At 50.4% G+C, this 71763-nt stretch overlaps 1 long non-coding RNA gene and 1 other non-coding gene across 2 annotated transcripts; both read right to left on the bottom strand.

Moving 5' to 3' along the window:
• Positions 1 to 47576: 47576 nt before the first annotated feature.
• Positions 47577 to 69810, bottom strand: LOC137213030 (uncharacterized). Its single transcript, XR_010937748.1, has 4 exons — positions 69792 to 69810; positions 69528 to 69646; positions 48268 to 53140; positions 47577 to 48067 (listed from the first exon to the last, which is right to left on the bottom strand). It is a non-coding gene; the product is annotated as an uncharacterized lncRNA (long non-coding RNA).
• On the bottom strand, positions 69305 to 69491 carry LOC137213737 (small Cajal body-specific RNA 16). The gene has a single exon (XR_010938358.1). It is a non-coding gene; the product is annotated as a small Cajal body-specific RNA 16 (non-coding RNA).
• Positions 69811 to 71763: the final 1953 nt, after the last annotated feature.

The raw sequence follows: 71763 nt of genomic DNA, 5'->3' as shown, positions 1-71763 counted from the left end.
CTGGGTTGGGTGCCGTTGGCCAGCTGGACTAAGGGGAGATGGAACCATCCAGAAGCCAGGTAGCTGATGTTTATAGCAAGGGGTCCATGTCACCAGATTCACCAGGCCTGGTCTATTCTAGCAACTGGGTTATCGGGTTGCTCAGAAAACCCCCAAAGACCTTTTCTGACCTTCATATTGTTCCTCCTGGCCCCAGGCTCCCTCCCTGGGACCATACTTACCTACCCCACCAACAGTGGCATTTAGGTACTTTATCGGGGTCTGTCCTGTCCTAGCTAGTGGTCTTTATTCCTCGATGGGGGGAGGGGGACCCTCAGGTGTTCTGATGGCAGAGGCCCCAGCCAGCTGCTTAGTCCCCATTAATTATTTCCTGCCCATCACTGACCGCTTGTCATCAAGCGCCCGTATGCAAGGTGATGGGCTGGAGTAGGCTACGTCCAAAGAAGCTGAGGTGACGTACTGGGCAGAAGTAACTGTGAAAACGTACGCTGATTAAATCAGAGTGCTTTGTATTATGAAGCTATTGTATGCCAACGTTTGTCCGGAAATCTGGTTTGCCATTTCTCATCGGAACTGTTTTCTGGGCACTAACTGGTTAACACAGACCCAGGCCAGTCTTTGCCTGGGGCGTTGCATGTCCTACTGTCATTGGGTGTATTCTTCCAGAATCAATGTTCTGAGCAGTGGCCTCAGAAAGGCCCCTGAATAAAAGCATTCACCCAAACTTGGGCTACAGCTAAACGAATTCTGGAATTTTAGCATCTTGGAAGGAGGTACAGAGATCAAAAATCAAAATATGCAGACCGAGTCCACAAACAGAAATTTAGATAAAATAATGTATATTCTGCTTTTATTTACACGCCAGGAATGTGCAACGACTGATCTCGCTAATTTTTAACATATACAAATGCACATCAATCAAAATTGCAAGAATCTGGAGCGCTTTAAACCATGTTGAAATCAGTGCTGATTAAGTTCCTACATTTCTTAATGAAAATGTACGGAAACATGTACCCAGGGCTAGGAGCGTCACAGGCCAAAAAAGATCTGAGACGGCTCTCATTTTTACTGGATCTCAAAAAAGAAATCCTTTCCCCAGGAATTGAGGCCCTGTAGGGGGACAGAATCCTACATTCTGCCTGTATGTGGGTGGCTCCCAGATCTACAGCTCCCGCTGACCCCTCTTCCAGAATCAACAGTCTCATCTCCAATGGCTCTCAAGACTGGTACCTGAGCTTAGGAGAGCCATGTTCAGAGGGCAGAGACTCTGCATGGCCAGGGGAACAAGCCATCCCTGCCAGCACCCAGGGGAGGCCTCCTGTCCCCACCCCAGTGCACCCCACTCCACCCCACAGATGCCCTGTACTCTGAGCTGCGAGTCCAGTTTGCCCTGGATGGGCTCATTCTTCAGAGCAGAGTGTCCATGGGACAAACAGACCCCTCTTTTAGCCAACACTGCTGGCAAAAGCTTCATGCTGTGACATACAATACGGATAAGGAGGCTGTATTCATTTCCTGGGGCTGCCGTTACAGAGCGCCATGAACTGGGGGACTTAACACAGTAGAAATCTACACTCTCACAGTTCTGGAGGCCAGAGGTCTGACTTCAAGGCGTCATCAGAGTTGGTTCCTTTCGGGGCTGGTGGAGAATCTGCCCCATTCCTCTCCTAGCTTCTGGTGGCGGCCAGCACTTCGTGGCATCCTTAGCTTGTGGCAGCATCACTCCAATCTCTGCCTCTGTTGTCACGTGACCTTCTACCTCTGTCCGTCTGTCTGTGCCCTCTCCTCTTGTTATAAAGACATCAGTCATATTGGATTAGGGCCCACTTCAATCCAGGTGAGCCTCATCTGAAACTTAATTACATCTGCAAAGACTCTGTTTCCAAATAAGATCACTGTACTAGTCAGCTCGGGGTGCCATAACAGAATACCAGAATACCTTAATTACCTGCCTAAATGCCCCGTCTCCAAAACAGTCACATTGGGGGTTATGGCCCCAACATAGGAATTTCGAGGGGATGCAATTCATTTCATACCAGTCACTTTCTGAGGTTCCGAGTGAACACAAATTTTAGAGGGACACTCACTATTCAACCCTCTACAGGGGTGGAGGGGACCGAGGACCCTGTCTTCCACCCCCTCCCCGTTCCCGAGTCCAGCCTCTGCCTGAGGCCCCCAGCTCTGCCTGACCAGGGCCCAGGCTTGAAATCTGGATATAATTGTCCCAGCGAGTCCCCAGGGCACCCCTCTGACTTTATGTCCCTTTGTCCCCCTCAGCTCCCAGATCTGAACCCTTTATTCTTCAAACGGCCCCTCAACACTCCACGTCCTTCTAGTTCTGTCTTCCTGACTTCTGCCCAGCTGTCAAGGCCAACTCAAGTTCCCCCTTCCTGGGAGCTGCCCTCCTCTGAGCTGCTACAGGAAACGTAATGCTTGTCCCAAGCTGAACACATGAGCGGAAGCTTCTGGGGGGCGAAGAACACTCCCTGTTTCTTCTGAGCCCCTGTGGGCCCAGCACAGCCCATTGACAGGGCGTTGGGGGTGAGGGAGCAGAGCACGGGTCCGGCCCTGCCCCTGCTGCATTCCAGCTGTGTCACTTTGGGATGACTGCTTCCTTTCTAAGCCTCATTTTCCCCACCTGTAAAATGGGATCATTAGATTGTCTGCCTCCCCAGGTCAGTACGAAGAGAAGTAAGATAGTGCTCAAACCCTTGACATTCCAGGTGATGGGTGTTCCTCAGGCCCCCAAAATGCAGCCAAGACTCAGAGGCTCCCACACTAAGGACAGGCCAGGGCCAGCAGGCCTGACCACCAGACCCACAGTCTGCGACCTTGACATTTTCACCCTTCTACTTCGGAGCCCCAGGGCCTGCAGGCTCTCCCCTCCTTGCCCTCAAACTGGACTCCCAGGAAGGGCCTGAACACGCTCCCCACCCACACGCCTCAGAACCTGAGCAGTTTCGCCTGCCCAGAGCATTCCCATCCACTCAGGACGAGGGTCTGCAGGAAACCTGGGGCTTCAGCGAGCTTGGTGGGGGAGGGATTTGGGAGCAAGGGACCCCCATGAGGACTGCCGCTTGTTGGGGATTTGGGGGATTCTGATGGATGTTGGCTCCCCTGCTCTCCATGGAGGGAAGATTCTGCAAGGCAGTTACAGTGCTGAATACCAAAGGGAGGGTGGCTAATCTTCCCAACACCGTCAAGTGTTTCTGTCATCAACGCCAGCCCAGCGGGGCTGCTCCAGAAGTGTGCCTGTGGGTAACTTTCCCAGCGCATCTCTGGAACCAGGAGCCGAGGACAGACTCCAGGAGCCGGGCCGGGCCAGCCTCCCTGTGACCGTGTTCCTTCCCAGGGTTCCATGCCCCATAAGCAGCCCAGATGGGGCCTAGGACATCTCGGAGTCCCACAGGTGGGCTGGGAGGCGCCCAGGCGCTGGGCTGCGTGCCACCTGTCAGAGGGCAGCTCCCTCCTGCTGCCACTTGCCAGGAATGTGTCAGATGCACTCAGAGGCCTCCTGCCAAAACCCAGGAGGTGCTGGGTGTGCGGCTGCAGGGGTCTGGGGGCCTAACAGGGTGGGCACGCCAAGGATCAGATCCTCCCCTGCCATCTGCCGGCTGTGAAACCTGGGCTGTCACTTAACCTCAGCCAGGCCTGGCATTCCCCAGGGTTCAGGAAGGGGCAGATGGAAAGGGTCTGGAGTGGCCTCTGTCATGCTCCCAGACAGGAGCCACATCCACCCTGTTCATCCTCGTGTCCCCAGTATTGAAGTCAGGGCCTTGGCTTTGGCAAGCGCTCAGGGCCTGTGGGCTGAATGAAGAAGAATAACTGAATGAATAACAGAAAAAGTAATAATGAAAGAATGGGGTCGACAAAGGATTAATTTCCAAAATTTACAAGCAGCTCATGCAGCTCAATAACAAAAAAACAAACAACCCAATCCAAAAATGGGCAGAAGGCCTAAATAGACATTTCTCCAAAGAAGATATACAGACTGCCAACAAACACATGAAAGAATGCTCAACATCATTAATCATTAGAGAAATGCAAATCAAAACTACAATGAGGTATCATCTCACACCGGTCAGAATGGCCATCATCAAAAAATCTACAAACAATAAATGCTGGAGAGGGTGTGGAGAAAAGGGAACCCTCTTGCACTGCTGGTGGGAATGGGAATTGGTACAGCCACTATGGAGAACAGTATGGAGGTTCCTTAAAAAGCTAAAAATAGGATTACCTTATGACCCAGCAATCCCACTACTGGGCATATACCCAGAGAAAACCTTAATTCAAAAAGACACATGCACCCCAATGTTCATTGCAGCTCTATTTACAATAGCCCGGAGATGGAAACAACCTAAGTGCTCATCATTGGATGAATGGATAAAGAAGATGTGGCACATATATACAATGGAATATTACTCAGCCATAAAAAGAAACGAAATTGAGCTATTTGTAATGAGGTGGATGGACCTAGAGTCTGTCATACAGAGTGAAGCAAGTCAGAAAGAGAAAGACAAATACCGTATGCTAACACATATATATGGAATTTAAGGGAAAAAAATGTCATGAAGAACCTAGGGGTAAGACAGGAATAAAGACACAGACCTACTAGAGAATGGACTTGAGGATATGGGGAGGGGGAAGTGTGAGCTGTGACAAAGCGAGAGAGAGGCATGGACATATACACACTACCAAACGTAAGGTAGATAGCTAGTGGGAAGCAGCCGCATGGCACAGGGAGATCAGCTCCGTGCTTTGTGACCGCCTGGAGGGGTGGGATAGGGAGGGTGGGAGGGAGGGAGACGCAAGAGGGAAGAGATATGGGAATATATGTATATGTATAACTGATTCACTTTGTTATAAAGCAGAAACTAACACACCATTGTAAAGCAATTATACCCCAATAAAGATGATTAAAAAAAAAAGAAAAAAAAAAAGAATGGGGTCATAATAGATAAATGATGACTGAATGAATATAATTTTGAAAACATTTAGGGAGAGCTTCCTCTGGGCAGGACACAGCTCTTAGAACTTTATAATTTTTAATTCATGAAATGCTCACAACTACCTTGTCTCCATTTTACAGATGGGGAAACTGAGGCACGGGGCAGAGGCCAGGACTAGAAGCAGGCTGCTGATTGGTGCTCTCAAGCACCACTTTCCTCTGCCCAATGAGCCCCAGGATTGCTGCAGCTTCCCACCCCTTGGAGCGGGGGTAGGAAATGCAGGGGTAGGCAGTAGGCAGGAGGGGTGGAGGGGGAAGGATGCTCAGACTGGGGACTGATCCAGTCACAGACCACCAACCCAGGAAGCAAGGTCCAAACCGCCAACACCTTTACATCCCTGTACCTGGTAATCGTGGCTGGCAGAAATTTGTAAAAGGAATGAAAACAATTCATTAAGCCTTAGGAACAGCCATTAATCTGGAGAAACCGGTGCTTTGCACGGAGTCGTAGCATCCACACTTGGAGGGAGGTTGACATCACCCCATGTGTTCCCCAGATAATCTCCGAGGACAGAACAGGGACAGCAGGTGGTCCCTATAGGTGGCTGCTGGCTTCTGTCCTCCAAAACCAGCTCTAATTTAGACTAACTGGGGTCAAGCTCTGTCTTATCATGGGAAAAGACTGAATTATAGATTTTTGGATGATTTTTCAGAAACTTCTAAAATACACACAGCAACGTAACTCACAAAATAGAATTTGCCTAGTCAAATTTCTTGCTGGAGTGAACGGGAAGAGACAATTTGCAATCAGCATTTCCATCATGTATGAGAGAAGGATGGAAAGTTAATTCTGCTTCCACTCGGTGGTACCCTATGCACCAGCCCAGACCCTGCAGAGCGCTTTCACAGGAAACAGCCTTGCGGTTTCCACCAGGCACCTTCCAAACCCAAACCTCTGTTCCCATATCTTCCTATCCCTCTGTTGGAGGCTATTTCTCCCTCCTGTGAACTCCCTCATAACTCATTTATTTCACTTTTTTGCCAATGACTTCTTGCTGTCTTGTAGGATTAATAACAACTCCTGTTTACTGAGCACTTACTAGGTACCAGGCACTCTGAACACTTTATCCCTTTTAATCCTCACACCACCTCTGTGCAGAGGGTTATGACCCTGATTTTACACATGGAGATTAGAAAGGTTAAGTCATTTATTATGGACAGTGCTAAAGGAGCCTGTCTAGCCTTCTCCTATTTCCTCCAAATTCCAAATGAGTTGAATGAATCAAAGAGGGCACATTTATTTGGGAAAGGGGAAGAGCAGATTATTTGCCTACTGCACGCTGTATTATGTTAATTTTCTATACAACCAACTCTATACGTTTATAACATTTATTCTGTAGGTGTTGGACGGTGTGCCCACAGAGGAGTCATGGGAGTAACCAACACTATTTGGGGGGGATCATCAGTCATATGTGAGCTGGGTTTTGAAGGATGAGTAGGAGTTTTCTGGTAGGCAAGGGGAAAAGGTAAGGGGAAAATGGAGTGGGTGAGTCAAGGGGTGAGGGTGGTGGAAGGTGAGTTGAGTTTCTTGGGCATCATGCCCACAGAGGGAGAGGGTGTGCTGGTAGGTAGATGGGCACCTGGACCCACAATGAGGGATAGTAGAAATGAACTATTGACTACCAATGCCCCATGAAGCAGGCAACTTCCAACTGTATTGAAATCTACTCATCAAAATATTAAAAAAACAGTAGAAAGCTATGTACTTTTTTTTACTAGCACATTGAAGCATGAGCCAGTGAAAGTCCTAATAACCACTGTAATTTTTAATAGTGATAAGTGTAAGTGATATTTCAAGATCTCTGCAATAGCCGTGATGGGATAGGAAAATATTGGTAAACATTTGTCCAAACACATAGAATATACAATACCAAAAGTGAACCGTAATGTGAACGATGGACTCTGGGTGATTATGGTGTGTCAGTGGAAGTTCATTCATTGTCATAAATGTGCCACTCTGATGGGGGAGGTTGATAATGGGGGAGGCTGTGTGTGAGTCAAGGCAGAGCGTTTATGGGAAATATCTGGACCTTCTGCTCTATTTTGCTGTGAACCTAAAACTACTCTAAAAAATAAAGTATTTATTTTTAACGGTTAATTTCTTTTTGGTCGTGCCGTGTGGCTTGCGGGATCCTAGTTCCCCGACCAGGGATCGAACCTGTGCCCCCTACAGTGGAAGCGTGGAGTCCTGACCACTGGACAACCAGGGAGTCCCTTTAATGGTTAATTTTATGTTATGTGAATTTTACCTCAATTGTGTAAAAAAAAAGCTACACCAGGATACTATTTTGTACCCATCAGACTGGCAAGAGGAACAGGGTTGATGGCAGCCGTGTCAGTCAGCCAGGCTTTGGGGAATCAGGCCCCCTGTACATTGTTCACAGGAGTATAAATGGGAACAGCTCCAAGAAAGCGACTCGGTGACCAGACAACATCTATCCCAGGCTCGTGGCCTTTGACCCAGTGATTCCACAACAGGCATTTATCCTGTAAACACGCTGGCGCACACCAGGAGCGACACAAGTCCGTGAATATTTGTTGCAGCATCATGTGCTGTGGCAAAATATTGGAAACAACATAAGCATCCAGGGGACTGGTTTAATAAGTGGCAGCAGTTCACACAGTGAATATAGCGAGGCATCAGGCAGCTCCCCGCGGACTGGCGAAGTGAAGAAAGCGGGCAGCAGGGCAACAGGTTCATGCGCTTCGTTTGTTTATATACATATATGTGTGTCCATATGTATACATATATATTTATATATATAAACACTTGTGTGTTTATATGTATATGTACATATATATACACACACACAGCTATACATATGTAGGGTATCCCTAGAGACACATACAAGAACAAATAAGGGGACTTCCCTGGTGGTCCAGTAGGTAAGACTCTGCTCCCAATGCAGGGCCCCGGCTTCGATCCCTGGTCGGGGAACTAGATCCCACACGTGTGCCGTAACTGGGGGTTTGCATGCCACAACTGAGAAGCCCGCGTGCAGCAACTAAACATGACTCAGCAAAGATCCTGCATACCTCAACTAAGACCCAGTGCAGCCTAAATAAATAAATAAATAAGAATTCCCCTTGGAGTGAAGGGAGAGGCCTCCAAGACAGCCCCCAATGAGCCCCACCTCCTAGTGTTTCCCACCTCCCTCACTGTAGCAGGATTGTCTGTGTGACCAAGAGGATACAGCAGAAGTATATCACTTCTGAGGCTGTGCTGTGGGCTGAATTGTGTCCCCTCTCAAATGCATATGTTGAAGTCCAAACTGTCTCAGAATGTGACTGTATTTGGAGTGAGAGCCTTTAAAGTGGCAATTAAGGTCCTATGAGGCCACATGGGTGGGCCCTGATCCAATAGGACTGGCATCCTTATAAGAAGAGGAAATCTGGACACAGACACGCACAGAAGATGGCTGTTGGCCACCCAAGGAGAGAACCCTCATGAGGAACTAACCCTGCTGATACGCTCCCCTCAGATATCTAGCCTCCAGAGTTGTGAAAAAAATATTTCTGTGGTTCACGGCACCCAATCTGTGGTGCTTTGTCATGGCAACCCTGGCAAACTGATACAGGCTAGGTCATGAAGGCACCTTGGTGTCCAGCCCATTTTCTCACTCAGAACACTCAGTCTGGGGGAGCCAGCCAGCCGCCATGTTGTGAGGACACTCAAGCAGCCTTATGCCGAGGCCAGCATGGTGAGGACCTGAGGTCTCCTGCAAAAGCCACATGAGTGAGCCACCCTGGAGTGGATTCTCCAGCCCGGTGAAGCCTTCAGATGACTGCAGCCCTGGCTGAAAGCTTGACCACAACTTCACGAGAGACCCTGAGCCAGAGGCACCCAGCTAAGCTACTCCAAAATATCGGACCCACAGAAATCGTGTGAGAGGATAAATGTTCATCGTTTTGAGCTGCTGAATTTGGACATAATTTGTTACACAGAAACAGATAAGTATTGTGGAGGCTGTACAATTTTGTATCTGTGAAAGGCTGAATAATGGCCCCCAAAGATGTCCTGCTCCTCTTTCCTGGATCCTACGGATGTGACCTTATATAGCAAAGGCGATTTGGCTGCTGTGATTAAGTTAAGGGTCTTACGAAGGGAAGATTATCCTGGATTCTCTCGTTGGGATTTAAATGTAATCATAAGCATCCTTGTAAGAGGCAGGTAGAGGGAGATTTGACCATAAGGAAAAGAGAAGGTGATGTGAGAACCTCAGCGAGAAAAATTTGAAGATGCTACTCTGCTGACTTTAAAGATGGAGAAGATGCAAGCCAAGGGATGCAGCTCTAGAAGCCAGCAAAGCCAAGGAAACAGTCTCCTCTAGAGGCTCCGGAGGGAGTGCAGCCCTGCCAGCTCCCTGATTCCAGCTCAGTGAAACCGATCTTGGATTTCTGATCTCCGGAACTCTGTGTTGAGTTAAGCCACCAGGTTTGTGTAATTCGTTACAACAGCCAAAGGAAACTATCCTTGTACTGATACCTTTTGAGTTTTGTCCTGAGTATGTATGTATGACCTGGTCAGTCTTGGACCTGTGTGCACTCAGATCCATTCCTCGCCTTCTGTGGCTGAGGTCCGGGGGTCTGAGCCCTGCAGGCTGTTTCCTGGGCTTCCATGTCCGTGGGCTTCTGACTGGTTTCAGGCCATGGGGGACACTGGAGGGAAACAGGAGGATGGGAATACCTGAGGGTTCCTCCCTCTTCCTCTGCCCTGGGTGGCACCTCCACAGGGGCTGTGTCTTCTCCCAGTGGCCCCACCAGTGATCCCAGTCCTGACGTCCCGTAGCTCCACGTCTGCCCTTCGTCCCTGCAGCCCTAAGGGTGGTAGCAGCTTCCTATCAATGCCAACTTCTAGGTTGCCTCACTGCCCCGGTTAGATCCTCAGATCTTCTGACATCTGTGCAAATATTGACTCCGGAGCACGTGGCGCCTGTTGCACTTGCAGGGGAGGGAGCTCACTGCTGGGGGATCTGCCGCCAAGGGCAGCAGCCCCAGGGTTGGCAACTGTCAGGGTCGCCAAGAAAGGCGCGACTTACGCGGGCACCAGGTGCACGGAGATGAGAAGGCAAGATCAGCTTCAAGTGTGTCGGTCCCCCATGGCCAGTGGGTCTCGCCCCACAGCCGGCGCAGGGCGATGGTCTGCAAGCACCCCTCTCATGCTGCAGGTGAGGGACCAAACCCCTCCCCGCCAGGAGCAGATCTAACAGTGGGGTTGGCCACGTGCCATATGGCAGACCCGCTTAAGCAGAACAAAGAAGTACAACCAGAGCAGAGAAAGATATTCCCAAAGGGAGCTGCCCTCACAGGCTCTTCATCTCTCTGTGAGGACACGTTCCAGGCTCAAGTCCTGTTCGTATGCGACGGTGCAGGGGGAAAGACGGCAAACTGTGACTGCCTTTCCCAACCTTCCCTACGTTAAATGCACTCCAGTTTTAATACCTGGAGTGTTATCTATTTCCTGTTTGGGCCCTCATTGATATTCAGATAATATAATAAGAAAAAGGAAAAGGTCATGGAAGTGAAAAAATTATCAAAGAGTATTTGGTCCAATCCAAGCTCCATCCTTGAATCTCCTCTCCTGTGTTCTCAACTGAGGGGCCGTCTTTGTATGTTTTCATACCTCCATACCCACCCCATCTCTCTCACATCCCTCAATATCTTTCAGTCCTGAGCTGCCTCAGCTTCCCTAAAGGATGCCTAGCTGCTGCATCTGATTTCACGAGGGATAGGCAGGTGGGGAGGTGGGGTGCCCCAAAGGTCAGCCCGGTTTGGGCACAGTGAAAGCCACAGAGATGTAGAAAATAAAACAGGAGAACACTGATAAAGCTGTGTGTGCCCCTCTCAGTGTGGTCGGACTGAGGCCCCAGAGGCAGATGTGGGGCTGCTCACCTCCCCTCCTCCAAAAGAGCCCCAGTCCCTCCCGCAGCGGGCCCCTCCTCTGCACAGCCCCAGACCCAGTCAGCTGTGGCTGGAAGGAAGTCTTCAGTGATTCATGGAGCCGAGGCCGACAGTCCACTTTGACAGCATGAGTGATGTTCGCCTGCCTGCCCAGTTTTCGTTTTTAGAGTCTGACATGGGAACATTGCTAGGTGACCATATTTTTCAAAGCTCAAATTGAGACAGATGGTCTGCCCAAAGATGTTTTCCTGATTTAGCCATTTACTTATATAAAAAGCCTCACCAAAAGCGTGCACGCCAATTCGCATATGATTGTCCATTTAATGAATCGCCTTTAAAGCGCAGGGTGAAGCCTCGACCACTGGGGGACATTATCTGGCCTGCACGGGGGAGAGGGCGGGGAGGAGAGGGTGGGGGGCTTCCAAGCCTGGAGGGAGTATGCCCACCAGTCCTGAGGTCAGGAAGTTCAGGACTGCGATTTGCACACCGGAGTGCAGAGCCGGCTGTGCAGAATGAATCACTCTGGGCTGTGAAGGCGATAAATAATTCCAAAGACTCGGGGGAAATCGCTGCAGCCCAGCAGCTGCTCTTTCACTCCGCGCCCTCACCCAGGACGCGGACCTGAGAGAATACTGATGGGGAGCCCACCGCAGAGCTCGAAGGGGCGACCCCTGCACGAGGCCCTGTCTGGAAACCGGGTCTGGGCCTCCTTTTCCCTGTGCCGGGGCAGAGGGGGAGGCAGCAGAGGCCGGGAGGGGGTCAGTGGGCACCCCACCGGGGGCCTCAGCCCCACGCGTCACAGCGTTATCATCTTTGTCCCGAATCCCACCAGATGGTGCTTCAGACTTCAGCTGCTTTTGTACGCATGGCACCCCCTGAGGAAGATGTCGTTATTTATTTAAAAAAAAAAAAAATCATTTATTTATTTATTTATTTTTGGCCACATTGGGTCTTCATTGTTGGGTCTTCGTGGCTGCGCGTGGGCTTTCTCTAGTTGCGGCGAGCAGGGTCTACTTTCCGTTGCAGTGAGGGCTTCTCATTGCGGTGGCTTCTCTTGTTGCAGAGCACGGGCTCTAGGCACACGGGCTTCAGTAGTTGTGGCACACAGGCTCAGTAGTTGTGGCGCACAGGCTTAGTTGCTCCATGGCATGTGGGATCTTCCCGGACCAGGGCTTGAACCCATGTCCCCTGCATTGGCAGGCAAATTCTTAACCACGGTGTCACCAGGGAAGTCCCGAAGATGGCATTATTAACCCCTCATTTTATAAAGAGGCACAGAGAAGGCAGCAACTTGACTAAGGCCACACAGCTTGTAAACAGCAGAGGTGGGACTCGAACCTGGGCCCGTAGGACTCGGGAGCCTGTGCTCGCAGTCACCTCCCGCTCCTGTCCTGAGGCCTTTCACATACGTCTTCTATTTCCTCTCCCCTTGCACGACCCTGTTCCAGGGACCTCCTGTACGTGGCGTGGAGTCTCTCTTGGCTCCTTTCCCCTCCTGCACCTCATCAGAAATCCATAGGAAATCCCATGGCTCCACCTTCAGAGCAGACCCAGAGTGGGACCACCACTCCCCCCATCTCTCCCTGCTGCTCCCACCCAGCTCCCACCACATGGATCATGATGTTCCCCCGAACAGGTCTTGCTTCCTTGGTTCTTAGCAGCACCGCCCCCATAGAGCATTCTCCATGGGGAAGCACGGGAAGCTTCTCACACATGGCAATTAGATGCTTGGGGTTCTCCACGGGTTCCTGTTTCACCAAGTAAATGTCCTTGCAGGGGCTTCCAAGTGCAACCCGATCTGGCCCCATTGCCTCCGTGGCTCCGGCCACGCTGGCCTCCTTATTCTTCTTCAAAACCACCAGCCAGGGCTTCCCTGGTGGTGCAGTGGTTGAGAATCCTCCTGCCAATGCAGGGGAACATGGGTTCGAGCCCTGGTCCGGGAAGATCCCACATACCGTGTAGCAACTAAGCCCGTGTGCCACAACTACTGAGCCTGCGTGCCACAACTGCTGAAGCCCACACGCCTGGAGCCCGTGTTCCACAACAGAAGACACCGCAATGAGAAGCCTGCGCACCACAAGGAAGAGTAACCCCTGCGTGCAGCAACAAAGACCCAATGCAGCCAAAATAAATAAATAAATAAATAAATTTAAATAAAAAAAAAACACCAGCCACACCCCTGCCTCAGGGCCTTTGCACTGCTCCCTCTGCCTGGAATGCTCCTTCCCCAGATACCTGTGTAGCTAACTTCCTCATCACCTTGATGCCTGGGATCAAATGTCACCTCCTCAGCGAAGCCTGCTCTGATTGCATCCTTACTCCCACACCCCAGACTCCCCCCATCTCCTCTCTGCCTTACTTTGCCACCGCACTTAGAACCTCCTAAATTCTCTTTCATTTACTGACCATGCCTCTTGTTCATGGTCTGTCTCCTGCTGCTGGAATATAAACAACACTAGAACAGGCTCTAATTCGCTGGTTATCTCAGTTCCTAGAGAACGCTTAGCACATAGTATACACTCAGTAAACAGGTTAGATGAATTGCCTCTAATCCACACAAGAAGCCTCCTGGTGGGTTTAATCTCCTTTTGCAGATGATACAACTGAGACTAGGAGCTCAGCACCAGCCCAAGTTCACACAGCATGGAGGAGCAGAGCAGGGCTTGGACCTGGTTCTTTCCCCACAACAGGCCGCCTCTGAACTGATTGCAAAAATGGCCCCAATCCTTTGCCCTCCCCTCTACCCACACTCTTTCAGATGATGCAGAGTCTACTCCCCACCCCTTGAATCTGAACTGGCCATGTGACTTTCTTCGGCCACCAGGTTGGGACAGAAGTGTGGGTCCACCAGCTCCAAGCCGCAGCCTCCCCTTTCTCCTGAGACGCCCTCACCAGGGTGAGCACCAGCCCAGGCTGGCCTGGGGAGGATGGCAGTGATGTGGACCCCAGCCAACCCGCTGACTGACAGCAGATGCCTGCGAGGGCCTGAGGTTGGCCGAGCCCAGCCCAGAGCTGCAGAATGGCCCCGCCAGCCGTAGATGCCTTGGGAGCCAAAGCAATTGTTCCGTGTGGGATGCCAGAGAGGGCTGAGTTGTCAGGCACCATTTCTGTGGCACTTGACAACTGACACACTTGAATTTGAACCAGAATCCGCATCGGGCAAGTCAGCCAGTCTAGCTGCACGTGGGCGGCTCTGGCACCTGGGGCACCTTCTGGTGGGTTTGGAGCTGAGGAAGGGCCCTGGACACCAAGGGCCAGTGGCCCCTCCACTCCCTGCTGAGGACTGTAGTGAGACAGAGGGTGGGCCGCAGCTGGGGGGAGACCCCAGTTATCCCTCCAGGCAGCACGCAGCCCCCAGCCAGGCTTCTCTTTGGGGTGGCCTTTCCCCACCCTTATGTCCCAATGACCTGCCCGCTGCGGGTATATCACTGGCCAGGATGGATGTGGGGTGGGTGTGTCCACGTTTCCTCTTCTCAAGATTCGTCCAGGGAAGCGTGGACTCGGTGGGAGTGTGATGGTGAGGGGTGTGCTCGTCCCCCTCGGCTGGGCTCCCCGAAAGCAGAACCTGAGGCAAGGATGTGGATGTGGATGGTTTGTTAGGGGGTGACCCCAGGAAGCAGGAGGGAAGGACAAGCTGGTGAAGGATGTGTTGGGAGCCCAGCCTCTGGGGGCCCCTAGGAGCCATGAGGACTGTGCCCCAGACTTACCCACCACAGGGCAGGAGGCCAAGACTCCAGGACAGTGGCGGAGGGTTGTCTCCGGGGCCATCGGCGCCCCTGTATTTCGGGGCTGCTCCAAGCAGGGGTTGATGCAGGAGACGAGTCAGGGCCGCCCCCCAGCCATGGCCGAGATCGGAGGGACGGGCCTCGCCCTGCCCTCTCCGGCCACGCCACGCCTTTGCACAAGCACTCCTTCTGCCTCTGTTCGCCTACAAACTGGACTCCCAGTCACCTCCTCTGTGAAACTGTCCTGACCTTCCCGGTAGCCGGTCACTCCTTCCTCTGTACCCTGTGGCCCTTTGCACAGGCCTCGGTTATGACCACAAGGCCCGTTTGGCAGGAGCTCACGTTATACCAAGCACAGTGCTAAACAGTCTACTTCCGTGGCCCGTTTAATGCCACGACACTCTGAAGTGGGCACCTCATAGACAAGGGGCTGAGGCTCAATTTCCGTGGCTAGAAAGTGGGGAAGGCAGGATTCGAACCCCCTCCCAGACGGACTGCAGAGCCCCACACATAGCCCTTAACAGGCAGCACAGAAACAACGGGTGGGGTGTCTGTCTCCTTCCCTGGACAGCACGCGTCTGGAGGGCATGGCACCCAGGGTCCAGCGCCCATGATATACGCCCCAATAGGAAGGTGTGCACACAGGCTGGCAGATGGAGTTCGTAGCTTTCATGCATATTCCAAACTCACACTCCCACAGGCAGCCGCCAGCAAAAATAGCCCTCTCATTTGAATGGAGTTACAGGAGGAAGAGACAGGGACCCAACTTCAGACAAACGGACATTTTCAGAACAGCACGGTAGCAGCCAGGCCTCCAGCCGAACAGAGGTCCAGTCTAGCCATTTCGAACGATTAACTGAAACCGAAGCCCCGGTCAGTATAATCGCGGGCGCAGGATCAGTTTTGCCACAAACCATTATTCATTATCGCTGGGTTTCACTGGCTCACCCGAGGCCGGCTGGAGCGACACTGCTTCTCCTGCAGTCAGCTGTATTTTAATCAGCTACATTATGGGAAAATGTCCCCGGAGAAAATCATGGCATCACCCGGCATGTCAGCTGCTCACATATCGAAATAGGAATGTTCCAAGGTGTGGTGATGTGGTGTGACGCTGTGCAAGTTAATTCAGAGAAAAATTAAACATCATTCAGAGCTGAGCAGGGGGGAAGAGCAGGGGGACTGGCCTGGTATCAGACAGTATTTAAATGGTTTTGGGTATCGATTCTGGAAGAAATCTTTGCAAGGACTCAGGGTGGTCTATAAATGCTTGTCCGGAATTCCCTAACTCAGCTTAGGTGTGGACAAAGAAGACTTAGAAAGCAAGATATGCCCCCGAGTTAAAAGCATTTATTGGGTACCATGTGTCTTGGGGGGATGGAGGACTTGAGGAGGGCATTGGGAGAGCTGGGGATGAGGGAGGGGGTGGGGCAGCGAAGGTGAAGGAAACTTCTAGTTCATACACATTTCCTGGGCCAAGCAAGATGCTGGGGCTACCAAGATGTGGCCACATTGTCCCTGACCTTGAGGGGAAGAGAGGAAAGGGCACAGAAATGCCTAACAACCCAAGGCAGGAGGGGAGGGGTTCTGCCCTTGTCCTATTCACTCCTCTGGTGATGGAGGGAAGCCCACACTAAATAGTACGAGATGGTGGAACACACACCAGACACTGGACAGATGAGATTGTCAGCAGCTTACTAATACAGATACTCACAGACAGATACTCACAGCTGGGGGAGGAAGACATCATAGGTCATGCAGGGCCACATGGGGGCTGTGCTCGGAGCAGAGTGAAAAACCAGGGACTGTGGCAAGCAGGCTTTGTAGTACCAAGAGGGTGAGGTGACCCTTGGTTCCCATGGAGGATGCAGTTGGCTTGTCTGAATAATTTTGCAGGCTGGCAGGGAGGTGAGACCCATGAGGTTGGGGACCAAGTCAGGTGTGGCTGGTCTGGCTGGTGGGGGAACTAGCCAGGCGGGGAGCCTTCCCACTGTGGGTGGATACCTGGTGAGATTAGCAGAACTCAGTTACGCCTTTGGGATCTCGTGAGGCTCCAAGTTCAAGGCAGCATTTAGTATCACATGTTAATTTCAGGCCTACACCACAGCAGGGGCCCGTGAGGTGGCAGCACTTCCTTTGGAGCGGTGAGGTGCTGGGGCTTCATGGAGCAGGTGATATTTAAGGTTCGCCTTGAAGGATGAGTAGCATTTCAGGACATGAAAAAGAGAGAGAGGGTGGCTCTCTTGAGAGAGAGAGAGAGAGGTCCATGCAAAGCTGGAAGAACTATAGGAGTAAAGGCGTGGAAGAGGCAAGGCAATACAAGGCTTGAAAGAGGGATGGGGCATACACAGTAAGGAAAGGCTGTAAAGTGCAGTGAGGGGGTGGGAGTGAGGGGGTTGGGGGGGTGGGGACAGACTGGGGAGGGCCACGCTGGAGGAGTGGGAATTCTTCAGCATGGAGGGGGAAAGACTCAGGGGGAAAACAATAACCAGCTATAATGGCCATATGATCCACCAGACTGCTCAGGACAATTACAGAGAAGTTGGTCCCCAGATGTTGCAGTGACCGCCTGGATCTGGACGGCCCCCCAGATCGTGATCCCAGGCCAGAGTTCTCTCTGAATTCCAGACTCAAATGCCCAGGCAGATATTAACCAGCTATTCATTTCCTGAGGTACCAGGCACAGTTTGAGACACCGAGGGTCCAGCAGTGAATAAAGCAGAGAAGGTCCTGTCCCCATGGTTCCTCTCTTCCAATGGCTCCCCAGGAGGATGTTTGTGATGACTGAGCAGGTTCACACTAGAATGCACATTCCTGTTACTCCTCTGCAGGCCAGCATCTCATGCTGAAGTCTCAGGAGGGGTTTAGTGCCCACAGTCCCCAAGCAGGAAGCCCAGGTGTTCTGCCCTGGTTGCTCACATCACCTGATCTACCTCGCCCTGCCAGGTGCCATTCTTGCCAACACATTTCTCAAAACTGTGTCCTCTGCCTTTTGATCCTTTCTTATGACCACAGGCTATTTCAAACCTGTTCCAATAGAGGGAGAGATGCACACACACACACACACACACACACAAATATATATATATATATATATATATATATATATATATATATATATATATATATATATATATCATAACCAGTCTTAACACTTCAAATTTCTCCTGCACAGTCATTAGGGCAACGTTTCAAAACACAAACCTGGTCACATCACACTGCAGCTCAAAATCCACCACAGGCTCTTCTAGGACTGAATTGCACCCCATTCCCCCCAGTTCATATGTTGAAACCCTAACCCCCAATGTGATGGTATTTGGAGATGAAGCTCTGGGGAGGTGACTGGGTTTAGATGAGGTCATAAGGGTGGGGCTCTCATGATGGGATTAGGGCCCTTTAAAGAAGTGACACCAGAGAGCTTGCTCTCTCTCTCTCTCTACCTCGTGAGGACGCAGTGAGAAGGTAGCCATCTGCAAGACTGGAGGAGGGCTCTTACCAGAAAATAATCAGCCAGCAACTTTATCTTAGATCCAAGCTTCCAGAACTGTGAGAAATAAATATCTGTTTTTTTAAAAAAATTATTTATTTATTTTGGCTGCACTGGGTCCCAGTTGCAGCAGGTGGGATCTTCAGTTGTGGCACATGAACTCTTAGTTGCGGCATGCATGCAAGATCTAGTTCCCTGACCAGGGATTGAACCCGGGCCCCCTGCATTGGGAGCGTGGAATCTTACCCACTGGACCACCAGGGAAGTCCCAAATGTCTGTTGTTGAAACACCCCAGTCTATGCTATTTTGTTATAGCAGTGAGAGCTAAGACAGGTCCCCCTGTTGCCCATTGGAAAAGCCCAAGCTCCTTGCACAGCACCCAAAGGCTCTAGTTGTTCCTCTTCACCTGTCTCTTAAATGCCTTCTCCTCCCCACTCTATCTTGCATGCAATACTCCAACAAATTGTTTGACTGTTTGTGGATGCCCCTCAGATACTGTGGGAGATGTTAGTATTGGTCCCAATTCATCATCCCTCCCTGTATCCTGACCTTTTATGATGTGCATTCACAGTTCTTCCCACCAAAGGCAAGTCTTGGCCATGTGACTTGCTTTGATCAATGGGATGGAGCAGGCAGGATGTAAGTGGAGGTGCATTGGAGCTTGCCTCTTGCACTTCTTCCATTGCTGGGAGAAGGGCTTCCTGTGGTAGCTGCTGTGTCTGGGTCCCCAGATGAATATACATGGAATACAGTCACTCCAGCCCACCCTCAGCCACTCTTTAGGATGTTTGTTATGCAGCATTATTGCAGCAATAGTTGACCGATACAGACTCGATACTGTTGTTTTTGGGTTTTGACTTCTTGCCTCCTCTTGCTTTTTCCTTAGTCTAGAATGCCCTTATACACTCCTCTTGGCCTAAATGTATTTCAAGACTTAATTCTGCAGGGAGCCTCCCCTACCATTTCCAGAAATGGTGCTATTTTCTCTCTGATCCTGCATTTGAAGGGAAAAAACAAACAAACAAACATGGTGGCAGGTAGGAGGCAGAGAAAGGGTTCTCCTGTGTGCCAGGGCTGAGGTAATTTATAGTCACTTTCTTCCAGGAAGGAGAAAGGGGAGCATCTCCTGCTGAGGTTCTGCCATGGGAACCAGCTAGGGGCTCTCTGGGTCTATCTGCTATTTGTACCAATCTAGGAATCTGTGGGATTGCTGATGCATTTGCATTTCCAGTTACTCTGTGTCAGTTTCCAGCCAGAGTACTGTGTAGTTGCTACTAAGTAAGACAGAGTTACATGTTATTCCATGCTCTGGAATTTAAACAGCTGCTAACACCTCCCAGAAAACATTGTATTTAGTAACTAGCCAGGCTGTGTTTTAATTTCAGTCTCTTTGCTCTTCCCAGCCTTTATTGTGCACCAGGGATTTCTGTGCAAACAAGACTGCATCTTCGAAGCATCTTTGGCAGACTTGACAGTCGCTTTGCCTTCTCTGCCTGGTGGTGATGGAGGCCTTACTTATCCCTGCCCCCCTCAGGAGTCTATAAATAGGGGGAGAGATGCACGCGCGCGCACACACACACACACACACACACACAGAGGAGAACTTCTCATGCTGCAAAACTGCTCAGCTCAAAAAAGCTGCAGACTTTTCCCAGCCTCCAGGGGTTCTCTTAGCCCCGTGATGGCAGCTGGCAGCTTCCAGGTTCCTGCATCATTTCCCTACTTCTTATCACATTCAGGGACCCATGGAGGGCAGGTGGGCGAGAGCCAGACCCTGCACATGCAATTGCTAACTGCAGTGTGCACTGTTAATATTTCCCCTCCCACCAATGTCTCTCTCAGGACTAGTCAAGCTAGAATACAGACCACCTTTCAGGTGTGGGATGTGATAAATTAAATGACTGTTCAGCAAATACTCACTGTGTACACTACAGGCAGAGCATACTTCCCTGCCCCACTGACACTGAGCCTGACCTTGGGACTTGCTTTGACCCACGAAGTGTTAGCAGACATAATATAAGCAGTGGGTTGACGTATATATATGTGAATAGGCTCGTCCTCTTGCCCACCTGCCTTCACCTATGACTAGAATGTGCCCCGAATAACTCCAAGTCCAATGAGTTTTATGAGAGCACATGCAGTGGGTCTGGACCCCACTCATCCTGAGGAGCCGATTCCAGCTGAGCCCAAACACTGACCTACAGACACATGAATGGGAAGTAATTGCTTATTGTTGTGTGCCATTGAGTTTTGCAATTGGTTGGTAAGCAAGAATAGTTGATCAATTCAAGGGTGCAGGCTTCCTTTCCTTCCACATTCCCACCAGCTATTCTTTTTTTTTTTTTTTACTAGCTATTCTTTTGAATATGAAATTGGCATTGCTGGTCATCCGCAAAGAAGAGCATGAACTTAGAGTAGCTTTTCCAGGAGTGAGGGTCTCCTTACGTGGAGTCAGACCCATTATCTACCCAGGCTGCCCAACAAAAACCCCACCCCCTAATACTTATCAATATGCTTATAAGTAGAGCAAAGCTAGGTCAGCTCGTCAAGCCAGTTGGTCAGTATCAGGCTCCTGGCTGGGGCCTTGGCCTCCTTAACAACGTGTGCTGAGCCGCTGAACTAGCCAGCTGTAATAGGGACCACCCCAGCACATGAGGGAATGTGCTTGGTAGAAGCCCACCCTCAGAAAACCTGGTCTCCCAAGGCGCTGTCCAGCTGCAGAGGTGCTGAATTGAGAGCAGGGTCGGGGGCTGGGGGTGCGGGGCCTCTGGAAGGTCTTGGAGAGCAGACTCAAGGGCTGAGTATTCAGACATCACTGCCATCAGTCGGCTGCTCTCCACCCCGTCCCTGACCACTCTCTTTTTCCTTGCCAGTCTCTTTACCTGATCCCAGCCCCTCTCTTGAATATCTCTTGCTCACCCCTGCCACAGCCCTGATCAATTACCCAGGAAAAAAATTTGTTCATCCAGAAAGTCAAATCTCCAAATCACCCAGGTAATCAATATTCAACTACTGCGCTACAGAGCGGAGGATCGATTTGCTGCCAACCATTGCTAGGCAACTGGAAGCTTTCACACCATCCTCATGAAACAAAGGGAACTGTGAACTGTGGAACAGCACCGTGAGGCTGGTTCTCAAGGATCAGTGGCATGTGAAGCCAGGAAACCAAATCACAGGGAGCAGAGGGACTTGCTGCTTTTGAGACGTTAGTAAATGCTTTCCTCTGACAGCATGGCTTGGAGCAAACCCCCGTTTAAAAATCTTTTTCAGGACTTCCCTGGTGATGCAGTGGTTAAGAATCCGCCTTCCAATGCAGGGGACGTGGGTTTGATCCCTGGTCAGGGAACTAGATCCCACATGCATGCCACAACTAAGGAGCCAGCAAGCCGCAACTAAAGAGCCTGTGAGCTGCAAATAAGGAGCCCACCTGCCACAACTAAGACCCGGTGCAACCAAAATAAATAAATAAAATAAATAAAAATAAATTTCCTTTTCATTGTAGAAATTTTCAAATATTTACACAGAGAGATACTATAATGAATATCCACGGACCCATCACCCAGCTTCAATAATTATCAACCCTTGGTGAATTCAGTTTCAGCCTACCCTCCCCCACTCCCCTCCCCCATCATATTATATGTAAGCAAAGTCTTAACATTATCCATAGGTATTTCTGTAGGCATCTCTGAAAGGGAAGTACTCTTTTTTTTTTTTTTTTGAGGTACGCGGGCCCCTCACTGTTGTGGCCTCTCCCATTGCAGAGCACGGGCTCCAGACGCGCAGGCACAGCGGCCATGGCTCACGGGCCCAGCCACTCCGCGGCGTGTGGGATCTTCCCGGACCGGGGCACGAACCCGTGTCCCCTGCATTGGCAGGCGGACTCTCAACCACTGCGCCACCAGGGAAGCCCGGGAAGTACTCTTAAAAGCACAATACCATTATCACACTTTAAAGAAATAAGCTTAATTCATTCACTACATCAAATATCCAGTCAGTGTTCAAATGTCTCTAAGTGTCTTAATTATTGTACAATTTTATAAGAATCAGGATGCATATGTTTCAAACATTGTAATTGGCTGGCATGGTTCTTCAGTGTCTTCTAATCTACCGATTTTCCTTGCATCTTATGTGTTGAAAAGGAGGCTCACTTGTCCTGTGGAGACTCCTATGAGCTGAGTCTTACACCCTGTGGTCTGGTTTACCGTATTCCTCCATCCCCCATATTTCTTGTGAGCTGGTAGTTAGACCAAGCAGCTTGGTCACATCCAGGTTTGACGTGTTGGCTAGACTACTTGGTAAGTAGTGTTTATCAGCAGTCCATAACGCCGGGTTCTCTCTTGGCAGGTGTTGATCGCTATTAGGGACTCACAACCCACAGAGTGGAAGGAGATATAGGCAATACATATACTTGACAAAGGAGTCATGTCTGGAATATATCAAGAGCCCTTACGAATCATTAAGCACAAAGTAGACACTGCACCATAGGTGACAAACCACTCTTTTTGAATAAAAGTTTTCTAATTCTTTTCTCCTAGAACCAAATGTAAACATGAAAATCAATTAAAAGGAGGCTTAGACTGCGTCTGGGGAGAGGGGAAATGTGGGGGGCCGGGGGTTGACATCATCAACCTCCCTTTAACCATGGAAATGATCTCTTCACATGTTTTTTTTTTTTTTTTTTTTTTTTGCGGTACGTGGGCCCCTCACTGTTGTGGCCTCTCCCGTTGCAGAGCAACAGGCTCCGGACGCGCAGGCTCAGCGGCCATGGCTCACGGGCCCAGCTGCTCTGCGGCATGTGGGATCTTCCCGGACCGGGGCACGAACCCGTGTCCCCTGCATCGGCAGGCGGACTCTCAACCACTGCACCACCAGGGAAGCCCCTCTTCACATGTTTACTGCAGGAGAAGAAGGCCACTTCGAAGAAACCAGTCAATCAGTTTTCCAAGCCCAGCTGACCAAGATTCTTCAGAGTTACTGAGGGATTCATTCATCGGATGACCAAGAAAATCAATGTCAATAATTAATCTCACAGATTCTCCTTGTTGCCGTCAGTGACAGGGAAAGCCACACAGTCCCAGAATTTAGTATATCTGCGGAGACCACTCTGGGACTGAATGCATAAACACTAGTAAATTACTTCAGAGCTTTTCTCTTTTTTAATTAACTGAAGAGTAATTTTGTAATAATCCCCAAAGCTTGTGTCTTAAGATGGAAATCAGCGAAGGATCGAATCCATCTTCTGATAGTGTTTGCTTAGTTCTGGAGCTGAAAACACAGGAGCTCACCCCAAGGGGTGGTGGGGACTGGAAGGCTTCAATAAAACCCACAGAACTTTCAGGCTCCAACCTCAGCAGATGGTAACAAGTGTCAGAAGCATTTAATTAGCCCCTGCATTAGCTCATGATTTAATGAGCCCGTCCAGCCGCATACCTGTGATGTGTGGATCTGCTGAGACATACGCTTCTGAAGGAGACATAAAACTTCTGAAGGACTATAAAAGGCATTTTGAGAATGATGGGTTTGTTTCAAGTTCCCAGACTGACATAAAAGGCAAAGGCCAGGCTCCCCCGTTCCCCTTCACTGTGCACACACAGCAAATTGAGACTCCAAAGGCAATGAATTCTGCAGTCCCCAGTTCCCCGGGGGATCATGGGCTGTGCACACAGCTTCATAGCACCGCCGAGCCAGAGGGACCTCGCCCTATAATCCCTTGTGTTTATATGCCTTGGAAATGCTTTTCAAAGCCAATTCACTAGCATTATCATGTTGGAGCCTCAGAAAATCCTGTAAAGTAAAGCAATTATCCTGACAGGTGAGAAAACCTCCATCCAAAGTCCAGGTCAAGGATGGGTGGGTGAAAATGCCGACCTAGAATCCACCTGCCTCCATGCTGAGCCTGATTCCGGCTCCCGCCGGCGTGGCACCAGGGGGAGATTCCTAAAGGCAAGGACTGCAGTCTTCATCCAGGAATTCTGGCAGCCCAACAGTGCCTGGCAATTATGCTGTTCATTCATCAGGGTGAATCCACAGTTCACGAAGAGGACTAGTGCAGGGTATTGTTGTCTTGATGGTCAGGAAGTGAAACCCAAATCCTGCTGCTTTTTGGCAAGCCTCTCTCCTCTGTGGGCCAGGAAGTGACTGGGTTTACACCCCCTTCACGAGGGTGCTCCGTATACCCAGAGGCAGTAAGCAAGCCATGTCTCAGACAGAGAGCAAGTTCTCTACAGAAGGACAAACCCAGATTCTTTCATCTCTCTCCAGGGGAAAAGGTATATACCACTCCCAATAGTTATCCACCCCACCCCCCCACCCATCATGGTATATTCCTAAGGGTGAGACATTCTGTGTGCAGTCTGAGTGTCCCCAGATTCCAGGCAGACCTCTCGACTGTGGTGGGCAAAGGAACTACCCCAAGCTTCTTCTGCAGCCGCGCGTTCAGGAAGTGCACCCTCCAGCCCTGGCCCCGCCCACTTCACCAATGGAGTTTTCCAGCTGAGTAGAAAGGCTGCCTTCCATCACCCCCAGTTTTTTAGAGTCTCTGCTGCACTGGCGGAGAAAAGGATGGGGGCAATGGTTTGGAAAGAAATGCCGGCACCGACTGCGAAGGCAGGACAAGCAGCTGAGAGGCAATACCAGCTCCCTTTGGCTCCTCCAGGCAAAGCCAATTTTACATCCTGAAGCTCCATGGATCACAAGATACCCACTCCCAGCCCCTGCCTTCTAATTCCTGGGGGCCCAGAGAAGGATGATGATGGCTTTAGAGCAAAATCTCTCGACCTGCCTGCACATTTGAATCACTTGGGCTGCTTTTGTCCCAAAACTAGTCAATCCAGTCCTCTTTGGTGAGGTCTGGCATCAGGGTTTTAACACACCCCCAAGTGAGGGATCTGAATGCCAAGCCGGAGTTGAAAATCACCCCCTCATGGGAATCTTGGAGGCAAGAGTTTCTCAACTCTGGCTACAACTGGAATTCTCTGGGAGCTTTAAACAATACCGATGGCAGGACCTCGCTTCAGAGATCCTGATTTAATGGGCCTGGGGTACAGCCTGGGCAGCAAGATTTTTTTTAAAGCTCCCCAGGTAAGTCTAATGCTCAGCAAAGGATGAACCGCTGCTCTAAACACTTTTATTCCTTCTGCTTTAAAATGAGCCCCTGGAAACTCTGCATCCCTCTGGCTTTAAGATAGTCACTCAATTCTGCATAGCATCTGCACACGGGTAAAACGGACCCTGAACATCTCAGCAACCTGGCAACTCAACCAATAGACTGGATCCCCAGGAATGACTTTATTTCCTTCAAGAGTAATAACAATCCCAAACTCTGAGTGTGGTGTGTAAACACCGTATAAACCCTTCCATATACGCTCTCATTTGAACATGACCCTGGGAAAGTAGTTCTGGCTCTTTGAGCTTCCGTTTCCTCAACTGTAAAACAGAGCTGAGTGACTCGCTCATGGTGGCTGGGTTTGAGGTTCAAATCCAGGCTTCTGACTCTGAGCTCAGGGCCTTCCCACCTGAACTGCCTTATGACACACACTAGAGACAGGTCTGGAGAAGGAAGTAGGCTACCTGGGGGCTGGGGGTAGTGTTCTTTTCTGGAAAAAAAAAAAAGAAAAGAATATCGGGGTTTGGGGAAAACGTGTGGCCACTGAGTGTGTGAAGCTTACCCAAGGCTGGGCCCCCAGGCTGGTACCCAAGGCAGGAGCCCCTTCGGGTGGTCCTGCAGAGGTTACATACCGTGAGGCCAGGCTTTAGCAGGCTTGGGCAAGATGGTTGGGAAAGGCCAGACCAGCTGGGGTGAGCCCTGGGCAGATGCAGGAGGCAGGATCCTCAAGAGGCTGATGACCCACAGCGTGTCCTCCTCTTATGACACCTGGAACTCACCTGGCTCTGGCCTGGGATTTGGTTCTGGTTGATTTTGTCTCTTTGGATCATGGACGGGGCCAGTATGAGCACTGAGCAGAGTAGAACCCTCTAGACAGAAGGATTTCAGAGTCACCTCCCACTTACCCCTCTGTGGAAGTTATTGGAGGATGTGCTCCAGCAAAACAAGGACATAAATCAAATTAGACAAAAACACAGGATCCAAGGAACAGGAGAGCCAACCACAGGAAAATAGTGAGAGGAAGTCCCAGAATGATGGAGAAGGGAAGGATGATGGAAAGAATGGCTCCAGATCGGAGTGAAAAGAGAGGTCACCAAGAAAACAATGAAACAGGTATATTACTTAATGCCTAATGAACATTTAGAAATATAATTGATGGGCATCTGAAACATTTTCAAAGCATTTGGGAAGACATTATCAAAAGCTAACCTGAGAACTCTACAAAGAAAACATTGAGGCAATGATTAACACCAGGAAAAGCAAAGAGCTACAGAAGAAAGGAATGGGCAGTATTTACACAGGTATAATAATCTAAACACTGACTGTGTAATTAACCAGAAAAATGAAATATAAGCATACCGGGAGGATTGCTGGAAAGAATAGGAGGTAAAGTTAGAGTATAAGAGAGCTAAATCCTCACCTACCAGAATAGAAAAGAAATAGATAATACCTAAACTTAGTATATCAAGAAAATAACAGTGTAAGCACAGTATTTAGAATCATGGAGGCGAAACCCAGAAGAAAAAGACGAAAATGTTGTAAGTGTCTGTCCCAGGACTGGGAATTGGGCCAGGGTGGGAGTGGGGCTGCAATTTTTTATCATTTGGTGTTTTCAACTATAGGCAAATGAAAATTAACATTGGATTTCATCTAAAAATAAAGTGGGAAAGAGAACTTAAAAAAAAAAAAAGGCAACCAAGAGTAGACAAACAGGTGTTTAGGCTACCCTGCCAGGGACCCCAGCTCTGTCCCTGGTTAACCCCACTGTGGCAGGATGGAGGAGAGGCTAGTGCATGCCTGGCCACACGAAGGATGGTACTCACGCACCCTCCTCCTTCCTGCCTCCTTCATGCCCTGATGCCAGCCCCAGTCCGTGAGCTAACACATCCAAGAACATTTGGAAAGTATTACTGATAGGCACTTGAAACCTCCTCAAAGCATTAGGAAGAAACTAGCAAAGGATAAATCAAAAACTATGCAAACAGAAAACTCCCTCAGTTGTGCTCTCATGTCGGCCCACGTCAAGAGCAAGCTTATCTAAAAGGCAGCGACAGAAGCCCAGATCTGGCCTCCTCCACCTCCCCACGTCCCCTGTGAGCTGAACGGAAGTTGGAGCCTCGCAGACAGGGCCGTGGGCTGTCTCCCTGCCCCACCAGCCCTGTTTCTCCTTCCTCTTCCCTCCACCTGAAATTCCCATTCTCCAGCCCTCCATCTGGAACTAGGACTCCGTTTCCTTGGCCATAAAACAGTGATACAAAGAGCCGCTGGCTTGCTGGCTGTGAGGGCCGGCGGAGCAAGACGGAGCGAGCACCGAGTACAGTCTGGCACCAGCTGGGCCCCCGGAGCCCTCAGCTGCCACCACCACTGACGTGGTCATGGGTGGATCCCAGTGCAGCGGAGCCCAGGCTTCAGAGACGGAGAGGGCCGCATTCGAACCCCGCCTGTGCTCATTCTGATTGCGTCGCTCTGGCTGCAGGACTGAACGCGGGGCCTGCTCAGGCAGCAGCCTCACAGGGAGGGCTGTCTCGGGACCAGGCAGGGCTTCAGGGAGTCCAGGCTTCACCTTGAGGGCCAAGGGGGAACCTCGGTGAGGAGCGCTTAAGGGTGTCTGCAGGACGGGTCCAGCCTGAACGGCTGGGGCACCATCTCACCCTCCAGTTGGCTGCCTGGAGTGGACAGCTCTGGAGGCTGGACCATCCTGCCCGCCAAGGCCTGGCTCCGTCCACCATTCCTCCTTTTCTGCCCATCCTGGTCCCTGCAAATGGTGTGATGCCTCCCTCTGCACCCTCTCCCCCTACCCTGGGATGGGGGAACCTAGCGAATCTAGACAGTGGTCTGGGATTGGGGCCTCAGATCCCCAGACTGGGTCCAGCAGCATCTCTGTTGCCTGCACGTATCCCCCAGGCTGTCCCTGCAGCCTTGGGATGGTGCGGTGTGAAGACACTTCGAGTAGAGGAGGTCTTGTCGTGGCCTGTCCTGTGCTCACAGTGCCCAGAGGGCAGTGCAAATGTCCCTTCAACACCCCCCAGTGGGGTCATCTGCCGTCCCCCCCACACCCACGTCTCACCAGGAGGCCCTTCTCTCCCTGGCCTCCCTCCCTTTCAGCCCCACAATCCCCTGGTCTTTTTCCATCTCCCAGCCTCCCCCTTCTCCACTCCCTTCTCTGCCCAGGATCCCAGCTCCATTCTGGAGTCAGATCCTGCAGGAGGCCTCCTTCCCACAGACCTCTGCAGACAGGCTCAGGCAGGAATCACACAAAGGAAGCCTCTCCTCACTCCTTACCATAAAGGCCCTCCCCGGATGAGGTGGGCGGAAAGAGGGCAATTTTCTGAGGAAGAAAAAGGCTCATTTTTTAAAAAGAAGAAGTGTGCGGGGATGAGGGCAGGACTGAGGGATCAGAGGAGGGAAGGGCTTTGGGGTGGGGGAGGGGCAGGAAAGCCCGAGAGGCAGGCAGTGCAGGGTGTGTGTGTTCAGGGGCAGAATTCGAGGGGACAGGTGGGCAGCCAGGTTGGGAAGCGCTTTAGCCAGAAGCTAGAGGAGGCTGTTCTCCAAGCCCCCAGCCAAGCAGCCGGTGAGCGCAGCAGCTCACCCCCCTGTGGAGCGGGGGTAGGGGGTGCCCACAGCACCCAGGACAGAAACGAAAAACTCCCGGCTCTGCTTTCAAGGTCAAAAGGTCACGCACGGAGCAGAGCCAGGCTGAGGTCACAGCTCTGCACGCAGCCTGGCAGAAGGGGATCTTCTGCTCTCACCCTGCCTCTCTGTCCCCTCCCTGGGTGTGGGCCTGTCTCCCACCCCCCACCCCCCCACACCCCGCTGTGCCGGAATCTCAAGCAAATTCAGCCTGGCCCAGCCCAGGTCTGCTCCTTTCCTCCCAGGATCCCGGCTCCCCCCACCCTTGCTGAGTCTCCAGAAAAGTACAGCCAGCTCCACTTAGAAGCAAATGACATTAGGGGCACTTCCACGGGAAGCCAGCAGGAAAATCACTGGGTTTCTCCCTCAGTCATGACTCAATAGAGCTGATTACAGGTAACCAGGAGCCTGGGGGTTTGGCCTGCACCAGCCTCTAAAATTTTCTGTTCATCTTGGGAGTTTCTTGTCACCTTATCTCCAACCAGGAGAGGTGTGTATGTATCTGTGCATATGCGTGCACAGGTGTGCATGCGTGTGTGTATGTGTTCTGGGCTGGAGGCCTGGGTATTTGATAGCAGAGATGAGGTCAAGTTTCACCTCAGAAAGCCCCAGGCAGAAACATGCCACTCTGGCCACCAGCGAGCATGCTGTGGGTAGCCAGAGAACACGCCATGCACGCACGGCCACACACGCCGTAAACACCTTGATATTTAGCAGCTATGCGCCAGAAGGCTCTGGAAAGCCCCAGCAGACAAGCCTCAACGCTGAGCAGACACTCGGGGCCCAAGCCCTCTGCTAACCCCAGAAGTTGCCGCCCTCCTGCCCTCCGGAAGCCTCTAGGCAGACAGCCTGCCTGGGAGGGACCAGCTCTGGCCCCCTCGGCCCTCTGGGGCCCCTTTGGGCACCCGAAGTCTCTGCCTCTCAGCCTCCGGCACCCTGCCCAGACCGGCCTCTCTGGGGAAGAGCAAATGTCTCTGCAAAAGGCCAGGCCTCCACCTTCAGGCCCTGTCCTGAGGCCAGGCAGAGAAATTGCGCCAACTGCCCCCCAGCTCCTCCTTAGCCCAATTTGCACCACCCGCGTTAGGAATGATCCGCTGCATCTAAAACATTGCCCCTTGCCGTAAAAAGATGATAATCATATTCCTTTTCTTTGACACGCGGCACATCCAAGTTTCTCGTGGTGCCCGGAGCTCCCCCTTGTGGCAAATCCACACAGGTACAGCGTCTGGACACCTGGCGTCCAGGTACCTTCCTGATACCTGAAAGGGGGTGGGAGGCAGGGGGTACAGGCACACCACATCTTGTCCCCTGCTGACCCTCCTCCTCCCCCCAGGGCCCTGGGTGTTGGGGGGAGAAACCTGTAATGGGGTGCTTTGCATCGGGCAGGGCCCCCTGGAGACCTGGAAACTACCGCTCCCCTGGGACTAACGCCATTCTCAGGTGTCACCTTGGCTCCGGTCAGATGCTATTTTATACCTTTCCTAGCAACAGACTGTTGAGAGCACATTGAAGGCCCCTTTGCAGAATTTCTAGATTGGATGGGGATCTCAGCGGTGGGGGTGGATTCTTGCCCCATCCAGGGACAATCGCCAGGGATGGGAAGCTGTCTTTCTCACCATGTCCATGGAGCCAGCGCCTGCCCTCCCCACCAGACCCTCCCCGCCCTCTCACGGCACTTGCTCCAATCCTGAGGAAAGACAGAAATAAGGAAGTATTTTTTCTTTAAAAATTGTCTGATTAAAAGCAGAAATTATTATAATTAGAGTAAATACCTATATAGCACGTACTATACAACAAGCCCTGTTCTAAGTCTTTGAGATACATTAGCCCATTTAATCCTCCTAATATTTTCAATGCAGAAAATTTGTAAAATACAAAATTGCAAGGAAGGAAAACAAAGCCTGTAGTCTCATCACGCATTTTCTTCCAGCCCTTCGTCTGTGCATATGGATTTTTAACCTAATAGTGATCATACTACATATTATGCTGCTGCTTTCTGCCTGTTCTACTGAACATAATCCCATAGTCTTGCAAAATAGAGTCTTAAGAGCTGCGTTGTAGTCTTTCTTCTGAATGTACCATCGTTTATCTGACCACTGTAGGGGGTAGGGATTTTGTTTTTACTAAGTGTGGGAGCCTGTGTTACGCTGCTTATGTATCAACTTGGGGGTGTCAGAGCAGTCACGTTTTCCCACCCCCCATCTGTGGGTTTCTTGGATGTACGTGTGTTTACATGTGTGTGCCCGCTTGCTTAGGCTTGCCCTATAAGGAGTTATACTTCCTAGGAATACATTCAAAAGAATTAAACAAAGGTATTCAAACAAATACACGTATATGAATGTTCCATCAGCATTATTCGGAGTAGCTGAAAGGTGGAAACAACCCAAATGTCCATCAGCTGATGAATGGATTAAAAAAATGTGGTCCATCTATACAATGGGATGTTACGCAGCCATCCCAGCACTGATACAGGCTACAACGTGTGATGCGGCTGTAAAATTCAGTAGCATTCAGTCGTAAAAAGGAGTGAAGCATGGGCATGTTAGGCGAATGGACCCTGAAAATGTTGTTCTAAGTGAAAGAAACCAGAAACCACAAAAGGCCACATACTGTCTGTTTCCATTTATGTGAAATGTCCAGGACGGGTAAACCCATAAAGAGAAGCTTGGCCGTTGTGGGGGGAGGGAGGAATGTGGAGTGACCGCTTAATTGGTACATTGTTTCTTTTCAGGGTGATACAAATGTTTTGGAACTAGACAGGGGTGATGGTTGCACAACACTGTGCATGTATTAAATGCCACTGAATTGTTCACTTTAAAAGGGTTATTTTATGTTATGTGAATTTTAACTCAATTTTTTTTTTCAATGACTCCTTCCACACCTGGCTTCCACACAAATTACCTTTATGGTCACAGATGACTTCCTGTTTTGCCCGTTTCCCTGAGCCCCGCAGCAGAGGCTCTGACCTTGAACCTCAAGTTGCCTTGTAAGCACCCAGCTCCGTCATCCTGTTCTCCCTTCTTCCTTCGCTTTGTTCCGGGACAGATAATTTGCCAGAAAAATGATGTCAGTCATGACGTGGCATCTGAATGGCTTGTGCTCAGGACTTTGGACCTTAGTTTTTATTTTTAGACCATGGCCCCAAAGAAACAAAAAGCCTTAGCAGCCCCAAGGCAAGGTTCTGACAGTGGCCAAGTACTTCTGAGATTCGACTGTCCGGCTCACGAAGCACCCAAAGGAAAGTTGGATGAGTTGCTGCCTCAGAGATGCTAATCCAATAAACCAAGGGTTTGTCTCCTTAAGGCAAACGCAGTAGCGAAAATCCCTTTTAATTCTCCTCGAAGACTGAAAAGTAATCTCCCCACGCGGAAGTAGTTAGGAAGCAGCCCCACTTCCTCCACCCCACTCCAGGGAAGTTTAGAAGAGCTTGGAGAGTCCCCCTCGCCAGTCCCCTCCCCTCAAATCCAGTCGAGTATTGAGTATTGGGTCGAGTGCCGCACTGCCGATACACACGGCACTCCTGACATTAGCTGTCAAGTGGTCCCTACACCTTGACGTTCTAACCTTGAAACTCGGGCACAAGGATAAAGGTTAGTGTGCTCGCCCATCCTCACATCCCACCATCTGCATCCCAACGTCACCACTAGCTCGGTCCGTGAAAAGCTTCAAGAAGCACCTCAGTGAGCTGTGTTAGGTAGGTTCTGTGTCTATTTCCATTCTAGCATCTGTCATGGCGTCTGGAGACTGCTTCTCGGTAAATCGGTTTAGGTACTTTTAGTTGCAGTGACAGAGACCCTGAATCAATTTGGCTTTATCAATAAGGGGTTTGCCGTGTCCAGAGCAGGAGCAGTGGCGGAGGAGCAGGGAGCAGGCTGCTGCCCGCTGATCAAAAACGTCCCAAGGACCCAGCTTCTCTCTCTCCCTTCTCTGCCTTCCCCTGGATGTCGGCCATGGCCCCAGGCTGGCTCCCCTCAGGGCTGCCAGATGGCTGAGGTGGGTCCAGGCATCGAATCCAGAGAACAGGATCCAAAGGAAGAAAAGAGCCACGAATGTCTTTCCTAGAAGTTCAGCAGACGTCCTCTCGGCACTCATTGGTCAGAATGGAGTCACGTGGTCGTTCCTGAACCAATCACTGGCCATGAAACGATTTATTCCCCAGATCAAATTGACCCCTGGACGCCGTCCCAGAACCACTGAATCCGAAACTCTGGGGGTAGGCCTCAGCAAACTGCATTTTAATAGCATATGGTTTAAATATGCTATTAGCTAGTGTAATTACCATGGTTTAACCACTGTTCAACAGAAGATGACCTTAACAATACCTAATGTAATTCCCTAAGGAAACAAAGATTTCCCAAATAAAAATATCTAAGATTTTACAAAATGAAAAGCACGATTTTATGTAAATACACTTTATCTATGTTAAGCCTGAAATGCTATTAGATTTTTCAAACTGCATGTTGACAGGCTCTCTGTGTGACTCTCATGCATGGAGGAGTTTGAGAGCTCCAATAGATAACGGATGCACCATCCCCAGACTCACCATTGGGGATGGTGCGTCCATTATCTGTTGCTGTGGAACAAAGCACCCCAACACTTAGGTCTTAAAAGAACACTATTTTATTCGCTCCTAACTCCCTGGATCAACAATTCGGACTGGGCACCACTGGGCAGGTCTCCTACGGTCTCGCTCATGGTAGGATGGTCAGACCTGGCATATAAAAATACATGATGCCCAGTTAAATTTTAATTTCAAAGAAACAACAAATAATTTTTCAGTAAAAATATGTCCCAGGCAATAGTTTATGCTCAAAATTATTTATCATTTATATGGAATTAAAATTTAACTGGGCTTCCTGTATCTTATCTGGTAACCTATCCTAGGGTCACTACAGTCATCCGGTGGCTTGACTAAGGCTGGAAAGCCTGAGAGCCTCATTCACTCTGTCTGGAGGTTGGTGTAGGCTGTCAGGCTGACATCTTCCTCCAAGGGGTCTCTCACCCTCAGGGAGGTTAGCCTGGGCTTTTTCATAGGGTGACAGGGACATTCTGAGAGGGTACTAGTGGAAGCTGCAAGTTATATGATGCCTGAAGGAAGAATTAACATTAACCAAAGGGAGGTTTGGCCTCTGCCCTCAGCTGCTGGAAAACAATCTCTAGGCTGCTGCAATGTCCTGCCTGTGGGGGCTTTGGCTCCTGGAATTTAAAATCAATGTGATTTGTGATGGGGCCTCGGGACATGCCACAACAGTTGCAGCTTCTAAAGGAACTGGAAACTGAAGGGCAGCTGTGTGGCAGTATGTGATGGAGCCCCAGTAAAAACTCTGGACACCGAGGCTTGGTGAGCTTCCCTGGTTGGCAAGACTCGAGTATTGTCCTGTATCGTAGCGAGGAGACAGTGACACCAGCCAGGACTCCACAGGGAGGATGACTGGACGCTTCGCGTTTGAACCCCTACCTGCCCTTCACCTTGCCCTTTGGCTGGTTCTAATTTGCATCCGTTCACTGTTATAAAACTGTTATAGTAAATATTGCATCTTCTGTGTCATTCTAAGTGAACTGTCCAACCTGAGGGTGGTTCTGGGGACCCCCAAATTCACAGCCAGCTGGTCTGAAGTGAGCATGGTTCTGGGACCCCAGAACTTGTGGCTGGTATCGGAGAGGGAGGTCTTTTTGGAGGATGGTCCCCTTACACTTCATGGTTTGCCTAAACTTCATCACATGCCACTGCTACCACATTCTATTGGCCAAAGCAAATCTCAAGGCCAGACCAAGTCTAGGGAATGTAGAGTAGACTTCACCTTTGGATGGAAGGCCTGGCAAAGTCACATTGCAAAGGGAGGCCCACGCAGGGATGGAAGGAACTTGTGGCCACATTTTGCAATGGGTGTTGGGGAATGACAGCAAGACTGTTCTACTTGGTGGCCGTTTTCCCCACCGGACTTTCACTGTGAGGTCCTCGAGGGCTGGGAAGATGGCTTCTTCACCTGTTTCCCCAATGCCTGGCTCATATCAGGAACTGGGCACATAGGAGGAGGTCAGTGTTTAAGGAACATGGTTTCATTCGAAACCTAGCTAGCATGTGGTGAATGAATTAACTAATGTGAATCACGTCTCAAGCATGGCTGCACGTTCGAACCACCAGGGGAGTTTGTAAACCACCCACTGCTGGCTGCACCCAAGAGCAATTAATTCCAAATCAGGGGGTGGGGTGGAATCCAGGCCTCAGAATTTCAAAAGCCTCCAAGGAGATCTCAATATTCAGCTGAGACTGAGAACCATCGACAAACAGAACTGGACATCTAGGAGCTTAAAACCTCCGACTGGGCTTTCCTGGTGGCGCAGTTGTTGAGAGGCCGCCTGCCGATGCAGCGGACACGGGTTCGTGCCCCGGTCCGGGAAGATCCCACGTGCCACGGAGCGGCTGGGCCCGTGAGCCATGGCTGCTGAGCCTGCGCGTCCAGAGCCTGCGCTCTGCAGCGGGAGAGGCCACAGCAGTGAGAGGCCCACGTATCGCAAAAAAAAAAAAGAGAGAGAAAGAACCTCCTACTAACATCCGAACACTGAAATCCATGTAGAGGATGTCGTAAAACAAATGGAAGCTGTCAAGAGGGGCATGAAAATCGACAGAAAACTGTACATGAGGGCATAAAAATACAAGGTATTAAAATCATACACAAAGAACCAGTGGGGTAGAATTGAGGGAAAGGTAAGCGCCCACTTCCTGGACCAGCGCTTACCGAGGGCCTGTTCTATTCATGACATTCCCAGGGACTGTGTTATCTCAGCGGAGAGCCTTGCTTAGAAAAACTTCCTTCTTCCAACTGGACTTTTCAATGTCTTGGCTACCGCCCAAATCCCCGGCTTGGAGCTACTCAGGCTGTTTTATTCTCAGATTCAGTCTCCACAGTGGGATTCTAGAGCCAGCTCATAGTGGCTCATAAGATTGGGAAATGTTCAGCTCTTTGGCAAACCAATTGTTAAACACGGCCATGATTTAAAAAATAAATTATGTAAACGTACAACACACTTTATAGAAAAAGACGATGAATACTCAAACTCATCACTTGCTAATTACTATGCTTTACGTCATCTATGCTCTTGAGGTTGTTTATGTCTATTGGATTTATATGGTGGAAATACTAGATAATGGTATAACTTAAGCCTGTGTTCATGCTGATAGATTGAAATCAGTCTCAGTGGGAGAGTGTTTACACCACAGAAATTGCTAAATACTATAAATCATGGCTTTTTTTTTTTTGGTTCAGAGAATCAGTTGTTAAAATTTACCGATGTGCCCCTAAATCCAAAGGTTAAAAAATAAAGTCAAACGCCTGCCCTGGGTTTCCTAGGGTCTCATCCACCCATGGGTTGCTCATCAACACCTCTAAAAGGCTCCATGGACCCAGGACCAGTCCAGACTCCCAACTCCCTGTTGCCGTCTTTCTTTTCAGTACATCCCTCCACTTTGTTTTTTTGGTTTTTTTGTGGTACACGGGCCTGTCACTGTTGTGGCCTCTCCCGTTGCAGAGCAACAGGCTCCGGACGCGCAGTCTCAGCGGCCATGGCTCACGGGCCCAGCCGCTCCGCGGCATGTGGGATCCTCCCGGACCGGGGCACGAACCCGCGTCCCCTGCATCGGCAGGCGGACTCTCAACCACTGCGCCACCAGGGAAGCCCCATCCCTCCACTTTGAGCCTTCATCCTGCATTCTGCCCAACCATCTTTTAGGCCCGATGATGGGAACAGCCCTGTTTCCCTGGTCTGTCCCGGGTTCTGGTGTTCCCCTAGGCACCACATCCTGCAGCCTTGACCCAGACCTCCCTGGCATCCACACACCAACCCTTATCAAGAGCTTCCTCAGATGCTCAAAAGGAGATGCAGGCAGGGTCACCAGAGCTCTCAGCTCCCCACCTCCTCCGAGGGACACTGATTCCTACCCAGGCAAGCAGGCAGGGTCAACTCAGACCCAACTCTTAATCTCAGCAGGGACCATTCAAGACTGTAACACCTCAGTGCTTGAGGGAACGTTTTCTCCACACTCGGCTAACTCTCTGAGCACTTAACACCCTCGCAGCCTCTCCTGGTTACAAAAGGCAGGTGGGGCTGTGGGATGTGCCCCAGACCCATCTGATGCGCACCTCAAGGTCCTGTGCCCCAGCCCCTAAACCCAATAGCAGAATCCCCATCCTTTCCCAGTCTATCACACATTGATGACTTTCCTACAGTTAGGACCCACAGGGATGGAGACTAGCAGAAACAGACCAACGTCCATCTATCACCATCGAACCCCAGAGCCAAGCATGCCTGTTGAAGGGTGTGTTTTATATACATATGTGTATATATATATTTAATCTAAAATGAGATTTATTGCACTTCATGCAGTTTGAAGGCCATATAGCAAAGGAGACTAGCACGATTTTTAATGCATTTAAAAATAAAATAGGAAAGTTCACTGCAGCACCATTTACAGTGCTGAATGTTTATTGCAGCAGGTCATGGAAGCAACCTAAATGTCCACTGATGGATGAATGGATAAAGAAGATGTGGTACATATAGACAGTGGAATGTTACTCAGCCATAAAAAGGAACGAAACTGGGTCATTTTTAGAGACGTGGGTGGACCTAGAGACTGTCATACAGAGTGAAGTAAGTCAGAAAGAGAAAAACAAATAGTGTATATTAACGCATAAATGTGGAATCTAGAAAAATGGTACAGATGAACCTGTTTGCAAGGCAGAACTAGAGACACAGAAGTAGAGAACAAATGTATGGACACCAAGGGGGGCCAGAGGGATGGGATGATGAATTGGGAGATTGGGATTGACATATATACACTACTATGTATAAAATAGATAACTAATGAGAACCTACTGTATGGCACAGGGAGCTCAGTGCTCTGTGATGACCTAAATGGGAAGGAAATCTAAAAAAGAGGGGATATATGTATACATATAGCTGACTCACTTCGCTGTACAGCAGAAACTAACGCAACATTGTAAAGCAACTATACCCTGATATAAATAAATAAATAAATAAATAAAGGGACTTCCCTGGCGGCCCAGTGGTTAAGACTTCGTGCTTCCACTGCAGGGGGCATGGGTTAGATCCCTGGTTGGGGAACTAAGATCCTGTGTTCCACGCGGCGCAGCTAAAAAAAAACAATTAAAATACAATAAAAATGAAAACAAAATTAAAAATGGGGCAAGGGGGCAAACGCACAAAGGTCTACAGAGAAATTTGTTTTATCTGTAAAGCTATAGTTCCTTTCCTCTAAATGACAAAGGCTTGTTCGCCTCACTGTTATTTTTTCTCTAAGCAATTATTCTAATTTTTTTCTAATTTCTAATCAAAGGTAATTTACATATATTGAAATGAATATATCTTAAGTACAAAATTGGAGGATTTTTTTAAAAAATAAATTTATTTATTTATTTCTGGCTGCGTTGGGTCTCTGTTGCTGCGTAGTCTTTCTCTAGTTGCGGTGAGCGGAGCAGGGGGCTGCTCTTCGTTGCGGTGCACGGGCGTCTCATTGCGGTGGCTTCTCTTGTTGTGGAGCACGGGCTCTAGGCACGTGGGCTTCAGTAGTTCCAGCACGTGGGCTCAGCAGTTGTGGCTCACGGGCTCTAGAGCGCAGGCTCTGTAGTTGTGGTGCACGGGCTTAGCTGCTCCGCGGCATGTGGGATCTTCCTGGACCAGGGCTCGAACCAGTGTCCCCTGCATTGGCAGGCGGATTCTTAACCACTGCGCCACCAGGAAAGCCCCAAATTGGAGGATTTTTGACCAATATACATCCCAGTGTATTCCACACTCCTATCAAAATTTAGAACACTTCTCTCACTCCAGAAAGTTCCCTCCTGTCCTTCCCCAGTCAATCTCTACCCACCCCCCCCTCAACCCACCACTCACGCAGTAGAGGCAACCAGTATTTTGATTTCTGTCACATAGATTAGTTTTGCCTATTCTAGAACTTCACAGAAATGGAATCACAGAGAATGGACTCTTTTGTGTCTGGTTTCTTTAACTCAGCATAAAGCCAAATAATCATATTTAAGCAACTTCAATTTTCCATGCAGTCCGTGTGCTGGAGAAGGCTTCTAGATTTGGAATATTTGCGTTGAAATTCAAAATAGCTTTTGTGGGGCCAAACACATTTCCCCTGCCGCTCTCTCCAGGCTTCAAAGACCCCATTTCATACTGAAAATTTGAAAAGGACCTCTGAGCTTTGGCACTCAGGCCTCACCCTTGGAGCCGGGGTCGAGAGCGACAGACCCTGGGGATGCCCAGGATGGAACATTGCTGCAAGGGGGCCAGAGATCATGCAATTTGGTCTGGAAAACAGGAACAGAAAGAACACATAAAGGGTGAGTACACTAATTTCGTGTTGCAGCTGCAACGAATTGCCACAAATTTAGCAGCTTACAACAACACAAATTAATTAGCTCACAGGGTAGAAGTCCAGTTGGCCCGCTCCTTTCTCTGCTCCAGGTTTTACAAGGACAAAATCAAGGTGTCAGCCAGGCTGGGTTGTGATCAGCAAATACTGAGAAGAATCTGTCTCCAAGGTCATTCGGGTAATTGCCAATTCAGTTCTGTGAAGTTGAAGGACTGAGGTTCCCCCTTCCTTGCTGGCTGTCAGCTGGGGCCAGTCTTTGCTCCTAGATAATGCTGACATTCTGTCTCGTGCTTTCCACGTGTCCCCTGCACCAGTGGCAGGTGGAGGGCCCACCACAGTTCAAATCTCTCTGCTTCCTCTTCTGTCTTCAGCTGGAAAAACTTCTCTACTTTTAAGGGCTCATATAATGACACCCTCTGCAGCCACCCACCCCTTACCAATAATCCCAAATGATCTCCCTATTTTAAGATCTCTAATTATATCTGCAAAGTCCCTTTTGCCATGTGCAAAGTTTGGAAGTCCCCAAGACCACCTTCAGTTTTGATAATTCACTAGAAAGACTCAGAGAACTCAGGAAAGAAAAAATCTGTTACATTCACAGTTAAGGTTTATTGCAGCGAAAGGATACTGATTAAAATCAGCAGTGGGAAGAGGTACCTGGGGCAGCATCCAGGAGACACCAGATGTAAGTTTCCAGGTGTCCTCTCCAAGGGGGAGTTGTGTGAACAGCCCTTGATTCTCCCAGCAACAATGTGCAAAAACACACATGGAGGGCTTCCCTGGTGGCGCAGTGGTTGAGAGTCCGCCTGCCGATGCAGGGGACGCGGGTTCGTGCCCTGGTCCGGGAAGATCCCACATGCTGCGGAGCAGCTGGGCTCGTGAGCCATGGCCACTGAGCCTGCACGTCTGGAGCCTGTGCTCCGCAACGGGAGAGGCCACAACAGTGAGAGGCCCGCGTACCGCAAAAACAAAAAACAAACAAACAAAAAAACCACATGGAATACTGCCAACCAGAGATGCTCATCTGAGCCTTGGTGCCCAGAGTCTGCACTGGGTTTCAGTCATGTAGACACAGCGGACTGTCCACGTGGCCAACCTTAGTCTGCAGCCCCTCCAGAAGTCGAGCCCAAGTTCTCTACCCCTCTGCCCCCCACCACCAAGTCACATCATTAGCACAGACTACCTGGCCGGCCAAGGCCCCCAGGTAAACAAAGACACTCTTATCAGGCAGGACCTTCCCGGGGCTCAGACCTCCCAGGAGCCTTTCTCTGGGCAAGGTTTACCCCTTACTGCACACCACGAAACTAACATATTCACAGGCTCCAGGAGAGGGAGGACATCTTTGGGGACCATTATCCTGCCAACCACAGGGAACATTAGTCTTCCAGATTCGAATGGAGCAGTGTTTCCCAAAGTGTGTCCTTTGGAACCCTAGTCCCATCAGATGCGTGATGGTGAAGAGAGTTCTGGATCAAACAGCTTTCAGAACCGTTGTCCCTCCCTCCCCTCCTTTCTCAGAGACCCACACTGGCTTTAATGGAACCCCGGCGAAACCCTGCCACAAAGAACCCTGTCACACTTGACTTAATCCAGCATTCCCTAAGCTGTCTTATCCATGGAGCTCTCTTTTCATGTAATCTTTTGTAAAGTTCTCAAAAGATATTTGGAGGAAAGTGGGACTGGACCTTAAGCCACTTTGCAACCCGAAGGCTTTCCTCTAACCACTTCCTCACGACAATTTTAACTCCTCACCTCTCGTCCCGACGTTGAGTTTTGCACACATGCTGAGCATCTCTCTTGCAGAGTGGGCTCACCAGAGCCTGCCTTGAACCCTGGCTTCAAGACTTTCTGGACTGGTGACAACGCGTAGGTCTCTGAGCCTCGGTTTCCTCGTCTGTAAGACAGGAATTATTTTATTTCCTATCTCAGAGGGTCATTTCAAATTAAATTAGGTAATACATGCAAAATACTTGGTTCATCGTACGCACTCCACAGATGTTAGCTATTACTGTCGTTTTTATTTTTTGAAGAACTAAGAACGTCTTCATTAAGCTTCCCTGGTGCCTTTCATCACTGTCAACGCCAGGTCCAAAGAGCCTGTGAAGCATCTTACAGGATGGTTGTGATTTTGGCTCAGGGACACGGAACGTGGCCAGGCTTGCTGGCCAACGGTAATTGATGCTTCTCCAGAGGTTCCCAAAGATCTGGATGAACTAACTGATCCAGAAGGATCCTGTCTGATGTACATGAAGTGAATAAAGGACATGATGCTCAAAGTGACCAGGAGAAGTTCACTTACTGACACTTTCTTTCAGTGTTTACTGAGAGTGAACACTCTGCATAGAGGGGCTCATGGCGGGGACACACAGGCTCCTGTTCTAACCCATAAGCGTCCCCCGCATCCCTCCAGAGAACCAAACGAATACCCCCATGAGCCTGCAAGGGCGATGCAGTCTGCACACTGCCCACTCGGCACTGCTCAGCATCATTAACCAAACGTGCTGCAGAAGGACCTGAAAGGCTGCCACGCCCCTGCTTTCTCTCTGGAGTTTCTTCCCTGCCAGCCTCCACACATGTGGCCTCTCAGACCTTCCGCCCCACCTCAATCCTCTCTCATTAGACTCCACACAGTGGCTCCGACTCTCAGCCTGGCCCTGAGACTGACGTCCAGTTTGGGGCTTGCTCCCTTGGCTTTGACCTGGGGGCCCCTTCAGAACACAACTCCTTTACCGCCTTTGACCATCACAGATAATGGCAGATAGAGGCCCCGCCCAATAGGAACATGTCAAATAGGGCGCCCCTTGGCGGTCAGCAGGGAGCCTGGATACACCTGCAGACGCCCCAAGTGACCCATGGGAATGGGTCACCCTGGGAAGATGTGTAAGAGGAGGCTGGGTGGACCACGATGCCATTCAGAGCTGGGCTTCTCGTGTCCAGACTGTCCATGCACGTGAAAGAGTCACGTGTGGTTTGTTTTGTCTGTTTTACACTTGCCCCACCTTTCTAAGGTCACCACATACCATTAAGAACAACGAGGATGACAGAGCTGGTGATGCTGGTGATGGCGTGTACTCTGGGCTGGATTGGGTGGCAGGCACCGTCTCATGTAACCCTACCAGGTAGATACTGTCCGTACCCTCAATTCACAGGTGAGGAGAGGTTAAGCAACCCGGCTGGGGTCACCAGCGGGCAGGTACTGGCACCCGGCTTCTCCCCCAGGCCCGTGTTCTCCCAGCGGCCTCTGCTGTGCCCCCCCATCTCCCTGGATCTCCCTGGCCTGACAAACAGGTGGACACCGTCTGGACATCAGTCTCTGGCCCTGGAAGCCCCGTGAGGAAGTCCTGGGGCTCTGGAAAGCAGCCTGCTTCAAAATGCAGGGCCCAGGGACTTCCCTGGCCGTCCAGTGGTTAAGACTCCACGCTTCCAATGCAGGGAGCAGGGGTTCGATCCCTGGCTGGGGAACTAAGATCCTGCATGCCACGTGGTGTGGCCCCCCAAAATTTTTTTTTCATTAAAAAATGGAGGGTCCAGGTGGACTCCCCAAGGGACGTCCTTCCAAGCAGGAGGCTCCTGTGGGTCTAACCATGGGGCTCCCAGCCCATACTCCACACATGTTGACAATTTGGTCTCCCCTCCTGGGTCCCTCACTGACACAGGTGACTCAAATGCCCCCCTTCCCGGGTTCCTCTGGGTTCCCTCCTCCCCTCCAGCCCCACTCGGCTAGACTGGGGCCAGGCCCGGTCTCTACTGCCATCTAGTGGCTTCCCAGACCCGGTGGCCAGGAGTGTTCCAGAACCGTGGACAGGGTTTCAAGTTCTCGTGACAATCAGAATCCTCTGTGCCTTTAAAATGAGGCTGTAGCTTGGTCTGGCTCAGACCTCTGCTGGGCAAACCCAGGGCTCTGCCCTCTGGAAAGCCATAGGCTTGGCGTAGCCCTGGGGTGACCCGTATCGGGCAGCAAGTGTCTGCGGCCAGACATCCTGCTGTCCTGCCTGTGGAAGAAGGTTTTCCAACCTCAGATGGTGGGTACAGCCTTCCCTCTGGCATCCAGCTCCACCCCTCTGCCCGCCAGAGGCTGGAGGGTGCGACGGGCAGTGTGTGGAAGGCACAGGGCTGGCCCTGCCGGGGCCAGGAAGCAGGGGAGGAAGATTTTCCGGAGCAGGAGACAGTCGAGTGCGTTAAACATCCTGGAGGGAGAGGGGTAGTCTCCTCCCCTGCCCGGCGGGCCCTCTGAGCATTCGGGTGGCCGGGGTTCAGGTGCTCCCCCTGCGGCTCACTGGGACCATGTTTCCGGAAAATGCAGCCGCGTCCCGGCTGTTCCCATCCGATGGAGACATACGTGAAGCCCTGCACGCTGTAGGCCCTTGTATTCGTGTCCTGGGGCTGCAGTAACAAATGACCGCACAGGGTGGCTCAAAACAACAGAAATTATTCTCTCCCAGGTCTGGAGGCCAAAAGTCCAGAATCAAGGCGTCAGAAGGGTTGGTTCCTTCCGGAGGCTCTGAGGGAGAGTCTGTCCCGAGACAGTCTCTGTCTCCACAGGGTGTTGTCTCTATGTGTCTGTGTGTCTTCTCTTCTTATAAGGACCCAAGTCCTATTGGTTTAGGGCCCTTATCCACCTTAATCAAGTATATCTTCATCTCGGGAGTTCCCTGGCGGTCCAGTGGTTAGGACTTGGTGCTTTCACTGCTGGGGCCTGGGTTCAGTCCCTGGTCGGGGAACTGAGATCCTGCAAGCCACTCGGCGTGGCACGGCCAAACAAACAAACAAAGTATGTCTTCATCTTAACTTGATTATATCTGCAATGACTCAATTTCCAAATAAGGTCACATTCACAGGTGCCAGGGGTTAGGACTTGAATGGGGGGACACGATTACGCCCACAGCAGCCCTGCGATAGAGCACTCGTTATCTGGGTTCCCTTCTTACCTTGGAGTCGAGAATAGGTCCACTCGTGTCCTCTGCCCCAGCCCTCACCTAAGCCCTGCGCTGTCCAGTTCACGTGCCTGACGCCGTGAGGCCAGACCAACCAGCACGTCCGCGTTTGGAGAGCAGAAAGGGGCTGAGCAAGGGGAACGGTCAGCTCGCACTCAGAAAGCCTGAACTCTATGCTGGTCTTCAGGGAAGAGCGTTTATGGGCAAAATTTGGGAGACAGGCTGCAGGTGTGTGACCTTCCTCTGACTGGTTGCTGGGAGGTAACAGGGCGGTGCTCCAGGAATCTCATCGTCAGCCTTCCGGTTCCAACCAGTCTGGGGTCCCCTGCTTGTGCTCAGCCTGAAGTTACCATCCTCCACTGGGGTGGGGGCTTTAGTTCCTGTAGAAGAGCTCAGAGTATGTCGCTAAGGACCCTGCTTTATGGCTGCATTACTGCTTCTTGGCGGCTCCTCCCTCGTTTCTGCATTCCCTCCCTTCCCTGATTAGTAATTGTTTGAATCTGACCTTTGGAACGCAGGGAAGGTCAAGGAGACTGAAGCTTTTTTCCTACAAACAAGCAACAGGGGACACAGAAAGGCTTTTGTACTTGGGAGGGCCCTGTTCGGTTTCGATCCCCCTTTTTCTTTGACACTCCCCAATCTTGAGGGGAACAGGTGTTGGAATCATCAACTCAGCAGAGGAACCTGGTTTTAGGGGGTCGGTTTCACTTCGGGTCCTCCACACTGGGTTTGCCGGCTCCCACCTCAAAACGTTGGTCATGTCTGGCCTTGTTCACAGTGGAAATCACTTCCCATGATCAGCTCTATCATTTCCCATCTTTAAAAGGCTACAGAGTTGTCCCTACCCCGTGAAGTGTCCCCAGATCAGTTGCCAGGCTCCACCCTCTCCCACCAGCCCTCCTTCCCCCACTGGCACGTGCAGGCAGTCAGGCACCAGCTGCAATGACACAGGCAGCCGTGTAGGGCATGTTCTAGGATTCAGCCCCTCAGCCCGCTTCTCATGGTCAGAAGGGGCTCAGAAGATGTTCTCACTGCCCTATTGGTCCAGGCAGGCCTCTGAAGGACAAGTGTCCAGACAATTGTTCTGTGTAAAAACATGTCCTAGAAAGCCAGGCCTCCTGGGTCAAACGGTTAGCCTTTGAGTATGTTAAGGAAATGTTTCACCCACGTGGGCCCGAGAGCCTTGGAGAGGAGGATGGCCTGGAGGTCAGGGATGTGCCGGCCAGAGCAAGGGGTTTGAGATACCCAGCACCTCTAGGGGCCAGAGCGGGACCCAGTGGCCCACGGGAACTGGTGCTGAAGGAGCAGTACCAGACGGCAGGCCACTCTCACCTCTACCTGGCCTCCTGGACTGGTGGTCCCAGGTGTGAGTCAGGTGGGTGATGGCGAGCGAAGAGAGGCCTGAGAAACAGGGCTGAATAAAGCTGACACCGTCCCCTAAACCAGGTCCTTGCTCAGCAACACGGCGAAAGTGAGGCTGCCTCCTTCACCCTCTAGACCACGCAGGGGCTTTTGCTATGATGTCTGAGGAATTCGTGTGTCTGTTGTAACAAAACACCGCAGACCGGTGGCTTGAACAATGGAAATTTATTCTCTCCCTGTTCTGGAGCCCAGAGGTCTGCAATCAAGGTGTCGGCAGCCTCCTTCTGAGGCTGGTGGGAGGATCTGTTCCAGGTGCCTCCCCTTGGCTTTTGGATGGCTGTCTTTCCTCTGTGCACGTCTCTGTGACCAAATCTCCCCTTTTTATAAGGACACTGGTCATATTGGACTAGGGCCCACCCTAATGACCTCAACTAATTACATCTGCAACAACCTTACTTCCAAATAAGGTCACATGCTGAGGTCCTAGGGGTTAGGACTTCAACATATGAATTTGGAGGGGACACAAGTCAACCGATGAGCCCAAGTCACGCATTTTCTCTGACGAAAGTCCGCCGGGAAGGCTGCCCGTTAAGCTGAGCACTGCACTGCCCGTGAAGAGATGGGCAGTCACACAGCTCTAATGAGATGCTGTTGAAAAGCGCGCAGTCTGTGGAATGTTCCAGGCAAATTAAATATACAGCATCCGAGAAGCCAAGTGGCTTGAAAACTGCATTTATGGCTTTAACAAAAGATGGAACAGTTGGACCAGCAAGCAAGACACAGCGCTACCTGGCAGCTTCTTGTTTCCTCCCCACAGTTGCCTCATGGATTCGTTAAAAAAAAAAAAAAAGTGTCGAAGGCTTGAAATTAAACACTTTAAACAAGGGGCTAATGGTCTCAGAGACCAGCTTTTGTTCTACATTCTGGGTTTTTTTTCAGTCTGCAGAAAACACCGCGCCCCACAGGCAGGGGCACAAGATGCATTATTTTCATCTGAAGTGTGGCTCCAATTTGGGGAAGAAAAAAAGCCTTTTCATCTCTCTCATTCCTCATTTTCTTTTTTTCTCTCTCCGGAGGGAAGAATTTCCCTCCACTCGCCGCGCTTTTGGAATCCCATAAAACATGCCAGCGGCACGAGTGTTTAGGACAGATAAACCCCCTTCCATCCCACCACGTGGCCCCAGCACAAGCTGTCACGGCCATTGTGGGGAGCTGGTGGGGGGACCAACAAGGTTTGGCAGGAAGCAGGCGGGAGGCACAGAGGCGAGGTGCCAAGAGGGAAGGGGCGGGGGGAGCTGAGGGTCCCAAGTGTACTTGGCCCACAAGCGCCCCCGCGCGGCCAACTCCCTCCTCAGGCACCGCTGCCTCTTCAGTGCCAGGGCTGCACCTGTGTTTTCATCGCCCCATCACCCACATAACTGCAAAGGCAGCCTGACCACTCCGCTTAGGAAGCTCCTTTTCCTTTGAGCCCTTGAATCACAGAACTGGAGGGCCCGGAAGCTCAAGTTCCCGTCCTTTCTTCCCATCTCTGCCCCCCAAACCGGAGTAAAGGAGATTTCCAGAACAACTTGATGGGTGTCACTGGGAGATCATTCTAAGGCAATCAGCCTCAGGATGGCCTGAGCTCCGGGGACCTCGGAGACCACCCAAGGCAAAGGGACAGAGGAGGCTGGGACTTCCCTGGCGGTCCAGTGGATAAGACTCTGTGCTTCCACTGCAGGGGGGCACGGGTTCGATCCCTGGTCGGGGAACTAAGATCCCACATGCCGCGCGGCGTGACCAGAAAGCAAAAAAAAAAGGGTCAGAGGAGGCAAAGGGGCCCACCTGGGGCCAGTCCCACTGCATCCTGTCTACAGAGGCATCTCCAGCAGGTGGAGAGAGACGGTGCATCTGGGGAGCATGGAAACGTTCTGCTCCCTCCATCCATGACTGAAGGATGGTGCGTGGCAGGAGCCTGGTCAGAAGAACAAATGGGTGACATGTCCCCCAGACTCAGTCTGTCACTGGGCCCAGGTGCTGCAGGATTATGGAGAATTGTGTTTGCACGTGAACCCCCACATCCTTGTGGCAGCTTGCAAAATGAGAACCTCTAGAGACAAAAATTGGACTCGGAATTCTTTTATTATCTTGAGAGTCCTTCCTTAGTGCATTCTCTCTCTCTCTTTCTCTGTCTCTCTCGTCCCCACACTCCCATCTGTCAGTCTCTCTCTTTTGTCTCTCTCAAGCAGTAATCACAAAACGACATGGAAGAAGAGGTGACTTGGGTTCTCGCAGCTACAAGATGCTTTCAAGACCTGCCACTTGGACACCTGTGGGAAACTGACCTGCTGGTGGTGGGGACTCAGATCCACATCTTACCGCTGGGTACCACTTGAGAGCTGAGGAGATGCTCCAGTAAGCCTGATTCCTTCGTAAACCTTTTCAAGTCGGCTTCGCTGGTGTGTTTCTATTTTACAGTTGAGAGATGGGTCCATGTGGGACCCCCCATCGTTGTTCCCTCCAGTCACAGGCCATCTGGAAGCTGCAGACAATAAATACCAGCTACAGACATGTGGAACCTGAGAAAGGAGGTGCAGGTGTATTGCTGGGGCTCTGTTCCCCTCCAGAGTGGACGTTATAAAGAAATCCTGCTTTACCGGCCAAAGCACCCACCCCCGCCAATTTCACCACTATCTCCAACCCCAAAAGCAACCACCCGGAAGGCCTTTAAACCTTTTTCACCTGAAGAAATGTGTGTAGCTGGGTCCTCAGCCACTGCTTCCCTCTTGTGGAATCAAAAGAAGAGGGAGGGGAAGAAAAAATAATGAAGGTATTAGTCTCTCCCAGGCACAAAGCACTGTGTTTCGAGCTTTACAGATGTTCCCACCTAACCCTCAGAACAGCCCCAGAGACAGGAATTGTTTCTAGTTCATAAAGGAGGAAGTGGAGGCTTTTGAGGGAGGGTAGTTAACCTGGTCAAGGTCGCTCAGCTAGTCTAGGACTGAGGCAGGACGTCAAACCCCAAAGCCCACGCTCCTGCTTCTGCAACCAGCTACCCCCATAATGTTGATGAGATCCTGGATGCAGCAGAAGCAATTCTAGCTGTTGGGCTGTCCTTCTGTGTGATATTTGGCCAGACTGCTGCTACATTAACCTACTCCATTCTTCCCTTAACCCTCCAACCAGCCTGTTACCCTGAGGGTGCTCTTTCCTGTTCGCACTTCCCAGCCCAGGCAGTGCCCCTGAGTTCAGTTCTCAGCACCTGCTTTTCTCTTTCTGCTACTTTCCTTGGGAAATGCCTCCCTCTCCTACCTCCTCCACTGTCTTTGTGAGAAGGGCCCTCCCTCCGTGTCTGTGTCCCGTCCACTCCCCTGAGTCTCCAGCCACCTGCTCAGCCCTGCACAGGCTCACGGGGTTGGGGATCACCCAAGTGAACATTACCTGTCACGTGTGAAATGGAGGCGGGAAGCTGGGAACTGCGGCATCACATGATTCAGGGGAACACGCATTTGTTTTAAAACCATGCCTCTCACCTCCCTCCTTACACACAGATGAATCCAATTTGGATCAGAGACATCAATGTAAAAAATGAAAGCATGGGGCTTCCCTGGTGGCGCCGTGGTTGAGAGTCCACCTGCCGATGCAGGGGACACGGGTTCGTGCCCTGGTCCGGGAAGATCCCACGTGCCGCGGAGCGGCTGGGCCCGTGAGCCATGGCCGCTGAGCCTGCGTGTCCAGAGCCTGTGCTCCGCACAGGAGAGGCCACAACAGTGAGAGGCCCATGTACTGCAAAAAAAATAAAAGAAAAAAGAAAAAAAGACATACAAAGAATATACCATCACATTAAGACATAAAGAATATGTCTTTATTTTTTGTGACTTAATTTGCGTTTCATTCAGGCTGGGGGGAACCTCAGATCTCCATTAGTTAAGGGTTGTACCTCAGGAAATGAGTCTTTAAACCATGCTGGTAGAGAAGATAAAGTTCAAACTGGGAACTTTTAAGGGGAAAAGCAGGGAAGAGACCCAAAAAGAAAGCAAACATTTGGTTCATTTGAGCTCAGAAGTGTAAACTCTCTTTTTAGCTGTGTTTCCATGGTTTTATAAGCCACGTGGATCATAATCTGAAGTCGAATCACTAGAGCGGAAAGGGAACCGAGGTTCCATCTAACTCAGGGGAGTTCCCATGATAAATGGTGCGCCCTGGGCCTCAGTGTGTCCTTGCAAATAGCCCTCCAACGGTGCTTTTCTTTCTTTCTCTCTCTCCGTTCTTTCTTTTTCCTTCCCTCCTCTGGCAAAAAGGTATAACTGGCTTGTAACATTTCGCCAAAGGCAGGGGAGCTGGGGAGCTGGGGTGAAGGGAAAATATGAAGATTGTAATCAATTGTGTAGCTGGTTCACTGAGCGGTCTCAGACTCGGGGGTCTAAACAAACTGGTTTTACACTTTCTCTAATCAGTCCTGTTAGCCGCACTCTGTCAAATTCTGCTTTCCTTCTCCTACCGATAGGCAGGCAGATCCCACTGTTTCTTGAGCACTTTCAGTCATTACAAATCCTGCTGGCTTTAAATCAACGCCTCACATCCAGTTCAAAGCTTTCGGGCCCCAGTCTCCCAGCCCAGCCCAGCCGTGGCTCTGAGACAGGAGTGGAAGGGACTCAGTGCCCACCTACTCTGACTTGGTCTAGTCCATCTGCCCCAGGTAGTGTCTGCTTTCAAGGGGGTCTCCACGGAGACCATCACTCCCCGAGTTTTCTAGGGGGCTCTTCAGGCTCACGCTGGACATCATCTCCATTGCTGAGGACGCCCTCTGAAAGGAACGCCCATGTATCACCCCAGGCCCTTCCCCAGTGGTCCACTTGAGGGCAGCCTGGGCGGTCTATGACTCCCGCCTCTTCACTGTCATTGGCATGGAACCATAGGAGGCAATGAGGGCCTCTACAGTGCCTTCTAAGAACTGTGAAGATATGGGTTGGGGGACCCCATATCCTTTCTTCCTTTGCAACTGCATCATAGTCCCTACTTGCCCAGCCTCCACCAGCTGCTCCGGCCACATTCCTGCCCTCAGAATATTCTAGGTGGAAGCAGACATCTGTTTCTATGTTTTTTACACATGATACTCCAGAGGACCCAGGCCAAGCTCCCCTGGGTACACCTCCTCTGTGCCGCAGTCTGTTCCGAGAGCAGGGAGCGGAGAAGACTGCAGATCTGCAAAAGCCCACCTGGGAGTGAGCTGCCTGCGGCCTCTGCCTCTAAGGATCCCCAGCTCTAAGAGCCAGCCCCTCGGAGCCCCACGTGTTGGATTTGCTTGCAAGGGAATGACTCCGTCTCTTGGTTTGGGTCGAAAGGAAGAGCACTTCTCCCCGCCCTCTACTAGGATGATGGAACTCTAGAATAAAATCATAACGATTCCTCATAGTTAATCATGATTAACCACAACAGATTAAACGCTTATCATCAAAGCCATCCCTATACATCACTTCATTTCCCCAGAGGGAAGTATTCTATTGTGACCTCCATCTGATGATGAAAAAATTGAAAATTGGCGGGGAGGGGAATCACACCGTAGCCAGTGGGCCAAGTCTAGCCCACCACCTGTCTTTCTATGGCCCACAGCTAAGAATCGCTTTCACATTTTTAAACGGTTTAAAAAAACCCAAAAACCCAGAAGAGGAATACTTTGTGACATGAGAGAATTATATGACATTTAAATTTCAGTGTCCATAAATAAAGTTTTATTAGACCCGCCTCACTCATTTGTTTATACATTGTCTGTGGTTGCTCCCGTACCACGATGGCAGGACTGGGGAGCTGCATGAGAGACTGATGGCCTGCAAACCCCAAACTATTTACTCTCTGGGACTGTAAAGAAAAGTGAACCAAGCCTGCTAACATTTCTTTTTCTTTCTCTTTTAGTTTTTGGCCATGTTGCAGGGCTTGTGGGATCTTAGTTCCCCGACCAGGGCCCCTGGCAGTGAGAGCACCGAGTCCTAACCGCTGGACTGCCAGGAAAGTCCCCAACATTTGTTTTTCTTATTCACAGTTCTCTGCGTTGGCTGGGATTATCTCCAGGCTGCAGGATGGGTTCAGGTGGGGTCCATCTGCATCGTTCTGGGATGCAACAGTCTCCCAGGGCATATTCTTCTCAGGGTAGATGGAGGACACGTAGGCAGGACAGACGGCACCTCTGAAGCCCTCGGCTGGACCAGGCTTCCACATCCCACGTACTCTGCCCACTCTAGCAGGAGGGGCTGCAAAGTCACATGCCAAAAGGGCGACAATTTCTAATTCTGATACTGGGCGTGAGTAAAGAATTAGAAGCAAAGATCTTCTCGACTACAGTTGGGGATCCAGGATTTGAACTCAGGGCTGTCTGACTCAAGAGCCTGTGTGCTCATCCCTCTGCTACACTGACCTCTGTCTCTGGCAAACCGTCATAGCTGCAATAAAGAAAAAAAGAATAGAAAAACCATGGAGAAAAGTGCGCAGAAAGCTGTTGTTACCGAGTCCAAACGAGCTGCTCACTACCCACCGGCCAATAACTTGAGAGACAAATTGCTGGGGCAAAGGAGTAGCAACTTTATCCAGAAAGCCAGCAGACCGTGGACTCGTGTCCCAAAGAACCATCTTGCCTGAGTTAGAATTCAGGCTTCTTTTATACTAAAAGAGGAGGGAGTAAAGTCAAACATTTCCTGGTTCCGGTCAGCCTCTGGAGGGGATGTGTTCATTTCTTCCTTCTGGCAGTCATTCACAGGTGGGCTTGGTCAGCGCGTTTCTTGTGAGCTAAACAGAGGTATTTTAGCTTAATGCTCATTACCTGGGAGGCAGGGTTCCCAGAGGTGGGCCATTATGTATAATTTAAGCTTATAGGCAACATCCCTTTAGTGATGAGCTTGTAATAGAATACAAAGGTTCTTCCCTATTACAATGTTTCCATCGTTCTCTGTCCACAAGGGCTCTTCCTGAGCACCGCTGGGTACCATCTAGCACATCACCATGTTGAGTAACCAGAAGTTACTCAACTGAGCTGTTACTGAGTAACAGCCATGGTAAACAGAGTCAAAATGGCTCCTGCAGACCCTTGGAAAACCTCAGCAAGTGCTCGCAAGAGCAGTATATCCTTCAGGAATGCCACTGTTGACAACAGAACACGTAATGACAGGAAGTGGAAAAATTCTGAAGACCGTCATTTCAATTACCCAGCAGGCATTCGTGGAGCAAGCTTCTCTCAGAGTGAGAATATAAATAAGTCATGTGTGTCTGGAAGCCCTTCCAGATGAGAAGAAGGAGATGGGTGAATAAAACTTTCCGATTATCCCTCTGCCAGTTTTTTCACGAAAGCGGGAAAGAGCAGACGCACTGCAGAGTCTCCTGGTTGTGGAATGCGAAGCCTCGCAGGAGTTGGGATCCATTAAGTATTTGTTGCGCTGAGTGACAAGGCTGGAAGCAGCATGGGAGAGGATGATGAATAAATGCCCCGGCGTTACAGCAACTCAGTGAGCCTCCTGCGGCCCGAAGTTGATTCTCCATGTCATAATGGAATCAGACGCTTGCCAAGAAATCGACAGGAGGGAGAAAGAATTTATGACACATGTACAGGCTACTCGTCCTGCGACTGCTGTTTTGAGAGAAAGACGGGAGAAGAAACATAGCGAATAATATGGTGACACTGACATGCTGTAAAACGTGGTGAGATGGGGTGGATTTTCTTTTCAAGCTCCACTGAGAATCAAAGAAGCTGAGAAACAGTGGATGTAGAGGATCTTTGAATAACCACATGTCAGAAATATGGTACTTGATGAGATGTCTTCTCGGTTCAAAACCCTACGCTTATTATCCTTCTGAGTTGTGCTCCAGACAAAATCAAATACTTCTGGGCAAGTGTCTCTACTTACCTATGTAGAGGAATAAAAACTACTATTTATTGGGAACGTACTTGTACCAGGCACAAACTGTCTTAAGGACAGGATTCAACCTTACCTCCGAGGTGGGCATGACTCTGCCCCCCAGTATACATGGAGAGACTGAGACTGAAACAGCAACGTCCAGTGACTTGCCTGAGGCGGCCTAGCTCATAAGTAATAGAGCTGAAGCTAAAAATTGGATTTGTTTGAGTCCAGACCAGTGTTTTTCATTCATTACATGGCCTCCCCAAAGAGCAGGTTAAAACACCTTACCCCCAAGTGGACATAATTTAGGCTATTTATGTTGCTGCAAAAAAATATTTTTTGGCAAGATTAAAAAGTCTTCCTCCCAGTTATGGGCTCCCTGCAGCCCTGACTCACCTACATATCAAACCCTCGAGGAGATCAGAACCAGCTCAAATCCATCCCCAATTTGTTCTGCTCCTTGGGTCACGGTGATGAACTCACTAGATGCAAGTGAACCCACTGGGTTCTCACCACTAGCTATTTCCCACTCTTTTTTCCAACATTTTGTTATGAATGTTCTGAAATATACAGCGAAGTTGAGAAAATTAAACAGTGAACACATATATCTATCACCTAGTTTTACCACTAACATTTTATTACTCTTGCTTTATCTGTCCATCCCCACATCCATCTATCCATGCACCTTATTTTTGATGCATTTCAAAGTAAATTGCTGTCATCTGTACACTTCCCCTAAAGTCAGCACACCTATCATTAGCTAGAGCTATTTATTTATAGTTTTTACTTTAAATTTTAGGTAATTTATGTAATTTAGGTAAATAATTTAAATTTTAGGTAAAATTTACACACAATGAAATGCCCAGATCTGAAGTGCATATTCGCTGTGTTTTGACAAATTCATACACTGTAACCCAAACCTCTATCACTATATAGAGCGTTACTACTATCCCCCCAGAAGGTTCCCTTCTGTCCCAATCAATCCCCACTCCCAACTCCCAGAGGCAAAGATGTGATAATGTACAGGCGACCACTATCAGATCCACTGGTCTCACCAGATACTCCATCATCTGGACTCAGAGAACAGTAGGATGGCTCGTTAGAGGCTTATCGAAGGCACCTAAGAAGGAGTTAACATCCTGTGGCACAAGTGTGCTGTCCTCCAGGATGTGGTGGATGCACCAGATCGATGGCCAGTACATGGTGCTGTGTCCACAAGTGCTAGAGGGCGCTGACCCCACACAGAGCCGTGAATGCACGCGCGAGAATCATTGGGGGCCGTCTCGGAGCTGGCTATCACAGCTGGGAACAACCCAAAAGTACTGTAACTGAAAGTGGGGTCCGGCTGCTCACCGCTCAAAAGCCAATGAAGAGGCAAGCCTGGTGGAACGGAAAGTTTGCTTTACTTCAAAGGCCAGCAACTGGGATGGGGGAGGGCCAACTCCCCCCAACCGACAGTCAGTGGGCAAGAGCTTTTATAGATGGAGGGAGGGGGCTACATGTAGAAACAGCACAGGCAGCTCTGACAGGCATCTTGAAATTGTTCATCGGTGGTCTGACCAGCATCATCTTGACTGTTTTAAGTACAGTCAATCTTCAGTTCCAGGGTTGGTTTGTTCCCATTGTTCCACAATTCTCAGAATTGTGGCAGCTTGGCTGTCATGTCATGTAGCCATCTCATGGCTACAGCCTGGTCATCATGTAGTTAACTTCTTCCACCTGGTGGGGCTTTCAGCATCTATAAGACAGCTCAGAGGATATGGCTCAGAATATTATCTACAGCCCTTGAGGAGGAACTAAAGGTCCTTGAGTTTGCTTAGTGACTAAACTATTATTATTTAGTCTCGCTGGACTGTTTTCCTTTGCCTCTGTAATTTCTCATTTCTCTGATTAAACTTATTCTTCGGCCAAAGCTTTTCCACAGACAAAAGGCAGGCTGAGGACATGGGAGGCAAGGACCCTAGGGTCCTGCTCCATTTCAGTACCAGGGAGTTAATGCCAAAAAGTCAACTTGGACCATGGGGGCAGGAGCCAATGGAAAAATGCTTCACCTCTGTCCTTCCAGGCAGACAGTTCTGAGATACATTTCATAAGGCTCCTGAGAAGGTCCTGGTGAAATCAAGCTCCAGTCACCACGGGCAGCACCAAATTGATGACGCGTCTCATATTGATTTTCCCACCTCCCGTGTTCCACTCCCCATATCCCTCACTCCTGCTAACTGGAATTACTTCTCAAATAAATAAACCTTTGTCTCTGGCTCTCTGGTTAGTGTGTGTGTGTGTGTGTGTGTGTGTGTGTGTGTGTGTGTGTTGAGGGGGGAGGGGAACTAAGGCTAAGATAGCTGTGCAGTATGTTGTTGCTTGTTTATTTATTTATTAAGGTATAATTATATACAGTAAAACGCACAGCTTTTTTTTTTTTTTTTTTTGGCGGTATGCGGGCCTCTCACTGTTGTGGTCTCTCCCGTTGCGGAGCACAGGCTCCGGACGCGCAGGCTCAGCGGCCATGGCTCACGGGCCCAGCTGCTCCGCGGCATGTGGGATCTTCCCGGACCGGGGCACGAACCCGCGTCCCGTGCATCGGCAGGCGGACTCTCAACCACTGCGCCACCAGGGAAGCCCAAACGCCCAGCTTTTACGTGTCCAGTTTGATGAGTTTTGACAAATACATATACACCCATGTAACTGACACCCCCCCACTCACTATAGAGTCTTGCCAGCACCCTGGAAAATCCCCTTGTATAGTTTTTCAGTCCATCCCCAGCCCCAACCCCCAGAAGCAACCTCTATTCACCTATTTATTCCTGTAGATTTGTTTTGTCTGTTTTGAACTTTATATAAATAGACTAGATGGGCAGTATTTTCACTGTGGTGGTGGATGGAAGATGATGGAAAATTCTTTGTCACTCTCTGACAAGAGGTCGAGTCTATTTCCCTCTCTCTCGGATCCGGGCTGGCCCCGTGACTTGTTTTGACAATAGGATGCTGCAGAAGTGATACTGTGATCTCCAAGGCTGTACTTAAGGAGTCTGCAGCTTCTTTATTCTCCACTTGGATGCCCGCTCTGGGCAGAAGTGCTGGCAGCAGCCGGAGTAAGATGAGGGGCCACCAGGGGACTTCCCTTGTGGTCCAGTGGTTAAGACTCCGTGCTTCCAATGCAGGGGGTGAGGGTTCCATCCCTGGTCAGGGAACTGAGATCCCACATGCCGCACGACCAAAAAAAATAATAATAATAATTAATTAATTAATTTTAAAAAAAGGAAGGGGGGCCACAGAAGTGCATAGGAGGTGTGTCCACTAGGTCATCAGAACATGGGCGATGCAGCTAACATGGTACTTAAAGGGCGCCGGAAACCCCTAAAAATAAGAAAGGTGGAAAATATGGGCTAAGCAGGCAATTCAAGAAGCTAGAAAAAAAGGACAGCAGAGTAACGCTGAAGAAAGTGAGATAAAAGACATAACGAAGGTGAAAGCAAAAATTCATGAACTGTCAATAGAAAACAAAGAGAGGGCATCAATGAAACAAGGGCTTTCTTTGAAAAAGTTCTGAAAAAAGAAAAAGTCTAGCCGAGAAAAAAAGCAAGAAAAAACGTAAAAGACAAACACTATCAGGAATGGAAAAGGGGATCTAACTCCAGATGTAGGAGAGATTTAAAAATTATATATAAATACTATGAACAACTTCATGTGCATACATTTGAGTATAGTTGGGCAGACAGGCAGGTCAGACAGCACAAGGTGATGGAGACGGCGGGATGGCATGTAGGGGCTGAGGAAGCAGGAAGGGAGGGGCACACCGCTTACCCTTAGGGGGGCTAAATTATAATGTTCAAAAAGTTGAAAACATGACTTTCACATATAAAATGGACATATGTAAGTAACTGTTTCCAACTCATTAATTAATGAGGGAACCGATAAGATATTAAGACCAGTTGAAAGGAAAATTTGAAAATCAGCCATGTATAGAGGCAATCAGGAACGCCAGAACGAATTTGCTAAGAGATGCAAAACTGGTCAATGGGGCAATAAAACGTAATGTTTGAGGTCATCTTCTCCAGATGACAGAAACCAATTGTATCTCTGCGGGACAAAATCCATTTGCACTGTTGTGGACAAGAATTATTTCCATTTTCTACAGCTCAACTTCTCCCCCATCGAGCTGTGAAGTAGCCTCGTCAAGAGAAAGACAAGGGTCCAGGCTCGGCCAGGACAAGGCAACCCCTGGGCATGAGCTGCACCCGGCACGCCCAGTATCACTTTGCCCATTTTCAAGTCTTGGACAATTTCTCTAGACAAGGGGCTGTCTCTGTCTCTTCACACCTGCAGGACAGAGAGTGCCTCCATCCAGTGCATTAGAATGACCCGGGGAACTTCTATACAGCCGGATCCCAGGCCACACCCCGGACCCTTAAAATCAGTATCTCTGTGGGTGGTGCCTGGTGATCTTTAAAGTTCCAGGTGATTCTGACATGCAGCCATAGTTGAGAACCACCCCCCAGAGGACATCCAAGCGGGAGCTACGGGCGGCTGCCCTCCCACCACTCCCCGCCCCCCCCTCCACTCCCCGCCCCTCCCACACCATCACAGTCCTCCCCTCCCACCGTCCACTCCCTGCCACCCACCCCTCCCATCCCTCCACTCCTATCCCTCCCACCCTCCACTCCCATTCCCTCCACATCCCCTCCCAGCCTCGCTACCCACCCCCCACCAGCCCACCCCTCTCTCCTCTCCCTTCCCCGAGCCTGGCTTCCCTTGAGCCTAGGGGGTGGGGGCAGTCATCCCTACCACCGGGCAGAAGGGGCCGAGTGGGTGCTGCCTGGGACAACTCCCCTTCCAAAGCCCCCTCCCCTGGGGGTTCGTCCCAGGAAATGACCTCTTTTGAAAGTGTTCTGCTCCCAGACACAGAAGGAACCGCAGCTTGAGAGCAGCAAATGAGAAGAAATCTATCATCCTCAGGAAATTGGTTCAGGCCGCCCCGCAGAGTGACAGTGATCACAGAGGCCCTTCAAGTGCCCCGAGAAATGCATAGGTTGGATAGTAACGCACCAGCTGTCCTCGGGACGCTTGTAACCACGAGGTGGGTGGGCCATGGAGCAAGGGCTTAAATCAGGGGACATGGGGGGAGGCTCAGTCCCCAGAGGCTCCTTTCACAAAAAAGCGGGATGGAGCCAGTCTGCTTTCAGCCTCCAGGTACGTTTTCAGCCGAGTGAGAGCCCAGGGCTAAGCTCCCCAGGCTCCCATGCAGCCCACCCTGGAGAGCATCCGGGGAGATGGTCTGGGAGGGTAGGCTGGCCTTGAATGGAACTGACCAGATGTCCTGGCAGCAAAAATCCTGAGCAAGCTGACCAGCCAGAAGGCTGAAGGGGGAGCAATTTGTCCAGTGACCTCAGGCAAGCCTGAGCCTCTAAAAATTAAGCACAATAATACCTAGTTCCTGAGGTTGCTCTGAAGGTTAAATGACACCACGGACAGAAAGGCCAGCCTCCGCAGTGTAATCTCCCTCCCTCCCTCCCTGTACATCCCCAAGAATCAGGGCATGGGCTTGGCTATCCTACAGGCCCTAGAGGTGCACCTTCCATGGTGGCAGCCACACGTGACCACTGAGCACTTGCAGCGGGGCTGGTGCAAACCCAGATGAGCCGTGAGTGTCAAATACACACTGGATTTTGAAGACGCAGTTTAAAAAGCAAGTACTCGGGCTTCCCTGGTGGCGCAGTGGTTGAGAGTCCACCTGCCGATGCAGGGGACACAGGTTCGTGCCCCGGTCCGGGAAGATCCCACATGCTGCGGAGCGGCTGGGCCCGTGAGCCATGGCCGCTGAGCCTGTGTGTCCGGAGCCTGTGCTCCGCAACGGGAGAGGCCACAACAGTGAGAGGCCCGCATACTGCAAAAAAATCCCCAAAAGCAAGTACTCTCACTAATATTTTTTATACTGTATACTGAAACAATAGTTTTGGTATATTAAGTTAAATATATTATTACAATTAATTTCACCTGGTTCTTTTTACTTGTTTTAATGTGGCTACCGAAAATCTAAAATTACTGGTGTGGCTCACATTATATCCATTGGACAGGGCTGCCTCACATGGAATCAAAAGGAGTCTATCCCATGCTACAACTACTGAAACCCACGTGCCTAGAGCCCGTGCTCTGCAGCAAGAGAAGCCACCGCAATGACAAGCCTGCGCACTGCAACGAAGAGTAGCCCTCGCGCGCCGCAAAGAGAAAGCCAGTGCACAGCAACAAAGACCCAACACAGCCAACAATAAATAAATAAATAGAGTCCATCCCAGAAGCTATAGGCGGCCTCCTGCAGGGTGAAGGGAGGTCACGTGAGCCCCTGATGATGAGGGCTTTTCTCAACTGTGAAAAGCAATAGCTAGCTTACCAAGTCGCTCTGTCAACCTCCCTAGGAGAGCTGGTACTTCTAGTGCCTTCAACATGCTTTGCTTGTTAATCCTCACTTAAATCTCATTAGAAAGAGCTGGGCCTGGGATGTGACCCGTTCAGCACATGGGCGCTTGCATGCAGTGTCACACTGCCTCTCCCAAGTGGCTCTGAGGCAACCTCCTCCAAGGCTGCCCCCAACACCGGGGCAGAGGGCGCTCCTAGGCATGGCTTTGGTAACCCTCCTGCAGGTCTGAAGACAGACCCCCTCCCCTCAGAGAGGGGAGGTCAGGAGCTCCCAGGAAGAGTGTTTGGTGGGCTGATGGGGCCCTCTTGGTAAATGTCATTTGTTTTTAAACTTTTTTTAATATTTATTTTTCTTTTTTGAAAAAAAATTTTGGCTGCGTGGCGTCTTAGTTGAGGCACGCGGGATCTATCGCTGCGTCGCGAGGGCCTCTCTCTAGTTGTGGCACGCGGGCTCCAGAGCGCGTGGGCTCAGTAGTTGCGGTGCACAGGCTTAGTTGCCCCGCGGCATGAGGGATCTTCGTTCTCCCACTAGGGATTGAACCTGCGTCCCCTGCACTGGAAGGTGGATTTTTTACCACTGGACCACCAGGGAAGTCCCTAAATTTCATTTGTTGATCTAAAATATAAGCTGAGGCTGGTTAAGCAGCTACACACCTCAGTACATCCTGAGATGTGTGTCCGTGATGGGGGAGCCTTATTCAAACCCAGGCAGGAACATTTTATGCGGTGCAGATGAATGTTCTGTCTACCACTTCAAAGCCTTTGCTCTCAGGGCCCCCAGCCTTATGAAGAGTGCTCTGTTGTTCAGTGGTTAAAAGCAAGGGCTTAGAGATAGGGGCTTCAAGCCCCAGCTCTGCCACTCACTGGCTTTGTGGTCTCAGCAGAGTTACTTAACCTCTCTGAGCACGTCTCCATCTGTAAAACTATTAATGGCAGGAGACTCCTGGGTTCTATGAGGATTCGATGAGGTCAAGTGGTCAGAGTTCCCAGCCGTGGTAACCACATAAGACAAGGTAGCTTCCATTACCAGAGGGTGAGGGTGATAACGGGGCTTTGGCCCACACACTTGCAGGAGGCTCCTACACAGGTGCTCCTGAGGGCCGTGCCGTCTGCCTGCACAGCTGCAGACACAGCTGCAACCTGGGCCCAACACCACCAAGAGCTATCAGGGCCACAGTGGGACTCGTGTCCTGGCCCTGGCTCCTCGGTGGGTCCTGCCGGCTGCCACAGCTGCAGGGCCCCAGGCCGGCTCTTCAAAGCCCACCTTGCACAGTGGACCAGCTGGCACTGCAAACTCTAATCCAACACACCTGGTCTCCTCTGCCTCCCCGCTGAGTATCCCCAAGGCCACCTTTCTCTCTGCACGTGCAAGCAATTCTTCAGGCGCTGCAGGCCACACGCTGCTCTGCCTTTGCTCGGGGAGAGCTTAGGGCTGGCCCCGGGGACTGATAGACCTGTTCTCCAGAATGGGTTCCCACGCCCAGAGACTCGACATCCTGGCCCTCACCCTGCACATCGATGTTATGCTGGCGGTACCTTCCCTGTCCCATGGCCACTGGCTCACACAGGGCTACGTGGTGGATTTTGCCTTGCAGTTAGGGTTGCCAGGTAAAATAGGGAATACCTGATTAAATCTGAATTTCAGATAAACAACACAGAATTTTTTAAAAGTATAAGTATATCCCATACACTATTCAGGACATACTTAAACTCAAAAAAAATTCCTTGTTTATCTGAAATTCAAACTGAACTTGGGCCAGCTTCTTTGATTTGCTAAATCCGGCAGCCCTGCCTGGACTACTCTGGAGCGGGGCTTAGGGTTTGAGTGTGCAGAGTAGAGAGCGTCCACTCAGGGGTCAGGTTCTGGCTCTGCCACCTGCCAGCTCTGTTTCCCTGACCTCGAGGCCTCAGTTTCTCATCTGCAAAATGGAGATGACAGTACTGGTCCCTGCTTCGTATGACTGTCGCAGGGAGGAGATGTGACAGGGCACAGGAAACCTGCCACGTCGGAAGTGCTCCCCTGCCGTGTCGCGGATGAGGGAGGGAACGCAGCAGCGGGCTGAGGTCCAGCTCTCACAGCCAGGGTAGGACGCTCTCCTCCCCCAAAAGGGGGTGTGCTGGGAGTGTCAGGCACAAAGGTGCACATTTCCCAGGACACGGTGGCATTCAAACTCCAGGACTGCCCAGACCCCAAGGGGAAGTGTCCTGCCTGGTGGGTACAGAAGGAAGCCCTTGTCTGCTGGACCCTGGGCTTGCTCGTGCCCCTTGACTCCTGAGCCAATCAGAGGGGTGACAGGGCTTTGCCAGGTTCTCCTGGGCCTCTCTGAACCACTGGACTGAAAGAGGGTAAAGAGATTTGGTTAAGATGAGCGGAAATCACCCAGCTAACCACCAGGCAGCACGCCAAGCATTCCCAGGCTTCCTTCCTCCTCTGGATCATAATTTCTGCAAGCCATGTCACTGCATGATAACGTTGTTTGTTAAATCAAAGCAAAGGGTCCCGACATTCAGTTAATCACTGCCAGTCTGCAAGGTTCCTGTTACAGGTATAGATGTGCTCGGCCTTCAGACGGGACACTTTGAAAAGAGTGACACAGAGAAGCAGGTCTGCTGCTTCAGCAAACATCATTTCCTGAGTGCCAGCTGCTGCCTGGGTCTTCCAACCCCCAGCAAGCTCTCCAAATGCCCTGCAAGGCACCGAGCAGAGACCTCTCCCAGTTGCCACTCCGCCAACATGAACAGCCAGGTAAAAGCCTGCGCTTTCCAAATGCCCTTGGAGCTAAGTATGACACATCTAGGTGCCCACAGGACTGTTCCCTCTGGAGGCTCCAGGGGAGAAGCCATTTCCTTGCCCTTTCCAGCTCCTAGAGGCTGCCACACTCCGTGGCACGTGGCCCCTTCCACCCGCTTCAAATTCAGCATCACATCTCCTCTCTGTCTCTGACCCTCTGTTAAGGACGCTTGTGATGACCCTGGGCCCACGCGGCTAGTCCATGATGGCCTCCATCCCAGATTTCCTAACTTCATCACATCTGCAAAGCCCCTTTTGCCTTGTAAAGTGACATATTCACAGGTTCTGGGGGTTGGGGTGTGGACATCTTTGGGGGTCATTATTCAGTTGACCACAGTAACTGTCCTCTTCATCCCAAAGCCACTATACCCCTGTCCCTTTTGGCCTCGAAGGGTGACTGCAGAACCCTCTGGTCCTGGAATTCCCCAGGTGAGAGCCAGCACCAGGCTGTGCTCAAGTACACCCCACCTTCAGGGGACACCTGTCAACCTCTCCCAGGGCTCTCTCCACATCCTGGTGGCGGCACCAGGATGGGCTGGCAGGGTCTACAGCTTAGCAAGCACCCAGCTGGGGATGAGATGTTGGTTTCTGCTTCCAGCAGCCGCCCCCCCCCCCCAACTCTGGGCATTCACCTGGGGTACCACGCCCTCTCTCGTGTCGGTGGGAGGAAAGGGGCAAAGGCTCTCACTGCAAACCTGTCTTCCCCATAAGCCCGAGGAGGCTGGCATATCCTGTCTTGAGAAAGAGAGGCCAGATGCAGGGCAGCTGGACCTCATGAAAAGGCGCAGGACAGACAGCCCCAGGTGGCACAAGATGGGTCAGGTGAGTAGGACAGAGAATTGGCACTAAAGAGCCAGAGAGAGGAAACTGTCAGCTGGGACCAGAGCTGGTCTCAAAGGACAGGTGGGCTCTGCTTAAGTGAGAACACGTGGGGTGTCTCAGGCTGGGCTGACCAGAATGGCCCGAGCAGGGTGTCTGCGTGCGGACAAAGGCGCTGACCCAGGAGGTCAGATTGACAAAGCCGGTGGCGCAGGCTCTGGAGGGCCTTGAATGCCGAGATAACTCTGGAAACCACATACCTAACAACATGTGTATCATGCGTGTCTGCCCGAGCCTGGAGAACGGTGCACAAGGACCCACACAGGCCACAGGTTGTCTTGGCCTGAACTGGGGTGGGGCAGGGGACCATCAGCTCCTTCCCACGCCTCTCCGCTGCTTAAGGAACACGTGATTTATGCGTTCCTACAGCTCACAGAGAGACTGTGTAGGCCTCTGAACAGAACTGCCAGGCAGGTGGCTGCTTTGTTTCTGACCCGGCCTGTGGTCAGCAGCGCCACCAAGAGCCGTGATGGAGTAAAATTTGTGTTTTTGAGGCAGCACAAGAAAATGCAGGCATAACATACTCCCTGCCCAGGTTGGGCCCTCCCTAATGGGCAGTGTATGCGTTAACCAGACCTCCTCAAAGGCAGGAATGTCTACTCAACCACAAAGATCAACTTTTCTTCCTTTCTTCAGACACCAGCAATGAATTCCTTAAGAACATTCCTTTCCTAACCCTGTCAGGGGTCATGGTGATCTGCTGCTTGCCTCCGACGTGCAGATCTGGACTATGTACCGTTGGTGAACTCTGTAAAACGTGTGTCATTTCGTCTCAAAAATACATATAACTGTGCCTTCGACTTCTAAGAAGTGAAGCACCCCTCAGAGATTTCTGAGAAACTGTCTCCTGGGTTGTAATCCTCAGGTTGGCTTGAATAGAATCCTGTTTCTCTTTTTAACCACCTATTGGTTCATTTTTGTCGACAGTGGCCACCAGCGAGCACAGCTGGGGCCGTGGAGCAGCTCCTCCGGTTTCCGCCCAGGACACCTCTCTCCCCCTTCCTCTGAGGCTCTGGTCCTCAGGGAAAGTCCTCACGGTCTCCAGGAAACTCGGACACCAAAGGCTGACGCTCCTCGCTGGGAGGACCCAGGCTTCTGCTCCAATCACATGAGCTGGAGTCTTGCCAAAGCCACTCGTATTTGTTCCCAAACCTGTGCGCGCCAGCTGACCTCGTTCAATAATACATGATTTAATAAAGGAGGATGCAGACTGGTGAAATACTGTAAAACAAACAAAACAGAAGTGTTGCTCCTATTTGAAATAAAAACAAAACAAATCTAAGTTGTGTCGACAGAAATAACCAATTAACAATCTATAATAAGGATAGAAAAAAATTTTATTTGAGCCAAACAGGACTACAGCCTGGGAGACGGGAGACGGCCTCTTAGGTAACTGAGCAACTGCTCGGAAGCAGGGTTTCCAGCATTGTTTTGTATCTTGTCAAAACAAAACATTAAACAAGTCAGGGATACAGTCCTTCAAGGTTTCAAAAAAAAAAAAAACCCCAAAACAAAAACCTATGAGCAGGTACACAGTGAGTCAGTACAGCCTTGGCACCTGGGAAGGGAGTCTTATCATTGAAGGAGTACCAGCATTGGCCTCCCAGGAAGGGAGGCGTTTCATCTTTCTTTCTTTCTTTTTGGCTGCGTTGAGTCTTAGTTGCGGCACGGGGGATCTTTCGTTGCAGAGCACTGCAGAGTGCAGGCTCTCTGCTTGTGGCACGCAGGCTTAGTTGCTCCGCAGCATGAGGGATCTGTTCCCCAACCAGGAATCGAACCTGCGTCCCCTGCACTGGAAGGCGGATTCTTTACCACTGGACCACCTGGCAAGTCCCCATCTTTATTTTTCACATGGACGTTCTTTACTTCTGGCCAATGCACCTTTTTCTTTAATGACTAAGGCAGATGTACAATGTACGTTTGACAGGCCACAAGCAGGCTATTGTAGTTAGCATAAAATTCATGTTAAATCATGTATAAGCCATAATGATTTCCCCATACCTCAATATTGAAAATTTCTTCCATTAGTTGAATACTGTGGAGTCTTATATAAAGCTAAAAATATTTAATTAGGTGTGAGCGGGACAACTCTACAAGATTGGGGGGCTCATAAAAATCTAGATGAATTTGCTCAGATTACTTTGCAAGCATATTTAAGACCTCCCTAGAAGTGTTTAGACCACGCCCACCAAAAATAAAAGGCCTCAGCTTCCTATCAAAACATTAGCAAATGGATGTTATCTTCTTCCATTTTACATTAAAATAAAATGTATGTAACATGTCTGCTTTTTTTAATCCCCGCTTTACCTGACTTTTTGGATAAACCTAATTCCAATCAGATTCTGCTGGTTTAGGAGGTTAAGAATCTCTACTCTATAGTCCCCAGCTGGCTGGGTGACGTGGGGCAAGGGGCTGGAAGTCCTATTTGAACCCTAGGGGAGGCCTGGTTGATAAAAGGATGCAAAGTGCAGAGTCCAGAGTCAGCAAATCCAGAGACAGAAAACAGATCAGAGGTGCCCAGGGGCTGGGGGGAGGGGGCTTCCTCTCGGAGTGATGGAAATATTCTGGAAGTAGGCAAGAGCTGAAGGTTTCACAACATTGTAAATGTACTTTAACAACAAACAAACTGAACCGCACACTTGAAAATGGTTAAAATAGTAAATTTTATGTTCCGTGGGTTTTACAAGAAAGTCCTGCCTGCCGTCCTCAGCACTCTCTGCACCTCTCGGCTTATTCCGACCTGTGACTATATACGGCCTGGGTTTTACGGATCTTATCTGCTCTTCTGATTTGTCCTCTTGACACGCCCTTCTTTCCATGTGTTTGTAAAATGCACCGAAAATCCAGGGAAGAACGGAAATGACCATCCTGACGTGCCAGCTGAGAGTCTGAGCGCTTTACGCCATCCGCTAACCCAACTCTCACAAGCGCCACCTGGCAGGAGGCATCGTAATTATGACCATCGTCCCCATTTTACTGAAACTGAGGGACAAACAGGGAAGTGGCCTGCCCGAGGCCACACTGCAGGCCAGCGGTGGAGCCTTCGGCTACCTCTGCCCGTCGGCGCTGCTCCGCCCGGGGCCACCGGAGCTGACGAGCTGCCGCTCCCAGCACTGCCCGTGGTGGCCCTGCCTCCCCTGACACCTGCAGCCCTTTTAGATTATTGGTCCATAAAGACCCACCAGAGGCTGGCCTTGAAGTTGCAAAGCTACATCTCGGCCTTGGTGGGCACTAGCGGGCCACACCCTCTCGGGAGATGAGGTGAGTGTGAAGTCGGGAGGGTCACCAAGTATGTCAGGCAGGTACCTGGCTCTGGCACGACTAGGTCCAAAGTCCAAGATAACTCTTCTACACCGCATAAAAAAATGTATGTACTGTTTGTAACGCCCTGACCACGACACGAAGATAGCATGGAACACTCTGATGACAGCACTATGTATAGAACCACCACCATCACAGCTCAAGACACAGGCTGGTTTTTCCTTTCTGCACCTTAACAGATGGCAAAACATTCGAAGACAGTGGAACTTGGGAGAATTCTCTGCTGTGAAGTATGGCCCCAGCTAGTGCCAGCAGAGCCCCCAACCTCTGCAACAAAGCCTCCTGACCCTGTGATATGTGCACACACTAGGTGTCGGGGGGTGGGTAGATTTCAGATCTTGGAGAGTATTTTATTGTGTGAACTTTTAAATTCTCTGAATATTCAGCCTTGCTGAAGTCGAACAAGTCTGACTTGGCGAGGGGGGGTTCTGCGCCCACCAAGAAGCCTGGGGTCGGGGTGCTCAGGGACTAACTCACTGGTCCAGGGCACTGGCAGCACTGAGGGTGTGTGACCGTGAGTCACTCTTCAGTCGGGAACTGTGCTGCCCACTGTGCCCCCTCGGAAGCCGAGGTGACACACTCAGTGCGTGGTCACCGGGCACGGAACCCATAACGTGTATGAAAAGTCTCCTTGGGGTCTGACTCCTTTTATTTGTATTCTCATACAAAACAGGGCATTAAACAGGTCAGCACTCAAAAACTATGTAGACAGGAGTTAAACCAAACAAACCTGTAAAGTGCTAAAACAAAACAATTACATTTCAGGCACACAGAACCAGGCAGAAACGAACTCAGCAGATTTTCACCCACCACACACACAAATCTTCCAGTGAACTCAGCTGCAAAAAAACCACACTTCATCGGTTTTTATTTGACTTCGGCAAGTCTGAATATTCAGAGAATTTAAGACTGTTAACACAATAAAACACCCTCCAAGATCTAAAATCTACCTTCCACCAAGAGTACGATGCAGCCGGTGCCCCGCAGCGACCGATCAGCCCCCTCCTTCCAAGTCTACGGGCTCCACCCCAGTGACTCCCTAACCCACCACTGCAGGCACACCTGGACATCTGCCCACCACCACGTGGGGCCCTCCTGGCCCATGGTGGGCACAACAAGCCGAACTCTGACAAAGCCCCCCATAACGCAACGCCAGCCCATCTATTCCTACCTATTCCTCCCTTTCTCTCGCTGTGCAGTTCCCCAGTTTCCCCCCAACTTTTGAGTTCCCCACATCCTCTCAAGCACTTTCACACTTCCTCCCTTTGGTCACATGTTTCATCAGCTGGAAACGGCCTTTACTTCCTCACAGGGCCGCATTCTGCCGGGTCCCACTGGAAACGCTTCTTCCTGGGGTCCAGGGCGCTTCCTGCCGTCTACCTCTCTGCATCCCAAACCCTGGAACACCAGGGACCACTTTTCTTGACGGCCCCTCCAAAGCTGAGACGTAATGCTTTGACCGCTGTAGGTACTTCGATGAGTTGAAGAATCACTTCTCCATCTGTGTGCTGACAACAAAACAGGCAAAGGTAGGAGAGGGAGGAATATGCCGCTTTGTGAAGGAGCTGAACCACACCAAGAAAAGCAGTTCCACAAGCAGTTACTGTGTGAGATGCCCAGGAATGATCAACGTGTGGATCCTCCCCAAAGTGAAACCTGTCTCAGCCCTTCTTCAGGAAGTGAAAGGGCATCTGTGTGGCCACGATCTGTCACGGCCCCCTCCAACAGGTTCCAGAGCTGCGCGGTCCCACGCGGTCCCACACAGCGGCCACTAGGCGCATGTGGCCATTTACGTTTAAATTAAAATTCCACTCCAGGCTTGGGGCCTGCTCTACAGGAGGACACAGATTATAGACCAGCATCGCAGAAAGTTCTGCTAGACTGTGCTGCTCTGTACACAGGGCTCTTCTGACGTTACAATTTTCAGTACATCATCTTCTTGTTTAAATCCCATACTAACCTCCCACTATTCTCAGGCCAAAGCCCCAAATCCTAACATAAGCCACAGGCCCTGTGTCGTCTGGCCCTCCTCACCTTTCCAGCTTCGTTTCACACCGTTTTCCACTTTGCTTTCCAGGCTACAATGGCCTTTTTCCAGTTCCTCCACTGGCCATACTCGCTAGCCCACTGGACCTTTGCACATGCTGTCCCCTGGCCTTCCCACCAAACTCCTACTCATCCTTGAGTCCTTCAGAGTCCAGCTCAAGGGTCTCATCCTCAGGAAAGCTTTCCAGTCTCCATCAGATTCTTTGAAACACATATTCTCATTAGACTATGCTTTCCTTCAGAGCACTCACCTCGGATTGAATTATACTCTCTTTAGGGTGATCACTTAATTTTATCTCCCCAACTGGGCTGTAGCTTCCTGAGAACAAGGGCCGTAACATCTCTGTATCCCTAACACTTAGCATGGTGGGTGGCCAAAGAATCAAAAAATATTTGAATAAAACATCAACACTGTTTACAGCTTTTCTTCTTTCAGCGAAAATCCTGTTTGCAGTATCATACATGATCATCAAACTGCTGCTAGAATGTTCACACCTGTTACTGCAAATTCAAAACCCAGGAAAAACCTCTCCTGGGAATTTACTTTAGGTCAGGGTCGGGCTGCCTGGTACAAGGCTGCACCCACAACTGGGCAGGTTCAACAACACAGGAGCCTCTTCCCAGACCATCGGCCTCAGGACAATGCGTCTCCACGCTTGACATACCTGGATCCCCCAAACTGAGGTCACTCCGAATACGGTCACCGACAAGAAGGAGCAAAGAAAGGTTGCATGCCTTCATCCAATCGCCGGGGTCTGGAGAGCCCTTATTGCCTGAGAAATACCTGGGAAAAGAAAGTGATACCACGTACTCTAGGAGGATGAGTCTCACTGGATGTTTACAGACCCCCAGAAACTCATGCTGGCCCCCCAGCCGGGGAATCCAAGGCTTTTCTGCGCGGTGCAGTGCCTCCTACAGTAGCCCCTCACCCCGATTTTGGTGCCTGCATTCTCTCTCCTCCGTCCAAGCCGCAGTTGCTACACGGGGGTCGGTCCCAGAAGTCCAGGCCCCCAGAGCTTCGTTCCCGGCCCGGGGAGGAAACCGGCGCCGCGGGCCAGCATTACTCTTCGGGCCGGGGATCGGCCACCCGTCGGGGGCGAGGGCGCACATCCCCTCGGACACCAGAGAGCACGTGCCGCCACTCTCTTCCTAATCCCGAGCCAAAGCCGCTCCGCATACGCACTTCCGGCCGTAAGTGACGACTTACCATAGAGACGGCACCTAGAAGGTCGCCCTTAGCTTTGAAACTGGGTCCTCCATGGCTGCCTTAAAGGGGCCGCAGCCGCGAGACGTTGATTAATGGGGACGAGCGCTCTAGCGAGAGGGGAGGGTCCTAGAGCAAGAGAATCAGAAGGCCATCCAGGTGCCTGGTGCTGAGCGTGAATTATCCCTTTACTCCTAATGCAACCTTAGGCAGCGGGTAGGTACAACAATCACTCCTGTTTTCCAGGTGAGAAGAGCAGTGCTGCAAAGAAGATGAGTTACTTTCCCAAGCTTGGCCAGCCAGGAAGCCAACGGCCCTCTGCTTTCTATGTTAGGAATCACAACCCAGCAGTTTTGGAATCTGCCTTTAGGCAGGGCGGTGCTCTGGTTAGCCACAGGCCCCCTCCAATCCCTATTGCTTTTCACCCACTGTTCTCCACATTTACGGCACCCGAGGTCCCAGGAAGGTGTTTGAATTTGTGACTTGGGGCCTCCAGGCTAAAAATCCCAACTCATTGGCACTCAAATCCTTCAGAATCTAGCCTGGTATGCTGCTGCTCTCTCCCTCCGTCAATTACGAGGAACTTCTCACCATGCCCCCTGAACACCCAACCCTGCCAGCCTCATCTTCCCAGAAGTCTTGAAGGACAGGATTTGTTTTTGCACGTGTAGTTCCTCACAGAGCCGGGCACCTGGGCGCCGCTCACTCCAGGTGTTGAGTGACATGGGAGGAGGTGAAGCAATCTGTCAGACAGGCTGTTTTGCTACTTACCATGTGGCTTAACCTCATGGGCCTCTGTTTCTCTGTATGTGAGATATAAGGCTGGACCGGGTCCCAGCCTTCATTTATCAGTAAACCTCTTTTTTTAGATGCAATATTTTTTCGGAAATCCAGTGGTTAAGACAGATAAACTTTCTAAAACCCAACAATGAAAAGATAAGAAACCCTATTTAAAAATGGGCAAAGGACTCAAGTAAACATATCTCCGAAGGAGACATACAAATGACTGATAATCACATGAAAAGATGCTCAACATCATTAATCATGGTACCACAGTGAGATACCACTCCTATCCACTAGGATGGCTAGAATCCAAAAATCTGAAAATAAGAACCATTGGGGAAGATGTAGAGAAACTGGAACCCTTGTACATTGCTGGTGGGAATGTAAAATGATGCCGCTGTGGAAAATAGTTTGGAAGTCCCTCAAAAAGTTAAACATAGAAATGTCGTGTGACCCAAAATTCCACTCATAGGTATATACCCCAAAGAATTTAAAATAAAGAGTCAGACAGATACTTGTGCACCCATGTTCATAGCAGCTTTATTCACAAAAGCTACAAGGTGGAAATAACCTGAGTGTCCATCAACAGATGCATGGGTAAACAAAATGTGGTCTATACATACAGTGGAATATTATTCAGCTGTAAAAGGAGCCAAGTTTTGACATATGCTACCATGTGGATGAATCTTGAAAGCAGTGAAAGAAACCAGACAGGAAAGGTCTTGTATGATTCTATTCATATGAAATATCTAGCGTAGGCGGCTCTTAGAGACAAAGTAAATTAGAGGTTACAGGGCTGGGGGGAGTGGAGAATGAGGAGTTACTGCTTAATGGTCATGGAGTTTCTATTTGGGGTGATGAAAAAGCTTTGGAAGCAGATAGTGGTGATGGTTGCACAACATTGTGAATGTACT

Source organism: Pseudorca crassidens, chromosome 19 (assembly GCF_039906515.1).
Source record: "Pseudorca crassidens isolate mPseCra1 chromosome 19, mPseCra1.hap1, whole genome shotgun sequence".
NCBI classification, from domain to species: Eukaryota; Metazoa; Chordata; class Mammalia; order Artiodactyla; family Delphinidae; genus Pseudorca; species Pseudorca crassidens.
Note: the sequence above shows the minus strand (reverse complement) of the source record. Positions and strands in the feature narration are given on the sequence as shown.